We start from the raw sequence: 72,089 nt of genomic DNA, 5'->3' as shown, positions 1-72,089 counted from the left end.
ATATAGTGGGTATATAGTGGGTAGGGGGAGGCAGGCCACTGAGGTCCCACCTGCACCCTGCCTCCTCTCATCCACCTTATGCAAAAGCAACAAGGGGAATTTAAAAAGGCAAACAGTCACAATTTTTGGCGTGAAGCAGCACTGGCACCAAAATTCCAACTTTTTGTGTGCCAGAAAAGTGGCACACATTAGACCGGATATCTAATCCAGGCTCCCTAGACTTCTTTCTCTGGCGCATGGAACACTTGATGATGACCATTATTATTACTGATTTACTGAAATAAATGATATCAACCTTGTACGCATGACTGTATAAAAATCATAGTTTACTGCCTGAAAAAATAACGCTCAAACTCTACATTATTGAAAACATCATTCAAAATGTGGCAATCTGCCAAGTTCCACAAACTCAGGCTGGATGTAGGAGAACATCGGTGTTTGTTTAATTAATCACAGAGTTGTAAGGGTACTTTCACACTAGCGTTAAAGTTTTCCTGTACTGAGTTCAGTCCTAGGGGCTCAATACCGGGGAAAAAAAAAGCATCAGTTTGGTCCTAATGCATTCTGAATGGAGAGCAATCTGTTCGGTATGCATCAGGATGTCTTCTGTTCCATCCCTGGTGTAGTTTGTAAAATGGGGTCATTTTTGGGTGGTTTCTATTATGTAAGCCTCATAAAGTGACTTTAGACCTTAAATGGTCCTGAAAAAGTGGGATTTGCTTCTAAACCTCGAAGCTTTCTAACGTCCCCAAAAAATAAAATGGTATTCACAAAATGATCAAAACATGAAGTAGAAATATGGGGAATGTAAAGTAATAAATATTTTTGGAGGTATTACTATTTATTATAAAAGTAGAGAAATTGAAATTTGCAAATTTTTTCACATTTTTGGTAAATTTGGATTTTTTTATAAATATAAATAAAATAAAAATGGACTCAATTTTACCACTGTCATGAAGTACAATATGTGACAAGAAAACTGTCTCAGAATTGCCTGGATAAGTAAAAGCGTTTTAAAGTTATCACCACATAAAGTGACACTGGTCAGATTTGCTAAAAATGGCCTGGTCCTTAAGGTGAAAAATGTCAGGGTCCTTAATTAAGGGGTTAAAAGTTTAGGCTGTCTGCTTTTTTGTGGTAAACAAGTCTGGGTTTTTCCCTCCAAAACATGGTCTTCTTTAACCCCTATGGCAGCTGTGGAAGCTTCTCAATCAAAGCCCTAACAGTCTCTCGGTATTCATTAACCCTTTCCACAGAGCCATTTAGATACATTGATAATGAATAGGATATATATCACAATATTTAATTCAGTTACACGGTATTAAACAGTGTAAGTTAACCCTTTTAGTTAAAATGAAGTAAGAAGTTTTTACTGTGCATAGGGGAAATAGGCAAATGTCCAAATGTCAAAATGCTTCCTGTTCCAGGGCACTACATATAAAATTATCACATTTGTATGTACCTTGTGGTTTGTTTGATAACCATGTGGGTTTCACCGGAGCACTGTACAGGCTATGTACCAATATGTCTTTTAGATTACTTCTCCTCCTGTATGTAATGAGGGGGTGTCCTATCACTGGATATGATTTTAGGATCCCCCAATAGTCTTGCAGAATTTTCCGTACCTCCCTATGTGCCAGGTCATATGTGCCTATGATCCGTACATTGGTGTCTGTCATATCCTGGTTTTTTCGGTTTAAGGAATTCATCCCTGTTACTTTCTGAGATGGGACTGAGGGTAACCTCTCTGAGTAAATCTTCTCTGGAGATCATTGGCAGCCAGCCTGAAATCCACCCATTCACAGCAGTTCCGTCGGGCCCTTAAATATTGTCCCTTCGGGATCCCTTGTTTGAGTCTATCAGGATGTGCACGTTACCATCTAAGCAAGGTGTTAGTCACTGTGGGTTCCTGATACATTTTGTTGTTATTCTCCTAAACCCATCAATACTAATAGACAGATCAAGGAATGTCATGGAGATTTCATTGATTTCACTGGCGAAGAAATTAAGTCGTGAGACAAACTCTTTAAATGCAATACTTGTGCCATTCAATAAAATGAAGACATCGTCAACCATAAAACAATCGATGAGGTCCACTTCTCCATTTCGTAACTGAAGACAACCTCTTTCTCCTACCAGCCCAGGTAGAGATTGGCAAACTTCGGCGCACATGGACTCCCCATTGCCACTTCCCTGAGCTGGTAGTATATCTTGCAATTGAAAATGAAGATGTTATGACTCAGTATAAATTCAAGTAATTCCATCACAAAGTCATTATTGTCTACTAAGAATGTTTTCACCGCTTTACAGTCTTTTTTATGTGGTATTGAGCTGTAAAGCGCCTCAATGTCGAGTTTTGCGAGGATGGTGCCTTTTTCGCAATAGATGTCATTCAAGCATCTTAGGACATCCATCAAGTCTTTGACATATGATGGAAGGCCTGTAACAAAAGGCCTCCGAATTTCATCAACGTATGTACTAATTTTTTCAGTCAAGCTACCTACCCCTGACACGATAGGCCTGACTTTAAGAGGAGATACCCCCTTGTGAATCTTTGGCAGGCTATAAAAGGCTGCCAATATCGCATGTTCAGGTAACAAGAAAGTAAACTCCGTTTTGTCAATAAGGTGTCGCGCATTGAGTCTTGCAAGATATTAGTGAGTTTCTGTTTGAACCTCTCTGTCGGATTATCCTCCAGTCTCTTACAGCACATTTTGTCATCTAATATCCGCATACACATTTCGACATAACTCATCTCGCCAAGGATCACCACGTTCCCAACCTTATCAGAGGGTTTTATCATGATGGTGGAATCATTATTAGATATGTAAGGTTGCTGTAGTCAAAGTGATCTTATTTTGTCTGTTGTTGCTGTAAGGAAGGCATCTAAGGGGGAGTAATCAATTGGTGGGGGATTTTTCTTTGAGGGTAATCTGAGGTTCGTGGAGGGGCCTTCACCTATACCTTTCTCTCCTTCCTCTAAGAGGTCGACAAGGAGCCGTATATCTCGCAATTCATCTAATTCAATGCCTAATTTTCTATATTGCTCCTTGTCATGTGTAAGAAAAAATTGCCGCTATTTTAATTTTCTGATAAAAAGATTCAGATCCTTAACCCAATTGAACCGTTTGAAATGACAATCTGGGACGAAAGAAAGGTCATTTCGCAGTAGACTCATTTCTACTCGATTGAGGGGACTTTTAGAAAAATGAATGATCTGAAGTTCATGAAAATCCGTGGTATATCCTATGTGTCCCTTCTCTTTCTCAGTTAGTAGACTGCTGCTAATCGTGCTGTCTCTAAAATACCTCCTCTGTTGCCCCTCTGGCTTACTCCACATCCTCGACCTCTGTTCTGATACCGACCTCTACCCCTACTTCTGCCTCTTATAAATAGACTGACATTAATCTGAGCTTCTGGTTCAGTGTCATAATCAGATGACTGATCTGCCTGACTCTCAATATGACTTATAGCACGCACTAAAACTACAGTCCATGCTCCAAAAGTATCTTAGCATGGTTACAATGTTCTCTTTGGATACAGGAGTTACAACTCTGTGATTAGTGTAGGCAACGCAGTTGCCGTATTTGTGGGAGGGGAGGCTCCTGCACATCCTATTAAAAGCAACGCTGCGCCCTCCCCCCTGTCAGCTACCTCCGATTCTCGTCCACAGCAGCGGCGTGTCGCATCACTTCCGGGTCACGTGGAGGGTCGGCGTCCGGCGTCCTGCGGGCTGCAGCGCTTCATCAGCTGGCACCTAACAAGCGTCGCTCTTGTCCAGCAGGTATCCAGGTTCGGGTAAGAACAAGCGTGCCCCTGGCTTTTATGCCCCATGTGCAGGCAGCGGCGGGTCTGGCAGTCAGCGCGGCACACTCCTCCCCCGCTGGGCGCACATGTAAGCCAGGCGCACGTGCAGCGTTCCACAAACAGCACTCGTTCATGTACCCCGAATGTCTTGCCTCCGATCTGTAGCACGCATGTCATCACCAGGGCCGCCATCAGGGGGGTACAGCCGATACCCCAGTAAGGGGCCCAGACCCTAGGGGGGGCCCGGCCAGTTCCAATGTAAAAAAAAATAAAAATAAATCTTTTTATTTTTTTTCAATTTTTTTTTTATTTTTTTTTACCCCCTCTCATTTGTCAGTGACTTGAGTTGAACTTTATTGCATCGCTAGAGGGGGGCAATTGATCATTCCTTGCTAGTGATGTCCAGTTCATGAACGAATCATTCATTTGAATCGATTCAGTTCACTGAACCGATCCGTGTGAAGCCGCTCAGTCTGAGTCAGTGAGTCACAGCACACAATAGCAGAGCCGCTGGCAGCAGGGAGGGGCTCAGGAGGAGTGTAATCTGATCCTAGAGTGGAAGCTGCTTCTGCCAGCCCCTCCCCTCCGCCCACCAACCAATCAGAGCTGAGGCAAGGCAAGCACTAGCAGCTCTGAGTCTGAGTCACACACTGTACAGGGAGTCTCAGAAAGAATCGAATGAGTCACAGGTTAAAGGGTTTCTACCACATCGTTTTGACATAATTAGCTATCAGACACTAGCGATCCGCTAGTGTCTCCTCTACCAAACAATCCTAATATAATAGCTTTTTGTGCAGCCGTTTCCATAAAAAACAAACATTTATTGATATGCTAATGAGCCTCTAGGTGCTATGCGGGCGTCTTTTCAGCACCTAGAGGCTCGGTCTACCTTCACAAAATGCCGCCCAGCGCGTCCCTCCAGCCCGCCCATCTCCTCTGGAATGTGATCCTACCTTTGTCTTCGGTGCATCTGTCTTCGGCGCAGGCGCAGTGAATGTCTGACCACTGCCTGCACAGACATCTCGGTCATCGGCGCAGTGGAGATGTCTGTGCAGGGAGCGGTCAGACATTCACTGCGCCTGCGCCGATGACCGAGATGTCTGTGCAGGCAGCGGTCAGACATTTACTGCGCCGAAGACAGATGCGCAGGCGTGAGAATTTGTCCGCTGACTCAGAGGTAGGATCGCATTCCAGAGGAGATGGGCGGGCTGGAGGGACGCGCTGGGCGGTATTTTGTGAAGGTAGACCGAGCCTCTAGGTGCTGAAAAGACGCCCCCATAGCACCTAGAGGCTCATTAGCATATCAATAAAAGTTCGTTTTTTATGGAAACAGCTGCACAAAAAGCTATTATATTAGGATTGTTTGGTAGAGCAGACACTAGCGGATCACTAGTGTCTGACAGCTAATTATGTCAAAACTATGTGGTAGAAACCCTTTAAAAGAATCTAAAGATCAGACTTTGTTAGAGACTCATTTGATTCTTTGAGTTAAAAGAGCCGCGAGTCACTAGAACAGTTTACACTGAGGCTGATGCTTTTGTTGCAGCAGTGATAGGGTTAAGGGACAGGAGCAGAGAGATAAGAGAAGTGACAGATGACTGTTGCTCAGAAGCCATGAGATTGTAAGGCTACTTTCACACTAGCGGCAGGACGGATCCGACAGGCTGTGCACCCTGTCAGATCCGTCCTGCCGTTATTTTGCCGGACCGCCGCTCTGTCCCCATTGACTATAATGGGGACGGGGGTGGAGCTCCGGCCCAGCACGGCAGTGCATGGCGAAAGGCCGCCGGACTAAAAGTACTGCATGTCCAACTTGTTGTGTGGTCTTTGCTCAGGGGTAAAATGCAAAGCTGTTTTCTGGATTATCCCACAGGGCCAGGATCCTCCATCATTGTTATTAACCCCTCCCTTGCCAGCCCACCCAGCCCTATTTAGCTTTGTGTTCAGCTTTGAAAAAAATGTTTAGGCCATAAAGGGGTTAATTAAGTGTTGGAGGGGGTGGGGGGTGTTATTGTGCATATTGTGTTTGTGATCCATTTAACAAGTTTGACCAGTTGGGTTTGAGAGTGGTTGAGTGTCATCTACAGATCCCTCATAACAGTGCATCACCCACAGATCCTCCATAACAGTGTGTCAATCCACAGGTCCCCCATAACAATGTGTCATCCACAGATCCCCCATAACAGTGTGTCATCCACAGATTCCCCCATAACAGTGTGTCAATCCACAGGTCCCCCATAACAATGTGTCATCCACAGATCCCCCATAACAGTGTGTCATCCACAGATTCCCCCATAACAGTGTGTCATCCACAGATCCCCCATAACAGTGTGTCATCCACAGATTCCCCCATAACAGTGTGTCAATCCACAGGTCCCCCATAACAATGTGTCATCCACAGATCCCCCATAACAGTGTGTCATCCACAGATTCCCCCATAACAATGTGTCACCCACAGACCCCCCATAACAGTGCGTCACCCACAGACCCTCCATAACAGTGTGTCACCCACAGACCCCCCATAACAGTGTGTCACCCACAGATCCTCATAACAGTGTCATCCACAGATCCCCATAACAGTGTCATCCAGAGATTCCTCATAACAGTGCGTCATCCACAGATTCCCCCATAACAGTGTGTCATCCACAGATTCCCCCATAACAGTGTCATCCACAGATCCCCCATAACAGTGTGTCATCCACAGATCCCCCCATAACAGTGTGTCATCCACAGATCCCCATAACAGTGTCATCCACAGATCCCCCATAACAGTGCGTCATCCACAGATTCCCTCATAACAGTGTGTCATCCACAGATTCCCCCATAACAGTGTGTCATCCACAGATCCCCATAACAGTGTGTCATCCACAGATCCCCCATAACAGTGTGTCATCCACAGATTCCCCCATAACAGTGTGTCATCCACATATTCCCCATAACAGTGTCATCCACAGATCCCCCATAACAGTGTGTCATCCACAGATCCCCCCATAACAGTGCGTCATCCACAGATTCCCTCATAACAGTGTGTCATCCACAGATTCCCCCATAACAGTGTGTCATCCACAGATCCCCCATAACAGTGTGTCATCCACAGATTCCCCCATAACAGTGTCATCCACAGATCCCCATAACAGTGTCATCCACAGATCCCCCATAACAGTGTGTCATCCACAGATTCCCCCATAACAGTGTGTCATCCACAGATTCCCCCATAACAGTGTGTCATCCACAGATTCCCCCATAACAGTGTGTCATCCACAGATCCCCCCATAACAGTGTGTCATCCACAGATCCCCCATAACTGTGTCATCCACAGATTCCCCCCATAACAATGTGTCATCCACAGATCCCCCATAACAGTGCGTCATCCACAGATCCCCATAACAGTGCGTCATCCACAGATCCCCCATAACTGTGTCATCCACAGATTCCCCCCAAAACAATGTGTCATCCACAGATCCCCCATAACTGTGTCATCCACAGATTCCCCCCATAACAGTGTGTCATCCACAGATTCCCCCATAACAGTGTCATCCACATATTCCCCCCATAAGAGTACGTCATCCACAGATCCCCCCATAACACTGTAACAGTAAACCTTTTTTTTTTTTTTTTTTTTAAATGTGCCAGGGGAAGATTGCTAGGGCAGATTAGAACAGGTAGTGTAGTTAGTGTTAGTGGAGGGTCCTGCTTAAAAGAGTCTATCTTGTCATGGTAGCAGGCTTCATATTATTTGGTCAAAAATGAATTCCTTACTGAAATCACTGATTATCACTTTTTACTGTCTTTGTAGTTGTAAAAAAATTATGAAATTGGGGGTAGGTCCTTGGGGGTGGAGGGGAGGTGGAGTCAGGACGGATTCTAAAGGGGCGGGGTAGGAGGGGAGGCCCAGGCCTTGAGCTGTGTGAGGGGCCCCAAAATTTCTAATGGCAGCCCTGGTCATCACCATATACATGTAGCATGTCAGTCACCGCAATATTACTCAGTCACACATAATCAGTATTGGGCAGTCTGCTGCTCCCGAGCTGAATCAATCAGTACCATGCGGCTTCTTCTGGTACACAATTCTTATAGGGGCACTGGCACAGTGTAAAAGACACAGCCAATCATTGTCGGATACGCCAATCGCTGCTGTTGATTCAGCTCTGAAGCAGCACGAAGTAACCCAGATTTTGCATTTCACATTTCGGACGAGGTGTCCAGCGATTTAAGAACCACAGGTCTGTTCCACCACCTACTATCTGTTTCTGCGCATTAGTGTGAAACTTTGTTCACAGGTAACTCCACCGCACGGACCCGTTTCTGTTATCATCACACAGTTCATCCTCTTCTTGTCAATTGGTAAGCTCGTGGCCAGCAGCTACCACGTCCTGTGCTTTTCTGGTAGAGGTTCAGGTGTCATCACACCAATAACTTCAAGACGTACATGTCCGCTGGTCGTACGTGATGTTGCAACTTCTGGGTGTACTGTGGGTTCATATGTTCACTGCATTATCCCCTTCTGCTTCCTATTTCTCAAGTTCGGTGGTGTAAGTGCATTTGGTAAACGGTTCCGTAAAGGTCATTGCTGTCTTTTTGTGGCCACAGGATGAGAAAGGCGCTCATAGGGTAAATAGGTAAAGATGAAACAGCGTTCTTCAATTTAAGATGAGTATGTGCTGCTCACCTGTTTAGGTTGCACCGATTGGGTGCAACCGTGATGAAGGTCCGCTGGATTAGCTAGGTGTCAGGTTGGAGCTGCCGCGTCCAAAGGAACCAAGGGGCGAGGGCCAAGTCGCCACTTCGTTGATTACTAGAAATACTGACAGTGCCTGTCACGACCTATGTGGTCTGGCAAGCTGGTGGACGTAAGGCGCAAATCACAACCGGTTTTGACAAGTACGGGTTTATTGAGAGACAACGCGTTTCGTGGTGCGCATGACCCCTTTATCAAGTCTACAAGAGACATAAATAATAATAAAAAAGTATATACATGTACAATTTGTACTCAAGGGGGGGGGGGGAAATACCTGCAAAAATTCCCCCCCCCCCTTTGAGTACAAATTGTACATGTATATACTTTTTTGTTATTATTTATGTCTCTTGTAGACTTGATAAAGGGGTCATGCGCACCCCGAAACGCGTTGTCTCTCAATAAACCCGTACTTGTCAAAACCGGTTGTGATTTGCGCCTTACGTGCACCAGCTTGCCAGACCACATAGGTCGTGACAGGCACTGTCAGTATTGCTGTCTTTTGTCCTCTTACGAAATCTTTGCGCAGTCACAGTAACCATGTACAATCATCCGTCAGGATCCGGTAAAAAAAAAAAAAAAACTCCTGCAGCATGTGGAGGTTCGTTTACGCCTGAGCAATGGCAGAAGGTGCCAGGCGAGTGCTGGCATTCACGGTAGGATCGGACTTGGTTACACGGTCCGTGACTTGTAGCACTCTGGGGCGAAGGGGGGTTGGGCGCTAATGCTCAAATGATCGTGGTTAGGATTGTTACCTTGGAAGCTACGTCAGTGTGTCTGCACTTACATTTTTCCAATACGCCATTCTCTACTACAGCTGCGTTCATGCGTCCGCGGTTGCATTACATTTGCATTACATACTCTGTTCACTTTCAGATTGCATCCATACGGCTGCTCTATACCATGCTCCTCATACTCAGAACTGTGCCCATACCATGTTTTTAGGCATCGCTCACATCCAGAGCTGCATTCACCCACTTGTTCTAACATCATGTGTTATACTCTGCTCCACTTAAAGCTGCATTCTTTTATTTCTACATTATGGTTACTCTGTATTCTTACTAGGGCTATCAGCACACCGCTCTGACACTGCTCTTCCGATAAACATATCGGCTTTCTTTTTCAGGCTTACTTTCCTCAGTGGTTTGTCACATCCCTTAGGCCTACCTTTTTCTGTTCACGGGGGGCGGAGGGAGAAAAAAAAAAAACTGTGTTCTTTAGTCCTGGTTTGCATTCACTCAGACTGGTCTCCTTTACTTCCAGTTCGCATTCACTCAGATTGTTCTCCCGCCCCAGTTAACCAAATAGCTCCCTAGCTGTCAGTGGGCCAATAGGAGTCATAAAAAAAAAAAAATAACCATAAATCCGCCATTACAGTCTCTCTCGCATGGCTCTGCCAATAGTGTCTCACGCATGGCTTCTCTGCTTTAGCGTTACACATGTGACTCCACCATTACAGTTTCACGCATGGCTTCACCATTAGAGTCTCTCACGCATGGCTCCTCCGTTTTAGCTTTACACATGACTCCGCCATTAGAGTCTTTCTCGCATGGCTTCTCCGTTTTTAGGTTTACACATATGGCTTCGCCATTAGAGTCTCTTTTGCATAGCTCCGCCATTAGAGTCTCTCACGCATGGCTCCGCCATTAGAGTCTCTCACGCATGGCTTCTCCCTTTTAGTGTTACACATATGTCTTCTCCATTAGAGTCTCTCGCATGGCTTCTCTGGTTAGAGTTACACATATGGCTCCGCCATTAGAGTCTCTCTCGCATGGCTCCGCCATTAGAGTCTCTCACATGGCTTCTCTGGTTTAGGCCCCATGCACACGGCCGTTGTTCACAGCCGTGTGCGGGCCGTGGAACCGCGGCCTGGATCCCTCCTGAGAGCAGGAGCGCACGGCGTCACTGGTTGCTATGACGCCGTGCGCTCCCTGCTGCCGCCGCAATACAGTAATACACTGGTATGATCTATACCAGTGTATTACTGTACTGTGCCGGCAGCAGGGAGCGCACGGAGTCATAGCAACCAGTGACGCCGTGCGCTCCTGCTCTCAGGAGGGATCCAGGCCGCGGTTCCACGGCCCGCACACGGCTGTGAACAACGGCCGTGTGCATGGGGCCTTAGAGTTACACATATTACTCCGCCATTAGAGTCTCTCTCGCATATCTCTGCCATTAGAGTCTCTCAAGCATGGCTTCTCTGGTTTAGTGGTACACCTATGACTCCGCCATTACAGTCTCTCTCGCATGGCTCATCCGTTTTTAGATTTACACATATGTCTCCGCCATTAGTCTCTCACGCATGGCTTCTCCCCTTTCAGTGTTACACACATGGCTCCAATATTAGTCTCTCCCACATGGCTTCCCTGGTTAGTGTTACACTTATGACTCCACCATTAGTCTCTCACGCATGGCTTCGTTTAGTTTTACACACATGACTCCGCCATTAGTCTCCCACGCATGGCTTCTCCGGTTTAGTGTTACACATATGACTCCGCTATTAGAGTCTCTCTCTCGCATGGCTTATCCGTTTTTAGGTTCACACATATGACTCACCATTAGAGTCTCTCGCGCATGGCTTCTCTGGTTTAGTATTACACATATGACTCCGCCATTAGAGTCTCTCTCGCATGGCTTCACCATTAGAGTCTCTCACACATGGCTTCTCCATTTCAGTGTTACACATATGACTCCGCCATTAGTCTCTCACGCATGGCTTCGTTTTAGTTTTACACACATGACTCCGCCATCAGTCTCTCACGCATGGCTTCTCCGTTTTAGTGTTACACACATAACTCTGCCATTAGTCTCTCACGCATGTCTCCGCCATTAGAGTCTCTCACGCATGACTCCGCCATTCGAGTCTCTCACGCATGGCTTCTCTGGTTTAGTGTTACACATATGACTCCGCCATTAGTCTCTCACGCATGTCTCCGCCATTAGAGTCTCTCACGCATGGCTCCGCCATTTGAGTCTCTCACGCATGGCTTCTCTGGTTTAGTGTTACACATATGACTCCGCCATTAGTCTCTCACGCATGTCTCCGCCATTAGAGTCTCTCACGCATGGCTCCGCCATTCGAGTCTCTCACACATGGCTTCTCTGGTTTAGTGTTACACATATGACTCCGCCATTAGTCTCTCACGCTTGGCTTCTCCGTTTACATTTTACACACATTACTCCGCCATTCAAGGCCGGCTGCGTGGTCCCACGACGAGTAGGTTCCATGTCTTTTTCTGCCTTCAGACCCGCTCCCATGGCTCGGCCATCTGTGGCTCGCAATTACATTTTTTCGTGGTGGCTCGCACGCGTGGCTTGCGCCATTAGAGTCTCACTCACGTTATTGGTTTCCCTGACTTTTTATTTTTAGGTTGTTAGGTCCCCATTGGCAGTCCTCCCAAGCCTGCCTTTGCGGACATCATCTTCTCCCAGGCATGCTTACTTCATATACAAACTTGGGCCGAGGGTGTTGGGGTCCGGCCTAACTCGTGGGTATCGGTCCATCTTCCGGTAGGAGGTACAGTAATAAGGTGCACCTGGATACAGCCAGGGTTCTCATGCAGAAGGCATTTTCCAAGTACACGGCAAGGGCGTACCAGACAGCTTGGTCTCATTTTACTAGGTTTCAGCGGTCTTGCCCGCTACAGGGTGTGGATCACATTACATACCTGCTTGCGTTCATAGCATTTTTGCCACTCAGACCTTAAAACTTTCTCAAGGTACTATCAAATTATATTTAGATGGCATACGACACTCTTGGCACATTCCCTATCCAGATAGGTCTTCTTTATTTTCAGCGCTCCCAATTTAGGCCATCCTTAAAGGTATACACAATTCTTCAGCCGTCAGTAATTTCCAGGAGTCCCTTCTCAGGTGAAATGTTCAAATCCGTTTCCATGTTTTAAGTTCTAACCCCTTTGGTTTGAAGACAAGTGCCTTGGTCAAAACAGCGCTGTATTTGTGTTTTACGGGTTCCTGCGTTCCTGCGACGTGCCCTGTCTCTAGCAGCACCTTCTTACAGGAACAACATTTACTATGCTTAGGTTCTCACTACGTCCTCACTCTTGATCATACTTAAACTACCAGACCTGGCGTAACCGCGAAGGTCAAGTATTTCCCTTCGGGTGTCGAGAGGTTTCCAGTGGCACTCGTTGACGAATGGGCGGCACTCGGCTAACGCGCGCCGCCTAACTCCCCTCTTTAGTTCACGACTCCGGCTGCTTAGCATACAAACATTCCTGAAATACATTCACGTTTTGGGGCCGAAACTAGATGTTGAACCATCAAGCGTTACAGGCCATTCATTTAGAATAGGAGAAGCCTCAGTCGCCTCTAAGAATAACCTGATTCACATCATAAAGAAACTGGGTCGTTGGAAGTCTCTGTGTTACACTCGTTACATTCCCTACCATAAACAAGAGATGTCATTGGCTTTCGGTATTTGCTGTTATACTGTGTGTTCAATACAGTGCATTGTTTTCCTACTACCGTATCTTGTATTTTTGGCCCCTTTAGGCTACCCTTTACAGCAGTTCCGCCACTACTCTACTGCTATCCGTTAGGTTACTGTCACTCTGATAGTCGATCCGAGCACAAGTGTAGGCAACGCAGTTGCCGTATTTGTGGGAGGGGAGGCTCCTGCACATCCTATTTAAAGCACCGCTGCGCCCTCCCCGCTGTCAGCTACCTCCGATTCTCGTCCACAGCAGCGGCGTGTCCCTCCCACCCAACCCTCATATCATCCTTCCTTATAGGGTGGCCCCCTTTAGGCTACCCTTTACAGCAGTTCCGCCACTACTCTACTGCTATCCGTTAGGTCACTGTCACTCTGATAGTCGATACGAGCACAAATTAAGCAAACACTGGTGTTCTCCTACATCCAGCCTGAATTTGGGGAAGTTGCAGATTGCCACATTTTAAATTATGTTTTCAATAAAGTAGAGTTTTAGCGTTATTTGTTCAGGCAGTAAACTACCATTATTATTACCGCTTAATTAGTCGGGTATGAAACGCCAGTTGTATTACATTGCCACCAAAGTAGATGTGCAGTGATAGAGAACAGTCCAATGTCAAAGGGTCCCAGCAGAGCCGAGCCCCCCCAAACCAGTCAGCAGGATCAACCCTATCAAACCAGGCATACGGCATGGTAGGGTTGATCTCCCTGATTACATAATACCTGATTTGTGAAATCCGATGCAGAGTTTCCAAGAAAAGTAAAGGATAATATTATTTATGCAAATGAGGGCTCGAGAGTAGAGTTGAGCGGACACCTGGATGTTCGGATTCGACGGGTTCGGCCGAACTTCGGAAAAAAGTTTGAATTCGGGACCCGAACTCGAAATGAACTTGACCCCGAACCCCATTGAAGTCAATGGGGACCAGTACTTTTGAGCACTAAAATGGCTGTAAAAATTTCATGGAAAGGGCTAGAGGGCTGCAAATGGTGTCAAAATGTGGTTAAGAGCAGGACAAGTGTTCTGCAAACAAATGTGGATAGGGAAATTACTTAAAATAACATAAAATACATAAAAATAAAAAAATAATAATCTTGATCTAGGAGGACCAGGTCCATATGGAGAAGGAGGTTGAGGACGCAGTGGATGTGGCGGTGTAGGTGGAAGTGGCGGTGGAGGAGGAGGTAGCCTACACTGCTTTTTAGTTTTAAATTTATTTTTATTTTTTTTAAATTAGGGTACACCTCAAAACATTGGGAAATATAACCCTCCAGTCATGCTAAACACCGGACAATACACCGGCTGCAGGGCAGGCCAGCACCTCCAAGGCGTAAAGGGCAAGCTCAGGCCATGTGCCCAATTTGGAGACCCAGAAGTTGCAGGGGCTGACCCCTGTCAGTCAGTTCATGTAGGCGTGTGCACACTTACTGCCCCACCATGTCGCACGTCCCCGTGATGTTCACGATCCAATTGGATATCTGCTCTATCAACTTTCAATGTTCTTTTATTCGTTGACCATGGTGACCACGGTGATTACAGGTGGCGGGGAATCGGGTTCCAGGCTGGAGAGGGAGCGTGAGAAAAAGAGACCAAATTTAAGGGAGATAAATTTATTTAAAACATGTGGGATCAAGAAGAAATGTGGAAAAGGGTATTGAGGCGCAAATGTGGGACAAATTGCAGAAGTCCAAATGTGGGGCAAAAGACTCAGTCAAGCGGAATTGTGGGAAAAGCTATTGAGGTGCAAATGTTGGCCAAAAAAGTATAGCGGAAATGTGGGACAAAGTATTGAAGCCTAAATGTGGTATAACTTGTTTGAGCATTGAATCAAAGGAGGTGGCGCGCATCAATTAAACAAACATTTAGACATTTTATTCCCTGTCACCTATGCAGAGCAAGGGTTTATTCACGTCTAAAATTGTAAAATGTCAACCCAAGAATGTAACAGAAAAATTACAGAAATGTATTAACCTGTCTACTTGGTAGAGCAAGGGTCAATGACAGAAAACAATTGTTCATTGTCACCCGAAAATGTTAAATACAAATTATTGAAATTTATTAAGCTGTCAACTAGGTAGAGGAGGGGTATATTACACCCAAAAATTGGTGAATTTGACCCTAAAATGTAACTGACAAATGTTTTGTTTTTTTATACCGGTCTAATTGGTATAGCAGTGGTACATCACACCAAAAAATTGCTGAATTTCACTATAAAATGTAACTTCCATTCTATTTTTTTTTACCGGTCTAATAGGTATAGCAGTGTTACTTCACGCCAACAAATTGGTGAATTTCACCCGAAAAGGTTAATGACAATTTTTTTTTTTTTTTAACCATCATACTAGGTATAGCAGTGGTACTATACAGCCAAAAATTGGGGAATTCCACCAGAAAATGTAAAAGACAAAGTAGTGAAATGATATAAAATAAAAAACGCACAAAAATAAATAAATAATGGATTTATGAGGTGGAGTTCCATATGGAGTAGGAGTTTGAGGAGGCGGTGGACGTAGCAGAGTAGGTGGAAGCGGCGGTGGAGGAGGACGAGATAGCCACACAGGTTTTTGGTTTTAATGACATTTTGTAAAATAAGGTACACTCCAAAAGAGTGTGAAATATCCAAAATACAAACATGAGCAATTGTGCTGCAGTATAACAATGGCTGCTTAGTGCCGGTATACATGTCTACTCTGGTTCATTTTAATGAACGTGAGCTTGTCCACATTGGCTGTGGACAGGCGGCTGCGCTTGTCTGTGATGACGCCCCCTGCCGTGCTGAACACAGGTTCAGACAATACACTGGCTGCAGGGCAGGCCAGCACCTCCAAGGCGTAAAGGGCAAGCTCAGGCCATGTGCCCAATTTGGAGACCCAGAAGTTGAAGGGGGCAGACCCGTCATTCAGTACTTGTAGGCGTGTGCACACATACTGCTCCACCATGTTGGTGAAATGCTGCCTCCTGCTAAGACGTTCCATATCAGCTGGTGGTGATGGTTGTTGTGGCGTGCTGACAAAGCTTTTCCACATTTCGGCCATGCTAACCCTGCCTTCTGAGGTGCTGGCGGTGCCCCAGCTGCATTGTTGACCTCTTCCTCTGCCTTTGCCTTCTGCTTCCACTGGGCCCCCGCTGTCAGGTGGGAATGCCACCAGCAGTGCGTCTACCAGCGTGCGCATGTACTCGAGCATCTTACGATCACGCTCCAGTGACGGAATTAAGGACGGTACGTTGTCCTTGTAATGGGGATCCAGCAGCGTGGCCTCCCAGTAATCAGCACAAGCTTGAATGTGGGCAACTCGGCGGTCGTTGCGGAGACACTGCAGCATGAAATCGCTCATGTGTGCCAGGCTGCCCAGAGGCAACGAAAAGCTGTCCTCTGTGGGAGGTGTATCGTCTGTGTCCTCTGTATCTTCCCATCCACGCACCAGTGGTGGCCATGAGCTGGTCTGGGTGCTACCCTGCTGTGAACATGGTTCCTCCTCCATCTCCTCCTCCTAATCCTCAACCGCCTCATCCTCCAGAACTGTGCCCTGGCTAGACAATTGTGTACCTTGGGTTTGTGGGTGCAGGAACCCACCCTCGGAGCCACTTGGGAATGACTGCCCGGAAACCCTACGAAATGATCCCTCTTCCTCCTCCTCCTCCTGTGCCACATCCTCTTCCATCATCGTCAGGAGCGTTTATTCAAGGAGGCATAGAAGTGGGATAGTAACGCTGAGAACGGCGTTATCGGCGCTGGCCATGTTGGTGGAGTACTTGAAACAGCGCAACAAGGAACACAGGTCTCTCACGGAGGCCCAGTCATTGGTGGTGAAGTGGTGCTGTTCCGCCGAGCGACTCACCCGTGCGTGCTGCAGCTGAAACTTCACTATCGCCTGCTGCTGCTCGCACAGTCTGGCCAGCATGTGCAAGGTTGAGTTCCACCTTGTGGGCACGTCGCATATGAGGCGGTGAGCGGGAAGGCCAAAGTTACGCTGCAGCGCAGACAGGCGAGCAGCAGCAGCTAAAGCGCGCACAGGCGGCCCGCACTTTATGCAGCAGCTCTGACATGTCCGGGTAATTTTTAAGGAATCTCTGCACCACCAAATTCAGCACATGCGCCAGGCCAAGGGATGTGCGTCAAATGGGCTAGTCCCAGAGCTGCTACGACATTTCGCCCATTATCACACACCACCAGGCCGAGCTTGAGGCTGACTGGCACAAACCACTCATCGGTCTGTTGTTAAAGGCCCGTCCACAGCTCCTGCGCGATGTGTGGTTTGTCCCCCAAACAGAGTTTTAAAACTGCCTGCTGTCGTTTACCCCTGGCTGTGCTGAAGTTGGTGGTGAAGGTGTTACGCTGGCCGGATGAGGAGCTGGTAGAGGATGAGGAAGCAGAGTAGTAGGAGGCCTGCAATCCTTGGTGGTGGAAGGACATGCGCCAAACTGCTATCCGCCTCAGGCTCAGCCGCCACTGCATTTACCCAGTGTGCTGTTATGGAGATATAAAAGCTCTGACCGTGCTTACTGGTCCACGTATCTGTAGTCAGGTGCACCTTGCCACAGATGGCGTTGCACAGTGCACACCTGATTTTGACCCCTACTTGGTTGTTCAGGGAAGGGATGTCTCGCCTTGAAAAGTAGTGGCGGCTGGGCACGACATACTGTGGGACAGCCACCGCCATAAGGCACGATGGTACGAACCTGGACTTTACAGTTCGGGTTCGCTCAACCCTACTCGAGAGCACAAAGGGGTGGGGTCTAGCCCCTCAGTTCATTAGCTTTCCATTGCCTCCCATGCCCTTTGGTGCATGTGCATAAATAATAAAAGTTTCTTTTTTTACAAGACAGTCCTACTAGACTGTCTGTCTGGTTTAATATTGTTGATCCTTCCAACATCTTTCCTTTAATGACAAGGCAGCAAATTCATGAAGCACACCTCTTGGCACAGGGAATGAGGATGAGGTGTCTCCCAGAAGTTCCAGTACTCACCTTACTACATCTAATCACCTCACCCAGAACCTACTGCATCTCCAGAAACCTTGGATTCCAGTAGAGCGCTACTCCCAATGTGGCTCTTCCTACACCAGACCCTTATTGCACCTAAGGACCAAGCCATATTCCTAAAGCTGTCACGCTGATCTTCTGGGGGGATTTATCCTGCCCTCACAACCTAATATTTTGGCTGCTACACCATGCAATTGCCAGCAGCACCAGATCAGCTACTACAGTAGTCTACACCGAAGGTCTGTCTGGAATGGAGACCATTCCACAAAAAGTACAGTATTTATGGACCTTTCAGCTTTCCAGAGGAGACAATACCCCAGAGCAGTCCCCCACATAAGATTCCTCCAATGTTTTTTCCTGCTGGTCTTTATACTGAACATTTGTAATACCACACATTCCAGCTTCTCTCATTGACATGTGCTTTCCCCAAGAACCCCATCAAAACCCTCTGACTAACAATCATAAATACATAAGACTCCATTTGGACCACTTTTTCCCCCATTCCTTCCAGACTCCCAGTGGTCATACAGGAAATAACAGCTCAGCCAATCAATGGCCTATGATTGGCTGGGCTGTCATTTCCTATGTGTCGAAAGGGACCAGCAGAGGATCAGGAAGGGTAGAAACGGCAGTGGTGGGGAATCCTGAGGTCAATAGTTCTTCGTTTATTCTTTTTAATCCATTCAGGGCCCTTTGTAAAAATTTCACTACCCCTTTAATGAATCCATATTCGGAGACTGATTAAATGATATAAACATATATAATGGATAGAAGGTGAAAACCATAGTCACATATACAAGCACAGTGTACCTGAGGTAGGTACTCCTGTGTAACATATCTCCATTCCTGAGATTAGTCTTACATACTATACACTTGGACAGAAAATAACTCTGCCCCATCACATCTTGATCACTTTTGTGAAAACATGCCAAACACTTTTTAAATAAAAATGAAAATAAAGAATTTGTACACAATTTAGAAAAATAATACTCCAGATTGTTCTCAAAACCTATACATATTTTTACACCTTTTACAATTTATAAAAATGGCCAAAAAGGGCCTCTAAAACGGCAAACATAAATAATGAAATCCTTGAAAATCCTAAAAATTCTAGTCCCGTCAGGGCTGCGCTGGCGGAGGCTCTTGTGGCCTCAGTAAGGAGTTTGGGTCGGTTTTTGGGTTGTTGTTTGTCTCATTTTTGCTCTTCCGTCTCCAATCTACAAAAAAAAAAATCAATATGTGAATTAAAATGTCCTTAAATATTTGAAATAATTTTTATCTGTTATAACTGCATGAACAAATTATAATTATTATATATATTTTTTTTAATCCTACAAACTAATTTGTCTTTTGTGAAGACTTTTGAGAACTTCAGTGTAAATTTTGAACGTTACAATCCTGGAAAAAAATATCTATTTCTGTTCACATTACCTGAATCCGCCCCTAAAATAGCTTTTCCACTGTATACTGTTTATGGTGATTCTAGGTGAGTGCATATAACTGGATCCATATGTTTTATGGGATTAATTTTCTGTCAGTTTAGATTATTACTGTGTTCACCCTAAAAGGGTATAAATGATCAATTTGGGAAGGGGGGCATTCATACTTTCCAGATTTAAATCCAAAATTGTTGGGACATTTTAAAACCCTCCCCTGATTAAAATTGCCCATTGCAATTCAAATTAGTATAAACACCGACCAGAGACGAGCACATTTCCTAAACTTTGTTTCAGGTCTAATTCGTTAGAATCTGGAGTCAGATACGATCCCATCCGAATAAATTGGTTCCGAATCTAAAGTGCCCAAAATGTCCTAAATCTTCTGATCTGTAAAATGGTGGCTTCCATTTTGAGATATTTGTGTGAGACAAATCACAAAAGTTTCAGATTTGCTGAAATAAAATTTTTGGGGAAATTCGTAACAAATTTGATTCATGTAGACTTGATGGCTCATCTCTAACCGATTGCAGGATATTCCCACATGTACGATGGGGCTTTTGAAAAGTACGTCCATTACCAATGACCGTTCTCTCGCGGATTAAGTGATATTTGCCATATTGCCCTTCCTCTTCCTCTATTGTGCACACAGCTTTCCCGGAAATCACCTCTAATTTGTCTACTTCTTGTCTATCGCATTTGCACTATAGAGCCTGGGACTTACAAAATAAAATGATGAGCACCACTCGTAGAAACAGGGATATCAATGCTGCCACAAAGTACATCTTCCAAATCACCCGGATGTCGTAGTCTGAAAAAAAGAAAAACACTTCATTGTCTACGAACTGAATATTACTGTCTAATGGCTGTGGACCCAGTGTGCTAACTAGTTTGGCGTAGGACTAACCCTAAGGGCGTTTATTCTGGTGCCTCCCAGTAATCACCCTATAATTCCTGTACAGGCATGTGGACTTCACTGTGGGTTAGGAACCAGAGCGTTACCTGGGATAGTAGCGGTCTGGTTGCTAGTGCCGCTACACTAGTGCAAAGTACTAGAAGCACAGGCAAGGCATTAATTTAGAACCAAGCAGAGAACAGGGAAATCCAAAAGCAGACAAAGATGAAGGCAAGAGACAAACCACGGAGCACTGACAGACGAATAGGCTTCAGGAACCCATTCATACTTAACATTCATACATGAGCAGAAACTGAGGCGCATAACTTTACAACACAGTTCAGATATAGCATGTCCAGATGCAGAAACTTGGTAAGACTGATCAAAGAAAAACTAGAACTTGGGAATTCATTGGCAAACAGAACTAGGACAGAATTCAGACCATGGAACAGACTCAAGCGCATAGCAAACAGACTCCACAGTATCCAGACACAGACAGAAGGTGCAATTATCCAACAGAAACTGAAGTTACACAGTCAGGGGCAGGAACTATATTGCAGACTTAAACTCATTAGTCAGATGCACACACAAAGCCATTAACCCTTGCAATACAGAATTGGCACCAATACACACCCACACGTAACCGAGGCTAAGACGCACGGAACAGTGGCAACATGAACCACAATGGTACAAATTCAAACCCACAAGAAGCCGGTTCCTGGTGCAATGGCAGAATTGAAGCACCATTGTAACCCTGAAATAATGAATCAATACTTATCAGGTAAAGGTACTGAAACCCTCATGTACAGTGGTGCTTAAAAGTTTGTGGACCCTTCAGAATTGTCCATATTTCTGCGTGAATTTGACCTAAAACTGCATCAGATTTTCACACAAGTCCTAAAAGTACATAAAGAGACAAAACAAACAAATGAGTCAAAAAATATAAGACTTGTTCATTTATTTATTGAGCAATATGATCCAGTATCACATGTCTGTGAGTGATAAAAAGTATGTGAACCTTTAGGATTAGCAGATAATTTGAAGGTGAAATTAAAGTCAGGTGTTTTCAATCAATGAGATGACAATCAGGTGTGGGTAGAAAATGATCCTAGTACCGCACACCCTCCCCTCCCCCTCACCTCTCCCTGCATCCTTCTTTCAGTTATGAGTCATATTATGCTATAGATATAGTATATTGGTCCATCTATCCGCTTTCCTATTGCAGTCATAGGATCCCCTTCTTCTCACATGACTTTGACCACTTGAAGCACTCAGACATTGTCCAGGCATCTTACGTTGTCAAGCTGCTCACTCTCATGACCTTCAGTGCTTGCTAAGCCATGCTTGTAAGCTGTCTCTCATGGTCTCTAGCAAAGTATCCTCCACTTATGAGAGTATGGCTGCTGTCGTCACAGCGGAGGTTCCTCCTGTACTCGTGTGGGCCCGCCATCTTGCTGTAGACATCTCACTAAGTCCGCCGGAGATTGCACACAGGTGTTTTATAGATGCCGCAGGCACACTCGCGCCAATCGCTTCTTGTTGGGTTGCTCCCAGGCGTATAATAGTCCGCAAAGAAAAAAAGAAACCTAATGTAAACTCTAACCAACTAAAGGTCTTTCTGACATTAGCTAATAGTCAATGTTCATGATTCCATCAGGTGGACGCCAATGGTGTGCATGGCAGAACTGTACGAAAGATGCTGCTCTCCATGAAGAACATTGCTGCCCATCTGCAGTTTGCCAAAGATCACCTGGACAAGCCCGAAAGCTCTTGGAACAATGTTTTGTGGACAGATGACACCAAAATAGAACTTTTTGGTTTAAAGAAGACTCAAACAGCAGGAAAAGCTGAGCAGATTGCTATATAGTTTTGTGGGAAAAGATTCATTAAATCTCTGCTCTTTCTATACTTAAGACTGCCCCTATGTACAGCCAGGCTCGGACTGGCCCACCGTGGAGCCGGGGAAATCCTCTGTGGGCCCTGGCCCCCAATACAGTGGCGGATTGCAATAGGGACGTTCAGGTCGGGGGGCCCAACGCCAACCCGAACTCCCACATACTGCGGCGGGGCATGGGAGCGCATAGTTCCCTGCCCCGCCGCCGATCACCACTATAGGCTTCCGGCCTAGTAGGCCTGAGGCCTATGCGGTAGTGAAATCCCGGCGCAGTGATGACATCATCGCGCGCTCCTGTGCCGGGACGCGGTACAGTAGAGTGTGCACGCCTGCCATCGCGTGCCTGGACATAGGTGAGTATTTTGCTTTTATTTATTTTTTTTATTTTATGTGCCAACTTTGGAGGACATGGGGGGACACACAGGAGGACATGTGAAGAGACAGTACTTCGAGGGGAAATTGCAGTATGGGGGGAAATTGCTTAATTACTATATGGGGAAATGTGTGGGGAAACTACTGTGTAGTGGCAATTACTGTATGGGGCAAAATACTTTATGGGGGCCGTGTGGGGTAAATGCTGTGTGGGGGAAGTGTGGGGGAAACTACTATGTGTGGGGCAAACTACTATATGGGGGCAGTGTGGGGGAAATTACTATGGGGGCAGTGTGGGGGAAATTACTATATGTAGGCAGCATGGGGGGCCTTGCTATTAGGGAGACACTGTAGGGGCAATTCTATTATTTCTGGGGAAACTGTACAGGGATTATTACCTGGAGCGTAGTATAGGGTGTTATTATTACTGGGGGCACTCTAGGGGACATTATAACTGTTGTAGACACTATAGAGACCTTTGGGGTAATTTATCAAACTGGTGCAAAGTAGAACTGGCTTAGTTGCCCATAGCAGCCAATCAGATCTCACCTTTTATTTTTGGCAGCACTTTTGGAAATCCAGTGCCTGCCTGTATGACAGTGTGTGTATGTAAGGGTGCCTGCCTGTATGACAGTGTGTGTATGTAAGGGTGCCTGCCTGTATGACAGTGTGTGTATGTAAGGGTGCCTGCCTGTATGACAGTGTGTGTATGTAAGGGTGCCTGCCTGTATGACAGTGTGTGTATGTATGACAGTGTGTGTATGTAAGGGTGCCTGCCTGTATGACAGTGTGTGTATGTAAGGGTGCCTGCCTGTATGACATTGTGTGTATGTAAGGGTGCCTGCCTGTATGACAGTGTGTGTATGTAGGGGTGCCTGCCTGTATGACAGTGTGTGTATGTAAGGGTGCCTGCCTGTATGACAGTGTGTGTATGTAAGGGTGCCTGCCTGTATGACAGTGTGTGTATGTAAGGGTGCCTGCCTGTATGACAGTGTGTGTATGTAAGGGTGCCTGCCTGTATGACAGTGTGTGTATGTAAGGGTGCCTGCCTGTATGACAGTGTGTGTATGTAAGGGTGCATGCCTGTATGACAGTGTGTGTATGTAGAGGGTGCCTGCCTGTATGACGGTGTGTGTATGTAAGGGTGCCTGCCTGTATGACAGTGTGTGTATGTAAGGGTGCATGCCTGTATGACAGTGTGTGTATGTAAGGGTGCCTGCCTGTATGACAGTGTGTGTATGTAAGGGTGCCTGCCTGTATGACAGTGTGTGTATGTAAGGGTGCCTGCCTGTATGACAGTGTGTGTATGAAATAGTGACGGTATGTGTAGAAGTATGTGTGTAACAGAGTGCTGTTGCTGTATCTATGCACAGAGCTTGGTTCTGTTACCTTATCTAAGTACTGAGCTTGGTATAGTAATGGTATCTAAGTACTGAGCTTGGTATTGTTATGGTATCTAAGTACTGAGCTTGGTATTGTTATGGTATCTAAGTACTGAGCTTGGTATTGTTATGGTATCTAAGTACTGAGCTTGAAGGGGGTGCCTAAGTTCAAATTTTTGAGGCCAAACTACAGGGATGCTGTTAAAATAAAAAAAATAAAAAAAAAATAAAAAAACACTTAAACTCACCATCCTTATCACTCTTTGATCCAGCACCAATACCCTGTTCTCTCCGCCAGGCTGCAGCTGGGACATAATGCTTTGGCTGCCGCGGTAAAATACCCGTGTACCGCACCTGACTGCTGTGACTAATCAGTGATCTCAGTGGCCAGTGATTGGCTGCAGCGGTCATGTGATCTATTACACTACAGCTTCCTATATAAAGGATTATTTTTAAGGATGTTGATGCAAATCGGAAAACCCCCTTAAGTGTAAATATTTGTGTGAAACCATAGGGTGGGCCCCTAGAGTCGCTTTTACTGGTGGCACCCCAGTCCAACACTGCGTACAGCTATCAGTGATAACACCTGCCCTTGTACAACTGAAGAAAAAGCAAAACTATATCGATCTGCTCAGCTCCTCCTGCTCTATAACCTACTGTCTGCAGACTGTTCTGCATTTTGTGGTGACAAGTTCTCTTTAAATGAGAAACAATATGTTTGGAGAAAGAAAACCCTGTAGTCCAGCATAAAACTCCATTCTATCTGTGAAACACGGTGATGGATGGTGGTATCGTGGTTCAGGGCAGTTTTGCTACACCTGGGCCGGGGTGGCTTGCCATCATAGGTGGAACAATGAATTCTAAAATATACCAGCAAATTCTAAACAAAAATGTCAGGACATCTGTCCATCAGCTGAATCTCCAAGGAACGTGGGCCATGCAGCAAGACAATGTCCCTAAGCTTACAAGTCGTTCTGCCAAAGAATGGTTAAAGAAGGAGAAAGTTAACGTTTCGGAATAACCAAGTCAAAGTCCTGACCGTATTCCAATAGCAATGTTATAGAAGGACCTGAAGCAAGCGGTTCATGGGAGACAATCCACCAACAAAGCAGAGCTAAGGCTGATTGGTATGGAGTAATGGGCTAAAATTCCTCCAAGCCGATGTGCAGGACTAATCAACAATTACAGGAAACTTTTAGTTGCAGTTATTGCTGCACAGGTTGGTCACACCAGATACTGAAACCAAAGGTTCACATACTTTTGCCACTTACAGATATTGTGATATTGGATCAGTTTCCTCAATAAATAAATGGCTAGTTTCATATTTTTTACTCATTTCTTTCATTTGGCTATCCTTACTTTTAGGACTTGGATGAAAATCTTACAGTTTTAGGTCACATTTATGCAGAAATATAGAAAATATTGAAGGGTTCACAACCTTTCAAGCACCACTGTATATACCAACCACATGTCACCTTCTAGGTAGCTATAGAAGAAGATCTTCTATAATACTGTAAAAGCAATGTGGTATGTTTTAGAAAGACAATGAAGCCACAGACTAAAAGTGTCGGGATCGCTATGACATGGTTCATTCTTAGTTTTATAACTTGTGTTTGTGATTAGTGATTGTGACTGCATTTCATCGAATGTAGACACTTACATATTAAAGAAAAGACCACAATCAATCCACTTATCAGAACGGGTCGAAAAAGCATCACAAAGCTGGGGCATCTCAACGTTTTCAGCAGACAAGTGCAACAACATCTGAAAACTGAAAAGAAGAATAGAGTTCTTACATCTTACCTTGAAACAATTATTCTATTGAGAGATAAAGTGATCAACCAATGAAGATCCTAAAATGGTTCTGAGATAGTTTAAACATTTCTAAAATGGCTCTACTTGAAAATTCACTGAGGAGCTGGAATTGGTCATGAGACATTATCTGCTTTACCAACTGATGAAGGAGAGTCAATAATCGTCTACATCAGTTGGCTTTGCCCAAAAAAACTTCTTGGGGTTTTGGAGAGGGGACCGTACTGTAATTTGTATTCTGCCCATACATCAATAGTTTGGGAATAACTTATTGGCTTTGTTTGAATAAATTTGTCCCATTGGTGACATGTAATCTTCAGAAAAGGATTAGGATGCACCTTGTGTGACCTTTCACAAACCTCCATAGTCCAGACTCCTTTTTACAATTTTCTAGTTACCTTCTCCCACTGCCTTCACCTCCTGTGTCTACTCGCCCATAACTATGACTAATCAGCATATCTGTAATGGTTCTTCTCAGATAAACCAGACAGCCTTCTTTGGAAAAGTATTAGGCCATGAGTGCCTCAAAGTTTTGTTGTGATCATAGGAAGTAACAGCTTCTGAATGAAATTCCCTGGTTCATGGCCTGTAGATGATTTGTTCCAGTAGGTCAGATTTGGAGCTGGAGTTTTTGGGTTCTTTATTTCAGGCTAAGGGATAATCTCATGTTAAAGGAGTTGTCCAGGTTTAGAGCTGAACCCGGACATATTCCCTTCCTCCCCCAGTCAGCCCCTCTGACATGAGCATTGGAGCATTTATTGCTTCGATGCTCTTCCTTTCCCTGCGCTGAATAACAAGGGGCAAGGGCTTTTTCTGGAGATCAAGTAACGTACTGGGTTCTCCATGGGTAAGCTAGGCGGAGGCTTTTGCCTAGCAGTGAGCCCGGTGTCATCACCAACACTAATTGGCGGGCTCTAGCCTGTAAATCGGCTAGGGCCGCGCTAAATCACACCCATCGTGCCAGTACCGGGAACACTGCTAGGTGGAATCCTCCACAAAGCAGTGTAAAAGTGTAAACAAAACAGACCTCGCCCGGTGCGATGCAGCGCAGGGCAAGGGAGAGCATCGGAGCATGAAATGCTCTGATGCTCATGTCAGAGAGGCTGAGTGGGGGAAGAAGGGGATATGTCTGGATTTAGCTCTGAACTTGGACAACCCCTTTACAGAATGATAGTACATCATTAGCATAGATATCTAACCCCTGGGACCCCCACAGATCCTGATAATGATGGGGCTGCAGCACTGAACCTTTTTCCGGGCCATTTTATTAGATGGGAGTAGCACTTTAATGGGTCGGAAATAGGTTTTCTATAATATTCTCCTCTGTAGATGTAGTTCTATGGTAAAGTCCTCCTGATACTCACATTTCATCACCATCTCTACAAGAAAACTGATTGCAGATAATATTGGCCAGACAACCCTGTCCCCATGTCCATGTCCTGTAAAGAGACAGAACCGAAGTCACTCCCTATTCACACAGTTTATTATGTAACACAGTCCACGAGTTGCAGTATTATAACCAGTATTGATTAATAGGAATGTGGTGCTTGACAAGCCTATTGAAAAGTCTGTGGTTGTTAGGCAGCATCTCCGTAGCAACAAGAATGTCTGACATGATTACTTACTGGCATTTGGTAAGATAGCTAAACACCATGACAAAAAATAAATAAATACATTTATATCAATATGAAAAAACCCTTTTAAGTGATGCCCTTTTTGTTGTTGTTGTTGTTGTAGTCCTATATATCACAAGTTAGGGGGGTCAACTTGATAATCTGCAGACAGTAGGATCTGGGACAAATGAAAGACAGTAACACATTCCGGCAAGATCAGACTACACAGGGTCTGTATGTAGTCTGTAACCATGGAGACACATGGCAAAACAGTTGTATAAACAAAGCTGCAGATTTCTAAGTTGTATCAGATTTTATTTTACAATATTTCACTTAAAGGGGTTGTCCCACTTCATTAAATAGGTTTTATCTAATTTATTTACCCCCACAGAACATATCTTCCTATCCATGTAATAATCCAAAAGCTACCTTTCTTTCAAAAAATCATGTTATGCGATGCCTTTGTTGATTTCTGTATCCCATGGATACGGCCTCTTTCGTCCGCCGCATCGCTGTGCCGCGCCTGCGCACAACAGCTCTACAAATTATCGGGCCGCCTCTCCATTGCTATGAGTACGCGCACGTTCGCGCATGCGCAATTTATCATGTGTGTCGGAGATAGCGCTGCGCATGCGCGAACATGCGAACATCCGAACAGTTCGGGCGAGTCTGCGGAGCGAGAGGACGGACGTCGGAGGATCTGGATAATATTTCATAAAAGGTAAGTATAAGATCTAGTGGCCCACTCACCACCGATTATTGAGTATTGGGCAACAAAGGGGGTTCATTTAAATTCAAAGGGGGCATTTTTATGGAGACTGGGGGCAACTTTAAAATTTTTTGCGACACTGGTGGGCAACTATATGATTTTTAGGGACACTGGGGGCAACAATATAGGAATTTTAGTGACACTGGGGGCAACTATCTGAATTTTAGGGACACAGGGGGCAACTATATGAATTCTAGGGACACTGGGGGCAAACATATGAATTTTAGTGACACTGGGGGCAAATATATCAATTTTAGTGACAGTGGTGGGCAACTATATGATTTTTAGGGACACTGGGGGCAACAATATAGGAATTTTAGTGACACTGGGGGCAACTATCTGAATTTTAGGGACACAGGGGGCAACTATATGAATTCTAGGGACACTGGGGGCAAATATATGAATTTTTGTGACACTGGGGGCAAATATATCAATTTTAGTGACACTGGTGGGCAACTATATGATTTTTAGGGACACTGGGGGCAACAATATAGGAATTTTAGTGACACTGGGGGCAACTATCTGAATTTTAGGGACACAGGGGGCAACTATATGAATTTTAGGGACACTGGGGGCAGATATATGAATTTTAGTGACATTGGGGGCAACTATATGAATTTTCGGGACACTGGGGGCAACAATATAGGAATTTTAGTGACACTGGGGGCAACAATATAGGAATTTTAGGGACACAGGGGGGCAACTATATGAATTGTAGGGAGACTGGGGGCAGATATATGAATTTTAGTGACACTGGGGGCAACTATATGAATTTTAGTGACATTGGGGGCAACTATATGAATTTTAGTGACACTGGTGGCAACTATATGAATTTTAGTGACACTGGGGGCAACTATATGAATTTTACTGACATTGGGGGCAACTATATGAATTTTAGGGACACTGGGGGCAGATATATGAATTTTAGTGACACTGGGGGCAACTATATGAATTTTAGTGACATTGGGGGCAACTATAAGAATTTTAGTGACACTGGTGGCAACTATATGAATTTTAGGGACACTGGGGGCAACTATATGAATTTTACTGACATTGGGGGCAACTATATGAATTTTAGGGACACTGGGGGCAGATATATGAATTTTAGGGACACTGGGGGCAACAATATAGGAATTTTAGTGACACTGGGGGCAACTATTTGAATTTTAGGGACACAGGGGGCAACTATATGAATTTTAGGGACACAGGGGGCAACTATATTTATTTTAGGGACACTGGGGGCAAATATATGAATTTTAGTGACATTGGGGGCAACTATAAGAATTTTAGTGACACTGGTGGCAACTATATGAATTTTAGTGACACTGGGGGCAACTATATGAATTTTACTGACATTGGGGGCAACTATATGAATTTTAGGGACACTGGGGGCAACAATATAGGAATTTTAGTGACACTGGGGGCAACTATTTGAATTTTAGGGACACAGGGGGCAACTTTATGAATTTTAGGGACACAGGGGGCAGATATATGAATTTTATGGACACTTGGGGCAACTATATGTATTTTATGGAGGCTGGGGGCAAATATATGTATTTTATGGACACTGGGGCAACTATATGTATTTTATGGAGGCTGGGGGCAAATATATGTATTTTATGGACACTGGGGGCAACTATATGTATTTTATGGACACTGGGGGCAACTATATGTATTTTACTGACATTGGGGGCAACTATATGAATTTTAGGGACACTGGGGGCAACAATATAGGAATTTTAGGGACACAGGGGGGCAACTATATGAATTGTAGGGAGACTGGGGGCAGATATATGAATTTTAGTGACACTGGGGGCAACTATATGAATTTTAGTGACATTGGGGGCAACTATATGAATTTTAGTGACACTGGTGGCAACTATATGAATTTTAGTGACACTGGGGGCAACTATATGAATTTTACTGACATTGGGGGCAACTATATGAATTTTAGGGACACTGGGGGCAGATATATGAATTTTAGTGACACTGGGGGCAACTATATGAATTTTAGTGACATTGGGGGCAACTATAAGAATTTTAGTGACACTGGTGGCAACTATATGAATTTTAGGGACACTGGGGGCAACTATATGAATTTTACTGACATTGGGGGCAACTATATGAATTTTAGGGACACTGGGGGCAGATATATGAATTTTAGGGACACTGGGGGCAACAATATAGGAATTTTAGTGACACTGGGGGCAACTATTTGAATTTTAGGGACACAGGGGGCAACTTTATGAATTTTAGGGACACAGGGGGCAACTATATTTATTTTAGGGACACTGGGGGCAAATATATGAATTTTAGTGACATTGGGGGCAACTATAAGAATTTTAGTGACACTGGTGGCAACTATATGAATTTTAGTGACACTGGGGGCAACTATATGAATTTTACTGACATTGGGGGCAACTATATGAATTTTAGGGACACTGGGGGCAACAATATAGAAATTTTAGTGACACTGGGGGCAACTATTTGAATTTTAGGGACACAGGGGGCAACTTTATGAATTTTAGGGACACAGGGGGCAGATATATGAATTTTATGGACACTTGGGGCAACTATATGTATTTTATGGAGGCTGGGGGCAAATATATGTATTTTATGGACACTGGGGCAACTATATGTATTTTATGGAGGCTGGGGGCAAATATATGTATTTTATGGACACTGGGGGCAACTATATGTATTTTATGGACACTGGGGGCAACTATATGTATTTTATGGACACTGGGGGCAACTATATGTATTTTATGGACACTGGGGGCAACCATATGAATTTTAGGGACACTGGGGGCAACCATATGAATTTTAGGGACACTGGGGGGAAATATATGTATTTTATGGAGACTGGGGGCAACTATATTATATGTATGGACACTGGGGGCAACTATATTATATGTATGGACACTGGGGGCAACTATATGAATTTTATGGAAACTGGGGGCAAGTTTATGAATTGTATGGAAAACCATAAAATGTAGCAGAGCTAATCGTGTTGCAAACATCCACAGGGATAGCAGGGGAGTGGATTAGCAAGGTATGACAGAGAAAAGTGGAAATCTAGATGACATGGGGGGAGGGGAATACACTGATATATAGAAAAGTTGGATATGAATGTTATTACTCAATTTAGTACAGCTATAATGGTAAGAATACATCTGTGCTGTTCAGTGGTTGTTTTAGGGGAGTAAAAAACAAAAATCCTATTTATACAAGGTGTCATGCATTTGTGCTGTAGTAAATTACAGTTTTTGATGCACAGATATAGTGTTGAATATATTTGGAAAGTTTTATGTGTGGATAGTATTCAGGACATCAAAATGCAACTCTCTAAGATCATTTAGCATTGCTTGCTGAGTGATAGCAATCCACAGCAGGAGAGATAAGCTTCACAGACACTGCCGGGAGCCAGTGAGCCTGATGAGTAGTGATGAGCGGGAGGTGCCATATTCGATTTCGCGATATTTCGCGAATATTCAAATGAATATTCGTGTTATATTCGTCGAAATCGAATATTCGTAATTATTCCAATTATCGCGAATAATATACAATTATTTTTTTTTCTCGCGTATTGCGATTATTTATCTTGATAGTATAAGGCAACGTTCCTATGCTAATTGACTATGGCTAGGCTAATATGTGTATTTTACGAAATTTCGTGATTTGCTCTAACTTCGTCTCTTAGAATATTACGAATATTCTAAAAGACGAAGTTAGAGCAATATTACGAAATTTCGTAAAATACACATATAGATTGTAATTTAGCTAATATAGTGCTATAATCCCTTTTTTTTCCTCTAATTTTTTTTTGCCTCTTCTGAACTTAAGTTTTGTAAAATATGTACACTATTAAAAAATATTACTATAGCAGTATATTAGCTTAAATACAATCTATGTGTATTTTACGAAATTTCGTAATATTGCTCTAACTTCGTCTTTTAGAATATTCGTAATATTCTAAAAGACGAAGTTAGAGCAATATTAAGAACATTTGCAAAAGTCGAAATTGCGATGCGAGTAATATAACACGAAATAATCGCATGAAGATTTCAACTTAGCACTGCTATATTCCATATTCTAGCCTAATATGGAATATAGCAGTGCTAAGTTGAAATCTTCATGCGATTATTTCGTGTTATATTACTCGCATCGCAATTTCGACTATTGCGGAATTCCGTAAAATACACATATAGATTAGATTGTAATTTAGCTAATATGGAATATAGCAGTAAGTTGAAAACGCCACTGACTGGAGCAGCCAGGAAGCCAGGAATCCAAAGGACAGGTAAGAACAACTTTAGAGAAGTGGGAAAGAAAAAAATATAATAATAAAAAAAAAAGCGAATATTCGAATTCGCGAATATATAGAACGATATTCTAAATATTCGCGAAATCTCGAAATTGCGATATTCGAGAAAAAAATTCGCAATTCGAATATTCACGCTCAACACTACTGATGAGTCATAGTCTTCACATGAACGAGCACGCAGGACTCAGCTCTCAGTGTGAGGTCATAAGGAGGCGTGGCCGGCCTTCACTCTAGCTGCCTAAGCCCGCCCAGCCTTATCTGCAGAAAAGCAGGAAGTTACCAGCAGAGTGACTGCAGCTCAGGCTGATTTAGCAAAGTGGGAAAACCCCTTTAAGTATATCTAGGAGAAATGGTGAAAGTGTTCACACCCCTTTTCTGTGGGGTCTGTAGCCTTCATAGACTAGAATGTATGGATAACTAATGGGTCATAACTGGTTAAAACCAAGGCCTGTTGCATTTGGAACGGTTTCTGGTGCAGGTTTTGACCAGGGTTTTTTGGCCTCCCATTGATTTCAAAGAGAATTTCCATGCGGAATCAGCATCAAGAATAAAAACAATGTAGATTATTAATCAATGCGTGTAATAACCAGATTGCGGATTTCCCATGGACACAAAGGGAAGTGGATGGAATGTTGATGCTAAAATCCAAAGGGAAAATCCACCATGTGGACAAAGCCTAAGTTTGAGTTCACTACCAGTATAAGGCCTCTTGCACATGACTGTATGTATTTTGCGGTCCTCAAAAAACGGATCCGCAAAAAATACGGACAACGTCCATGTGCATTCCATATTTTGCAAAACGGAACAGCTGGCCCCTAATAGAACTGAACTATCCTTGTCTGTAATGCGGACAATAATAAGACATGTTCTAATTTTTTGCGGAAGGGAAATACGGAAATGGAATGCATATGGAGTACATTCAGTTTTTTTGTGTGGAACCATTGAAATAAATGGTTCCGCATACGGACCTCAAACGGAAACCACTAAAACGGAACGAAAACAAAATACGTTTGTGTGCAATTCACACGTCCGTGCCCGTATTGCGGACCATAAACAATGATTCTGCAATATACTGGCACTGGCTGTATGTATCCCGTATCATGGAAGCGGACCCATTGACTTGAATGGGTCCGCAATCCTCACGATATATAGCGCGGTGCGAAGGCACGAATCGGAAGCCCACAGAAGCTCTTCCTTGGGCTTTTTGGTCCATGCCTCCCGTCCACAAAAAATAGGACATGTCCTATATTTTGCCTTATATTGCGGATGCGGACCCATTCAATAGGTCCACACCACAATATGGGATTCACATGGCCGGTGCCCGTGCATTGCAGACTGCAATCTGTAGTCAGCAGCACAGGCATGGACGGCTTATGTTCGTGTGAATGTACCCTTAGACCTTGTTCAAACAGCGGATTTTCCACATATATTTTGGTGCATTTTCCACATCAAAATCTTAATGGAATCCACTCTCAGCCCATCTCCTATTGTTTTTAGTGGAAAAATCTGTGCAGCAGTTCATACTGATTATTTAGCTTTTATAATCCATTACAACAGTGGGGCAAAAAAGTATTTAGTCAGCCACCAATTGTGCAAGTTCTCCCACTTATAAAGATGAGAGAGGCCTGTAATTTTCATCATAGGTACACTTCAACTATGCGAGACAGAATGGGGGGAAAGAATACAGGAAATCACATTGTAGGATTTCTAATGAATTACTTGGTAAATTCCTCGTTAAAATAAGCATTTGGTCACCTACAAACTAGTGATGAGCGGGAGGTGCCACATTCGATTTCGCGATATTTCGCGAATATTCGATTGAATATTCGTGTTATATTCGTCGAAATCGAATATTCATAATTTTTCCAATTATCGCAAATAATATGCGATTTAATTAATCGCGTATTGCGATTTTTTTCTTTTAATAGTATAAGGCAACGGTATTTTACAAAATTTCGTAATATTGCTCCAACTTCGTCTTTTAGAATATTACGAATATTCTAAAAGACAAAGTTAGAGCAATATTACGAAATTTCGTAAAATACACATATAGATTGTAATTTAGCTAATATAGTGCTATAATCATTTTTTTTCTCTCTAATTTTTTTGCCTCTTCTGAACTTAAGTTTTGTAAAATATGTACACTATTAAAATATTACTATAGCAGTATATTAGCTAAATTACAGTCTGAGGCCTCATGCACACGACCGTTGTGTGCATCCGTGGCCGTTGTGCCGTTTTCCGTTTTTTTTCGCGGACCCATTGACTTTCGGAAAATCGGAAAATGCACCGTTTGGCAGCCGCATCCGTGATCCGTGTATCCTGTCCGTCAAAAAAATATGACCTGTCCTATTTTTTTGACGGACAACGGTTCACGGACCCATTCAAGTCAATGGGTCCGTGAAAGAACACGGATGCACACAAGATTGGCATCCGTGTCCGTGATCCGTGGCCGTAGGTTGCTTTCATACAGACGGATCCGAAGATCCGTCTGCATAAAAGCTTTTTCTGATCTAAGTTTTCACTTCGTGAAAACTCATTTCCGACAGTATATTCTAACACAGAAGCGTTCCCATGGTGATAGGGACGCTTCTAGTTAGAATACACTGCAAACTTTGTACAAGACTGCCACCTGCTGCCTGGCAGCACCCGATCTCTTACAGGGGGATATGATAGCACAATTAACCCCTTCAGGTGCGGCACCTAAAGGGGTTAATTGTACTATCATATTCCCCTGTAAGAGATCAGGGCTGCCAGGCAGGGGGGGCAGACCCCCCCTCCCCAGTTTGAATATCGTTGGTGGCACAGTGTGCCAACCACCATCGCCCCCCCCCCTCCCTCCCTCTATTGTATTAAATCGTTGGTGGCACAGTGTGCCAACCACCATCGGCCCCCCTCCCTCCCTCTATTGTATTAAATCGTTGGTGGCACAGTGTGCCAACCACCATTGGCCCCCCTCCCTCCCTCTATTGTATTAAATCGTTGGTGGCACAGTGTGCCAACCACCATCGGCCCCCCTCCCTCCCTCTATTGTATTAAATCGTTGGTGGCACAGTGTGCCAACCACCATCGCCCCCCCCCTCCCTCTATAGCAGTAACATTGGTGGCAGTGTGCGGTCTCAACAGTAGAAGATTCATACTTACCTGCTTGCTGCTGCGATGTCTGTGAACGGCCGGGAGCTCCTCCTACTGGTAAGTGACAGTTCTTTAGCAATGCGCCGCACAGACCTTTCACTTACCAGTAGGAGGAGCTCCCGGCCGGACACAGACATCGCAGCTGCAAGCCGGTAAGTATGAATCTTCTACTGTTGAGACCGCACACTGCCACCAATGTTACTGCTATAGAGGGAGGGGGGGGGCCATGGTGGTTGGCACACTGTGCCACCAACGATTTAATACAATAGAGGGAGGGAGGGGGGCCGATGGTGGTTGGCACACTGTGCCACCAACGATTTAATACAATAGAGGGAGGGAGGGGGGCCGATGGTGGTTGGCACACTGTGCCACCAACGATTTAATACAATAGAGGGAGGGAGGGGGGGCCGATGGTGGTTGGCACACTGTGCCACCAACGATATTCAAACTGGGGAGGGGGGGTCTGCCCCCTGCTGCCTGGCAGCCCTGATCTCCTACAGGGGAATATGATAGTACAATTAACCCCTTTAGGTGCCGCACCTAAAGGGGTTAATTGTGCTATCATATCCCCCAGTAAGAGATCGGGTGCTGCCAGGCAGCAGGGGGCAGTCTTGTACAAAGTTTGTAGTGTATTCTAACCTGAAGCGTCCCCATCACCATGGGAACGCCTCTGTGTTAGAATATACTGTCGGATCTGAGGTTCACGAAGTAGCTCATATCCGACAGTATATTCTAACATAGAGGCGTTCCCATGGTGATGGGGACGCTTCAAGTTAAAATATACCATCGGATTGGAGAAAACTCCAATCCGATGGTATAAAAGAACTCCAGACTTTACATTGAAAGTCAATGGGGACGGATCCGTTTGAAATGGCACCATATTGTGTCAACATCAAACGGATCCGTCCCCATTGACTTGCATTGTAATTCAGGACGGATCCGTTTGGCTCCGCACGGCCAGGCGGACGCCAAAACGACTTTTTTTTCATGTCCGTGGATCCTCCAAAAATCAAGGAAGACCCACGGACGAAAAAACGGTCACGGATCACGGACCCACGGACCCCGTTTTTGCGGGCCGTGAAAAAAAACTGTCGTGTGCATGAGGCCTATATGTGTATTTTACGAAATTTCGTAATATTGCTCTAACTTCGTCTTTTAGAATATTCGTCATATTCTAATAGACGAAGTTAGAGAAATATTACGAATATTCTAAAAGACGAAGTTATAGCAATATTAAGAATATACGTAAAAAGTTGAAATCGCAATTCGATTATTATAACTTGAATTAATCGAATTGCGATTTCAACTTGGACCTGGTTTACTATGGTTGCTGCTATATTCCATATTCGTTAATTCTAGCCTAATATGGAATATAGCAGTGCTAAGTTGAAATCGTAATTCGATTAATTCAAGTTATAATAATCGAATTGCGATTTCAACTTGGACCTGGTTTACTATGGTTGGGCTTGGTAGAATTAGCGAATATGACGAATGTATTCGTCATATTCCACAAAACAAAGATATTCTCCATCTTCGTTTTAGCTATCTATTCATCAACTTCGCGAATTCTAGCAATCATATAGGAAAGTTTACTATAGAGACAGCTAAGTTTAATTCTCTATGCGATTATATTACTTTGCTTTTTTTTATAAATAGAATAATTATAATAATTATCAGGTATTATAATTATTCTATTTATTTTTAAAAAAAGCTAAGTAATATAATCGCATAGAGAATTAAACTTAGCTGTCTCTATAGTCAACTTTCCTATATGATTGCTAGAATTGGCGAAGTTGATGAATAGGTAGCTAAAACGAAGATGGAGAATATCTTTGTTTTGTTGAATATGACGAATACATTCGTCAGATTCGCTAATTCTACCAAGCCCAGAAGAGGACTGGTAGAATGTCATATGGTCAGATAAAACCAAAGTAGAACTTTTTGGTAAAAACTCAACTTATCGTGTTTGGAGGAGAAAGAATGCTGAGTTGCATCCTAAGAACACTATACTTACTGTAAAGCATGGGGATGGAAACATCTTGCTTTGGGGCTGTTTTTCAGCAAAGGGACCAGGACAACTGATCTGTGTAAAGGAAAGAATGAATGGGGCCATGTATTGTGAGATTTTCAGTGAAAACCTCCTTCCATCAGCAAGGGCATTGAAGATGAAACGTGGCTGGGTCTTTCAGCAGGACAATGATCCCAAACACACTGCCCGGGCAACAAAGAAGTGGTTTCGTAAGAAGCATTTCAAGGTCCTGGAGTGGCCTAGCCAGTCTCCAGATCTCAGCCCCATAGAAAACCTTTGGAGGGAGTTGAAAGTCCGTGTTACCCAGCGAGAGCCCCAAAACCTCACTGCTCTAGAGGAGATCTGCATGGAGGAATGGGCCAAAATACCAGCAACAGTGTGTGAAAACCTGTGAAGACTTACAGAAAACGTTTGACCTCTGTCATTGCCAACAAAGGGTATATTACATAAAGTATAAAGTATTGAGATGAACTTTTGTTATTGACCAAATACTTATTTTCCACCATAATTTGCAAATAAATTCTTTAAAAATCAGACAATGTTATTTTTCTGGATTTCTTTTTCTCATTATGTCTCTCGTAGTTGAAGTATGCCTATGATGAAAATTACAGGCCTCTCATCTTTTTAAGTGGGAGAACTTGCACAATTGGTGGCTGACTAAATACTTTTTTGCCCCACTGAATGCCATGTAAGAAAAAATGGTACCGTTACAATCCTGTATAGGTGTGCTTCAGAGCCATGTAAGCACTGTATATGGCCATATGGAGGTGACAGGCTCCCTTTAAAACCAGAACAAAATCTGCACCAAAAATTGCTTCAAATGAAAAAAACTAAAACTAAAAAAACACAACATTAAAAAAGTGCAGAAAACCTGTGGACTTTTTGTGTGGGTTCCATATGTACATTTTCAAAGCGCTTAAGGCTGTTCTCTGGGATGTGTATAGTGATGACCTATCCTTAGATATGTTAAATCCACAGTGATTTTCATTCGGCTGCACGTTGTTGCAGAATTTCAGTACGGTTTCTGAGACCAAAATTATTAAACAAATACATCGTGTGAACTCACCCTAAAGCTTCGTGTTTTGTATTATCTTCAGTTTATACCATATCACATCATTCGGCGAAAATTTCACGCCTAGTCTGCTGTTCCTGTTGAAAAAAACACTCCATTCGCACACCCTGGTTCCCTTCTGTAGACTCCTAAAACCAATAACTGGCAACAGTGGCGACGCGTCCTCGAATGGTACATGACCCAGCAGTGAAGAGCCACTTGGAGACACGTCTTCGCTAATGCCAGTCGTTGGCTACAGTGCAGGGTGTACCCCCGTCCATTCAGAAGTTTACAAGATGGGAACTGGAAGACCGCAGATTGGCATGGAGCAGGACAGTATGGTTTTTCAGCAGGAACAGCAGGCTTGGGTTAATACTAACAGCACAAACCTAAAAAAACTCTTTATGTACTTACCATAAATACTCCAGACAATGAACAAGGTGGTGGCAACCAACTGGAAAACCAGAGAGAAATATTCACCAATTTCAAAACCATAGATGGTAGCTTTCTGGAATGGTTCTCCTGAAACAAGAGAGCATTTATTCCAATCCATTCAACTTTTTCTCTAGCTGTAAGATGACAACTTCTGTAGCTGTATCTGCCGAGTGTTAGGAAATGATCTCCACAAGGTTTGCTATGAAAGATAGATGCATGGGGGGGGGGGCAACATCTATGAATGCATGAATGTGCTACACATCTAGACATGTCTTCTTGGGTTCTGCAGCAAAACAATGATCCAAGACACAAGAGAAAGTCTACATGTGAGCGATTCATGGATGAACCATATAAATCTTACACATTGTCCTTGACCTGATCTCACCCAAGAATCTGTGACGGAACGTGACTTCAGAAAGGTGATGCAACCTGTTGTAATGTGTGTAATGTAAAGGGGGGATGGGAGGTGGTAACTCTGATTATGTAATAGTCATACAGGAGAAGTGGTCAGACTAGTTTCCATTTTTTTAATGTGGTTATGCTGTGGTTTAACCTTTCCATCGTTGCATTTTTCACTCCCTACTTTCTCGGAGTCATAATTTTATTATTTTTCCATCCACATAGCCATATGAGGCCTTGTTTTTTTGTTTTTTGTTTGTAGAACAAATTATACTTTCTAATGGCACCATTTAATGTTGCATATGATGTAGTGGGAACCTGGAAAAAATCCAAATTGGGTGGAACTGGGAGAAAAAAATGCAACTCTGCCACAGTTTTATCTTTTTTTTTAAATGGAATTCCTTATGCAGTAAAACTGACCTGTATCCTTCATTTTTCAGGTCAGTATGATTACAGCAATAATCACATTTCTATAGTTTTTCTTGTGTATTAATACTGCAAAAAATAAAAACTTTGAAAAAAAAATATTTTTTCTATTCATCTCCATATGCTGACCCCTATAACTTTTTTGTAGCTTTGTCTACAGAGCTGTGTGGGGGCTCAATTTTAGTAGGGTGATCTGTATACATATGATTTTTTAAATCACTTTTTATTAAATTCTTTTGGGGAGGTGAAGCAACCAAAGATTGTTTTTTTTATTTTAAGTTACACAGTTTGCCGTATGGGATAAGTATTTTAATAGTATGGGTGATTTCAAATGTGGTGATGCCTATTTTTTTAATTGTTTATCTATTTTTATTTTGGGGAAAGGGGTGTTTGAATTTTTATATTTTTAAAAATGTTTTTCTTTTTTTACACTTTTTAAAAGTTCCCTTAGAGAACTTGAACATGCAAATGCAATCATCCGATGGCTTATGCCATAGACTCCAATACATTAGCATTGGAGTCTATGATAAGTTCACTATGTTCCTATGGAGCCCACAGGCAGATTCTTTATTGGAACATAGCTGTAGTGGCCTTCACTCATTCAGAAGAACCTCGGCTGCACACAGTATCCAGTTCCCCAAATCACTGCTAGGGGGAGCCATTGCAGACCTGGGAGCATGTGCTCATGTTTTTTTTTTATCTCCCAGTTCCCGTGTTCACATTTGACTACGGCAGCTGAGGGGTTAAATGTCTGGGATCAGCATTATTGTCAATGATAGACATTAACCCTGGGTGTCTGCTGTTTAAAACATGCAGCGGGCGCCATCTTTAACCCCTTAAGACTGGGCCTATTTTCATTTTAACATTTTTTTTCCTCCAATAGCCATAACTTTCTTATTTTTCCACTCACATAGCCATATGAGGCTTATTTTTTGCAGGACAAGATGCATTTTTTAATGCCCCCATTTAATTTACCATGTTTTGTATTGGAAACCGGGAAAAAAAATTCTTTGTGTGGTAAAATTGAAAAAAAACCCACAATTCCGTCAAGTTTTTTTTTGGTTTTGACATCATGGTGTTCACTGTGCACTAAAAATGACATGATACCCTTATTTTGCGGCTACAATTGCAGTGATACAAAACTTGTAAAGTTTTTTTATTTTGTTTAATTATTTTTAAAAAAAATAAAATCATTTGTAAAACCTCTCCATATTCTGACAGCCATAACTTTTTAATATTTCAGTCTACAGAGCTGTATGAGGGCTTGTTTTTTTAACGTAGAGAACTGTGGCTTTTGGTACCACTTTTGTGGTGCTGTATGTATGACTTTTTAATCACTGTTATTAAATATTTTTGAAGGGACAAGATGACTAAAAAATGGTGAATCACGTGTTTTTATTTTATTTTTTCCATTGCAGCATTCACCACAAAATTGTTAAATATTTTTAAATATGTTAATAGTTGACATTTTCAGATGTGGCGATACCTAATATGTATATGTTTTATTGTTTGTACATTGTCTACGTAAAATTGGGAAACTTAATATTTTTGTGTTTTTTTTTACTTTAACTTTTTTTTAAATAACTATTAGCCCCCTTAGGGGGCTAGAACCTGGGTTCTTTTGATTCCCTTGTCCTATTCACCCTAATAGAGATCTATTACGGTGAAAAGGATTCTTACACTATCCCTGCTGAGCTGTGCTTCGTGCACAGCGCAGCAGGCAGATTACCATGACAGGCCTGGAAGGCTTTGGCAGCATCGCCATGGTAACCAATTGGAGCCCCACTATTCAACTGCGGGGGCTCCAATAAGAAGGCAGAAGAGCCACATCCTCCCTTTGCCTAACTCCACAGATGCTGCAATCAGCATTAAATGCGGCATCGGAGGGGTTAAATGACAGGTTTTGTCGGGATCACCGCTCCCCAACATTGCGGCCAGGTGCCTGCTGTATGATACAGCCAGCAGCCTCCGCCTATGGAGCATACTCACCGCAGCAGCCCACTCCATACAAATGCTGCCACATTATATGATGTTACATGTACGGCATTATGCGTTAAGGGATTAGGGACCCAGTCAGTTCCGTAAAAGCACGCTGCTGGTCGGAAAAGGATTAAAGATTTGAAGGAACAAGACCTGGAATTGGGACCTTTTTACAGTTGTGTCATACCACCCAGGAAAGACCTCTAAGACCTTCACCTTCATTTCAACCTATTTTCAAGTCCATCAAATTCTCTATGGCAAGCAAACATTTGAAGACAGAAGAATAAATTTGATCCTGTTCACACCATACATCTGATGAGATGGAAGCCATTAGTCGTCGTTGCATCCATTTTTCCGTCCATCATCTCTTTCCACATTTTTCTCTCGAATGGGACATCATGTTTACATCCATTGTTTACATTGAAGTCAATGAGATGATGGATGGAAACTGGATGAAGACTGAAGTTACTTCTTTGCTCGGCATGTCATATACAATATACAAAGTAGATGATGGTGGATGATACCATAAAGAACCATGCAATGAAAACAATGGATCCATCTTCAGGTCATTACTGGTGTTCCTGAGGATCAGAGGCAAATAAACGGACAGATATTTATAGGACAAAGGTTGCCCTAATATGGTTTTATATCTTACCCAAAATGAACTCAAAAACACGATTCAAGCAAGATGGCCGCACTTCAGGAAACTTTATTTTGCATTTTTTTACTGTAAAAGAGTAGATAATATACGATCCATTAGGAAATGTGATTTAGAATTTAACCTCTGCCCTTGTTCTACCCTTCAGAGAAGATACTTACAGGCATTTTACCACCATTAACACGTATTCAGTATTTAGAAGATGTTATAAATGTATGTCACGAATTGCATTCTATTGTACGTAGCGGACACAATGACCAGGAACAGCAATCGCACTGCCCCACATCAACACTGATCGCAGTATCTGAGGGTCACATTCAGTGTATCAGGGGCTTAATCTGGGGATATATATATACAAACCGGATTCCAAAAAAGTTGGGACACTATACAAATCGTGAATAAAAACTGAATGCAATAATGTGGAGGTGCCAACTTCTAATATTTTATTCAGAATAGAACATAAATCACGGAACAAAAGTTTAAACTGAGAAAATGTACCATTTTAAGGGAAAAATATTTTGAAACAGAATTTCATGGTGTCAACAAATCCCAAAAAAGTTGGGACAAGGCCATTTTCACCACTGTGTGGCATCTCCCCTTCTTCTTACAACACTCAACAGACGTCTGGGGACCGAGGAGACCAGTTTCTCAGGTTTAGAAATAGGAATGCTCTCCCATTCTTGTCTAATACAGGCCTCTAACTGTTCAATCGTCTGGGGCCTTCTCTGTTGCACCTTCCTCTTTATGATGCGCCAAATGTTCTCTATAGAAGAAAGATCTGGACTGCAGACTGGCCATTTCAGTACCCGGATCCTTCTCCTACGCAGCCATGATGTTGTGACTGATGCAGAATGTGGTCTGGCATTATCTTGTTGAAAAATGCAGGGTCTTCCCTGGAAGAGATGACGTCTGGATGGGAGCATATGTTGTTCTAGAACCTGAATATATTTTTCTGCATTGATGGTGCCTTTCCAGACATGCAAGCTGCCCATGCCACACGCACTCATGCAACCCCATACCATCAGAGATGCAGGCTTCTGAACTGAGCGTTGATAACAACTTGGGTTGTCCTTGTCCTCTTTGGTCCGGATGACATGGCGTCCCAGATTTCCAAAAAGAACTTCGAATCGTGACTCGTCTGACCACAGAACAGTCTTCCATTTTGCCACACTCCATTTTAAATGATCCCTGGCCCAGTGAAAACGCCTGAGCTTGTGGATCTTGCTTAGAAATGGCTTCTTCTTTGCGCTGTAGAGTTTCAGCTGGCAACGGCAGATGGCACGGTGGATTGTGTTCACTGACAATGGTTTCTGGAAGTATTCCTGAGCCCATTCTGGGATTTCCTTTACAGTAGCATTCCTGTTTGTGGTGCAGTGTCGTTTAAGGGCCCGGAGATCACGGGCATCCAGTATGGTTTTACGGCCTTGACCCTTACGCACAGAGATTGTTCCAGATTCTCTGAATCTTCGGGTGATGTTATGCACAGTTGATGATGATAGATGCAAAGTCTTTGCAATTTTTCGCTGGGTAACACCTTTCTGATAATGCTCCACTATCTTTCTGAGCAACATTGTGGGAATTGGTGATCCTCTACCCATCTTGGCTTCTGAGAGACACTGCCACTCTGAGAAGCTCTTTTTATACCCAATCATGTTGCCAATTGACCTAATTAGTGTTAATTGGTCTTCCAGCTCTTCGTTATGCTCAAATTTACTTTTTCCAGCCTCTTATTGCTACTTGTCCCAACTTTTTGGGGATTTGTTGACACCGTGAAAATTTGAATCAACAAATTTTTCCTTTAAAATTATACATTTACTCGGATTAAACGTTTGATCTGTCATCTACGTTCTATTACAAATAACATATTGACATTTGCCATCTCCACATCATTGCATTCAGTTGTTATTCACAATTTGTTTAGTGTCCCAACTTTTTTGGAATCCGGTTTGTATATATACACACACTCACCTCATCGATTTGTACACGTAGACGCCATCATTTGTACACGTAGACAGACATATTGATTGAAGAAAATGCACCATATCTCAGGCGTGCTGACATCACCATGTCATCACACTGGGTGGACGTGGTGACATCATTACTGATCAAGTCACCAGGCCCAGCCAGCGTGATGATGTGGTGACGTCTTGCAATCGAGATTTGGTTATTTTCTTCAATCAAGATGGCCATGATGGTTTCTCCGTGAGCAAATGGATGAGTGGAATATATTTTTTTGGGGTTTTTTACCGCCATTTCAGGAAAAATTGATTCGTTCACATGAAGTGCGAGAAAATTTGGCTTCGTGACTAATCAAAATTTTCCTTAAATTCGGATGGCAGAGGAGAGGAGGGGGATAAAGTAACTTGGGTTTTCCACATAGTTTTGTTGAGTATGTTCTGCCATTTATTGTTATATTTAGCAATGGGCATGAAGTCTGGAAATAATTGTGAGACACTCACCCAACCAGAGAAGAAGCCGATTAAGTTCCATCAGGAGCCTGGTCACAGGCATATCCAGTAAGAAGCAAGCAGCCAGAAATCCTAAGGGGAGGGACACCACGTTACTACTGCATCATCATGAATGGAATTCGTTTTTTCCCGTTTGTTACTAATATTCTCTACAATATTCTTTTTCTACACCACATAAATGGCTGTAGTACAATCTTACTTCACCGCTGAACGGCAATTATGACATATATTTTTTCCCTTTCTTTTTCCTAATAATAACCCCCCCAAAAAAGTAAAACAATGTAAAATCAACACAGAATGGCTAATAGAACGTACATATCTATCCTATTAATACACCCCATAAATAGCTGTATCAAAGAACTTGCACCTCAATCATAAGCAAGGTTTGCTGGAATTACTTACAAACATCTTAAAGCAGCAGTATAACAGCTTTATAGCTGTAGGCTGTCTGGGCATGCTGGGAGTTGTAGTTTTGCAACAGCTGGAGAGCCGCAGGTTGGCCATCCCTGGTGTAGATGATGCCTCCCTATCCTTTCCCTACACCTTGACTAATCTTTCCCTGAACTTCTAAATCTTTTTTTTAGCACAATAAACTCTTTCCTAGCACTGTCCCTAGCGCCTACTGACGTCTCTCCCTGCACTAAGCACACTGGTAAATAGCAGAATCCAAGATGGCTGCTGCTATTTATAGAGCTGTGACATCACAGGGCTGGCTGCTGATTGGCTGCATGCATGGCATTATGGGTGATCCCTCGTTCCCAGAGTTCTTTGCTCCATGTCCTAACATTTGCAGTAGACATTTTATGAAAAAATGTGATTTGTTACGATGAAGCGTGAGGAAATTTTGATTCGGTGAAAATCTAATTTTTCCTGAAATTCGGATCGAATTCCACTTCGTCAACTTCGAGTCGCTCATCTTTACCCACGACCATTATTTTGGTCCACAGCCAATCATTTTTGGATGGTCGGATGCAGACCCATTCCACATCCGTTGCTACCTTCCGCAAAATTCAGAGCACACATGACTGGTATCTGTGTTTTACGGACTGCAAAACACAGTACAGTCGTGTGTATCAGGCCGTACTAGCAGGGAAAGAACTTGTTTGTTAACTCTTTATTGACCAGGTCTGAAAAGGCCTTAATGACTCACTAGACACTAATTTCATGATTTAGTGCACGTGGTTCAAACACTTGTAAATTGTTTTTAAGCAATATTTTATTCTAACAATAGCTTATTCTTTAAATGTGCAAATTATTATTCCCTATTTTGCGTTTGATCATTTTAGTTGGTGTGTTTTTTTTTTCTTTTATGTATTTTATGAATTTTTCTTGAACTTATTTTTTAAATAGATTTCTGCTACAAAAAGACCTTTGCGGTACACTGACTTTTATTTTGCACATTCTCCTTTTTTTCCTTTTTGTATTTTATTTATTTTGTATTTTTTTTATAATCACTTTATATTTTTTTTCCACATAATATGTACCACAAGAGGTAATAAAAAGATGGTTGGGGGGCAGGAAACAATTTTATTTTTCACAATTTTTATTGTTTTCTTTTATTTCTATTTTATTGATTTATTAAAAAAAAATTGTTAAAATGTTTTTATTTATTTTTGTTATATATTTTTGCAGCACTGTATGTCCTGCAAGAGGTCTTTAAAAGACCTCTGGGAGACACTGCCTTTTCTTTTTTTTTATTGCACTTTTTCCTTTTTTCTGTATTTTTTTTTATTTATTGTGTTTTCAATTATTATTATTTTTTCCCCCCATGAAAGACCTTTGGGGACACAGACTTTTTTGTTTTTCCACTGTAGCTGGAGCATCTAAAAGAGTCCAAGTAACACGGGAAACCAGCCTTCTGGGGGGCTTTGTACAATGCAGAGCTGATCAGACTCTGCCCCCAATAGACCTGGCGATCACGTGATCGCTGGGACTAAACTGCAGAGGGTTGATAAACCTCTTTTAACTTCTCCTCGGCTCCCCTGCTCTCACTAACAGCCGGAGATCCGTCATGTCCTCAGCTGTCATTATCCATCATGATCGCACGATCAGCTGTTTTTCTGCCCAGCAGGACGGGGCCGGAACCATGGTTCTGGGGACGTGGGTTGTGCACCCCTGATCTAAGGTGTATGGCCAGCTTTAGACTTTCTGATGGAGATGTTTTCAGAAAGTCTAAAGCTGCCCATACACATTTTATAGCTGACAGCAGAACAACTGTCCAACAGCTATCTCTCCGGACTTCCTCAGGGCTTTCTTTTACACATACACGTTTGGCTTGGTGGAACATATGTGTAGGGATGAGCGAACCCGAACTGTATAGTTCGGGTTCGTACCGAATTTTGGGGTGTCCGTGACACGGACCCGAACCCGGACATTTTCGTAAAAGTCCGGGTTCGGGTTCGGTGTTCGTCGCTTTCTTGGCGCTTTTTGAAAGGCTGCAAAGCAGCCAATCAACAAGCGTCATACTACTTGCCCCAAGAGGCCGTCACAGCCATGCCTACTATTGGCATGGCTGTGATTGGCCAGAGCACCATGTGACCCAGCCTCTATTTAAGCTGGAGTCACATAGCGCCGCCCGTCACTCTGCTCTGATTAGCATAGGGAGAGGTTGCAGCTGCGACAGTAGGGCGAGATTAGGCAGTGATTAACTCCTCCAAAATACTTAATTCAGAGATCGATCTGCAGCTGTGGATGATTGAACTGCTGCTATTCAACTGCTCACTGTTTTTAGGCTGCCCAGAGCGTTTTTCAGACACTTTTTTCTGCGGTGATCGGCGGCCATTTTGTGTCTTGTGTTGCGCCAGCACAAGCTGCCACCAAGTGCATTTAACCAGCAATAGTCTGTTTATTTTTTGGCCATATACTACATCAGGGGCAAGCTGCGCCTGTCACCAAGTGCATTTAACCCTCAGTAGTGTGGTTGGTCAGGCTGTCACACCAAGTGCATTTAACCATCAATAGTGTGGTTATTTTTTGGCCATATCCCAGTCAAATTCTATCAGTAAACGTATACCTGTCACCCAGCGCCTAAATACTAGGCCTCAAGTTTATATCCAGCTAAATCTGTCGTTACTGGTGTGGCTGGTCAAGTTATTTAGTGTCCGTCAAAGCACAGTTTTTGTTCTGGGTTGAAATACAATTCCCAATTTAGCAATTTCCTAATTTAGTGGTTTCTGCTGTATCAGAGCTATTTTAAATCTATCCCTAAAAGGGTATATAAGATTCAAGGTGCACATAGGGACATTCAAAATAACTTCACACACACGCTACTGTGCATTTCCAAGTCTAATTCTGTCAGTAAACCTATACCTGTCACCCAGCGCCTAAATACTAGGCCTCAAATTTATATTCAGCTAAATCTGTGGTTACTGCTGTGCCTGTATTAGTGTAATACGGTACCTAAATAGATAGCCAGATAGTGTTAGGTGTCTGTAAAAAAAGTCCTGAATTTGAATTCAATACATTGGGCCAAATAATATTTTTGTTGTTGTGGTGAACGATAACAATGAGGAAAACATCTAGTAAGGGACGCGGACGTGGACATGGTCGTGGTGGTGTTAGTGGACCCTCTGGTGCTGGGAGAGGACGTGGCCGTTCTGCCACAGCCACACGTCCTAGTTTACCAACTACCTCAGGTCCCAGTAGCCGCCATAATTTACAGCGATATATGGTGGGGCCCAATACCGTTCTAAGGATGGTAAGGCCTGAGCAGGTACAGGCATTAGTCAATTGGGTGGCCGACAGTGGATCCAGCACGTTCACATTATCTCCCACCCAGTCTTCTGCAGAAAGCGCACAGATGGCGCCTGAAAACCAAGCCCATCAGTCTGTCACATCACCCCCATGCATACCAGGGAAACTGTCTGAGCCTCAAGTTATGCAGCAGTCTCTTATGCTGTTTGAAGACTCCGCTGGCAGGGTTTCCCAAGGGCATCCACTCAGCCCTTCCCCAGCGGTGGAAGACATAGAATGCACTGACGCACAACCACTTATGTTTTCTGATGATGAGGACATGGGAATACCACCTCAGCATGTCTCTGATGATGAAGAAACACAGGTGCCAACTGCTGCGTCTTTCTGCAGTGTGCAGACTGAACAGGAGGTCAGGGATCAAGACTGGGTGGAAGACGATGCAGGGGATGATGAGGTCCTAGACCCCACATTGAATGAAGGTCGTGCCACTGACTTTCACAGTTCAGAAGAAGAGGCAGTGGTGAGACCGAGCCAACAGCGTAGCAAAAGAGGGAGCAGTGGGCAAAAGCAGAACACCCGCCGCCAAGAGACTCCGCCTGCTACTGACCGCCGCCATCTGGGACCGAGCACCCCAAAGGCAGCTTCAAGGAGTTCCCTGGCATGGCACTTCTTCAAACAATGTGCTGACGACAAGACCCGAGTGGTTTGCACGCTATGCCATCAGAGCCTGAAGCGAGGCATTAACGTTCTGAACCTTAGCACAACCTGCATGACCAGGCACCTGCATGCAAAGCATGAACTGCAGTGGAGTAAACACCTTAAAACCAAGGAAGTCACTCAGGCTCCCCCTGCTACCTCTTCTGCTGCTGCCGCCTCGGCCACTTCTGCTGCTGCCGCCTCAGCCTCTTCCTCCGCCTCTGGAGGAACGTTGGCACCTGCCGCCCAGCAAACAGGGGATGTACCACCAACACCACCACCACCTCCGTCACCAAGCATCTCAACCATGTCACACGGCAGCGTTCAGCTCTCCATCTCACAAACATTTGAGAGAAAGCGTAAATTCCCACCTAGCCACCCTCGATCCCTGGCCCTGAATGCCAGCATTTCTAAACTACTGGCCTATGAAATGCTGTCATTTAGGCTGGTGGACACAGACAGCTTCAAACAGCTCATGTCGCTTGCTGTCCCACAGTATGTTGTTCCTAGCCGGCACCACTTCTCCAAGAGAGCCGTGCCTTCCCTGCACAACCAAGTATCCGATAAAATCAAGTGTGCACTGCGCAACGCCATCTGTGGCAAGGTCCACCTAACCACAGATACGTGGACCAGTAAGCACGGCCAGGGACGCTATATCTCCCTAACTGCACACTGGGTAAATGTAGTGGCAGCTGGGCCCCAGGCGGAGAGCTGTTTGGCGCACGTCCTTCTGCCGTCAAGGATCACAGGGCAACATTCTTTGCCTCCTGTTGCCACCTCCTCCTACTCGGCTTCCTCCTCCTCTTCTTCCACCTGCTCATCCAGTCAGCCACACACCTTTACCACCAACTTCAGCACAGCCCGGGGTAAACGTCAGCAGGCCATTCTGAAACTCATATGTTTGGGGGACAGGCCCCACACCGCACAGGAGTTGTGGCGGGGTATAAAACAACAGACCGACGAGTGGTTGCTGCCGGTGAGCCTCAAGCCCGGCCTGGTGGTGTGCGATAATGGGCGAAATCTCGTTGCAGCTCTGGGACTAGCCGGTTTGACGCACATCCCTTGCTTGGCGCATGTGCTGAATTTGGTGGTGCAGAAGTTCATTCACAACTACCCCGACATGTCAGAGCTGCTGCATAAAGTGCGGGCCGTCTGTTCGCGCTTCCGGCGTTCACATCCTGCTGCTGCTCGCCTGTCTGCGCTACAGCGTAACTTCGGCCTTCCCGCTCACCGCCTCATATGCGACGTGCCCACCAGGTGGAACTCCACCTTGCACATGCTGGACAGACTGTGCGAGCAGCAGCAGGCCATAGTGGAGTTTCAGCTGCAGCACGCACGGGTCAGTCGCACTACGGAACAGCACCACTTCACCACCAATGACTGGGCCTCCATGCGAGACATGTGTGCCCTGTTGCGCTGTTTCGAGTACTCCACCAACATGGCCAGTGGCGATGACGCCGTTATCAGCGTTACAATACCACTTCTATGTCTCCTTGAGAAAACACTTAGGGCGATGATGGAAGAGGAGGTGACCCAGGAGGAGGAGGAGGAGGAGGAGGAAGAGGGGTAATTTTTAGCACTTTCAGGCCAGTCTCTTCGAAGTGACTCAGAGGGAGGTTTTTTGCAACAGCAGAGGCCAGGTACGAGTGTGGCCAGCCAGGGCCCACTACTGGAGGACGAGGAGGACGAGGATGAGGAGGAGGTGGAGGAGGATGAGGATGAAGCATGGTCACAGCGGGGTGGCACCCAACGCAGCTCGGGCCCATCACTGGTGCGTGGCTGGGGTGAAAGGCAGGACGATGATGATACGCCTCCCACAGAGGACAGCTTGTCCTTACCCCTGGGCAGCCTGGCACACATAAGCGACTACATGCTGCAGTGCCTGCGCAACGACAGCAGAGTTGCCCACATTTTAACGTGTGCGGACTACTGGGTTGCCACCCTGCTGGATCCACGGTACAAAGACAATGTGCCCACCTTACTTCCTGCACTGGAGCGTGATAGGAAGGTGCGCGAGTACAAGCGCACGTTGGTAGACGCGCTACTAAGAGCATTCCCAAATGTCACAGGGGAACAAGTGGAAGCCCAAGGCCAAGGCAGAGGAGGAGCAAGAGGTCGCCAAGGCAGCTGTGTCACGGCTAACCCTGCCCTCCTCTGAGGGCAGGGTTAGCATGGCAAAGATGTGGAAAAGTTTTGTCAACACGCCACAGCTAACTGCACCACCACCTGATACGCAACGTGTTAGCAGGAGGCAACATTTCACTAACATGGTGGAACAGTACGTGTGCACACCCCTCCACGTACTGACTGATGGTTCGGCCCCATTCAACTTCTGTGTCTCTAAATTGTCCACGTGGCCAGAGCTAGCCTTTTATGCCTTGGAGGTGCTGGCCTGCCCGGCGGCCAGCGTTTTGTCTGAACGTGTATTCAGCACGGCAGGGGGCGTCATTACGGACAAACGCAGCCGCCTGTCTACAGCCAATGTGGACAAGCTGACGTTAATAAAAATGAACCAGGCATGGATCCCACAGGACCTGTCCGTCCCTTGTCCAGATTAGACATTAACTACCTCCCCTTAACCATATATTATTGTACTCCAGGGCACTTCCTCATTCAATCCTATTTTTATTTTCATTTTACCATTATATTGCGAGGCTACCCAAAGTTGAATGAACCTCTCCTGTGTCTGGGTGCCGGGGCCTAAATATATGCCAATGGACTGTTCCAATGTTGGCTGACGTGAAGCCTGATTCTCTGTTACGGGACCTCTCTCCTCTGCCTGGGTGCTGGGCCTAAATATATGCCAATGGACTGTTCCAATGTTGGGTGACATGAAGCCTGATTCTCTGCTATGACATGCAGACTGATTCTCTGCTGACATGAAGCCAGATTCTCCGTTACGGGACCTCTCTCCTCTGCCTGTGTGCTGGGCCTAAATATATGACAATGGACTGTTGCAGTGGTGGCTGACGTGAAGCCTGATTCTCTGCTATGACATGCAGACTGATTCTCTGCTGACATGAAGACAGATTCTCTGTTACGGGACCTCTCTCCTCTGCCTGGGTGCTGGGCCTAAATATATGACAATGGACTGTTGCAGTGGTGGCTGACGTGAAGCCTGATTCTCTGCTATGACATGCAGACTGATTCTCTGCTGACATGAAGACAGATTCTCTGTTACGGGACCTCTCTCCTCTGCCTGGGTGCCGGGGCCTAAATATCTGAGAATGGACTGTTCCAGTGGTGGGTGACGTGAAGCCAGATTCTCTGCTATGGGACCTCTCTCCAATTGATATTGGTTAATTTTTATTTATTTTATTTTTATTTTAATTCATTTCCCTATCCACATTTGTTTGCAGGGGATTTACCTACATGTTGCTGCCTTTTGCAGCCCTCTAGCCCTTTCCTGGGCTGTTTTACAGCCTTTTTAGTGCCGAAAAGTTCGGGTCCCCATTGACTTCAATGGGGTTCGGGACTAAGTTCGGATCGGGTTCGGATCCCGAACCCGAACATTTCCGGGAAGTTCGGCCGAACTTCTCGAACCCGAACATCCAGGTGTCCGCTCAACTCTACATATGTGTGTATTTTATGGGGAATAGCTTATCTCCTGGCAGAACAAAAGGATGGTTGGGGGAGAGCCAGGAGCAAATTAAACAGCTGATCGGCATGGGTGCCCTGAGTCAATGGGATACTGATGACCTATCCTAAGGATAGGTCATCAATAGTAAAAAGTGGACAACCCGTTTAAAACTACATTTTGTGAAGTTGGAGCCGGGAGGCCATAACTGCAGTGGAGACACCATCATTCCTACAGAGGGAATCAAGTATATTGACTATACATTTCCACACTTGACCTACATTCACTGCTGTGATTGCTACTTGACTTTGGCTCAAAATGTAGCACAATGTGGCACAAAAAGACACATCTACCGTTTCTATTACTTTTTTCATTGCACTCGAAAGGGTGTGTGGTTTCATTGAAAAGGTGCACGGCTTCGCAGGAAATTTGCCATGTCCGAAAATTATGTTTTTCTACCCTGTTTAAGTCGTTGTAAATTTGGTCCCAAACCACCCTCGATGGACAAGTTCTTCAACGGCCAAAACATTAGGTTTTCGATCTCTGATTGTGGTCTGTGAATGGAGTCCTTCTTCTTTGCACACAGAATCTTAAATTGGTTTTGCTTACACAGCTGAGAGCTTGCTACAATATACGAGTGTAGATGATTCTACCTAGTTTTGTTATTTTCAGATTTTTTTCCTTTATTTACCTCGGGGTTGGACCATACATTATGGACACCCAATTTTCTGGGTTGCTTTCTTTTTCTAAGTTTACCTTTAATTTTAGACATGTGCACTGATGCAATAGATTAAAATAATTCAAGGTCACCATTCTCATGTTGAGTGAAACATACTGAAGATATTGTCCTTGCGATGTTGTGTTAAATGGTTCACTAGGGACTTCATGTTACTAGAAGCTCCCGAGTCCAATAACACACATTAGATTAATGATGGCCAAATCTTCCAATTTTACCAGGGCCGCTGACCATCCAGTGTATATGAGGGCCTCCTGACACTCCCATGATGACAGATGTTGGGGGAGAGAAGGATTTGACTGTTGGATCTCTACATGCCTGATCCTTTTGCTTTCAGGGTAGATAAGCCAGCACCAGAGGACCCTGGAGAAAGACAGAGGACCCTGGAGAAAGACAAAGGAGACAGGAGAAAGACAGAGGAGTCTGGAGAAGGATGAGTGTATAGAGAGGACAGAGGAGACAGGAGGAAGACAGGAGTCTGGCGAGGACAGAGGAGTCTGGAGAAGGATGAGGAGACCAAAGACAAAAGAAACTGAAGAACACAGAGCAGACAGGGGAAAGACATTATAATCTGGTGAAGGACAGAGGAGAATGGAGGAATCTAAAGGAGGACAGAGCGGCCTGCAGTGTTACTTTATGGGAACACTCTAGGTAACACATTTTCAGTATCTCTACCAGCTGACGTCTATTATATATGATTATGTAATAAATGAGAATTAAATATCATCATTCTCATATCAGAATAAAACTCACCATAGTCATCTTCTTTGTGATATGTTGACTGGTTCATAGGGGAGGCTGGAGTTGTATGTCCTGAAATCATAGAAAAAAAGCAAAGATCATCTTACTAGAAGCTCCTCGGTTCAATAAAATTATAGTGGAGTACTTGCCAGGGTAAAAAACTATTCAGACATTGAGTATCCCAGAGGACTACTGCAAAGGGTTAAAGGAAATCTGTCACCTGGATCATCGCTATTAAAGTAAAGCTATCACCTTATACCACTTAGTACCTCATTTCCAGATGTGACTTTCTTTCATGGACTGTTTTTTTATCTTCTGGACAAAACGTTTGTTCTCTATGAAAATAATCTAGTAAGGTGCCCAGAGGGGCATTATTTTCGCACAAAGAAGCCGTTTCTATTACTTTTTTCATTGCGCTCAAAAGGGTGTGTGGTTTCATTGAAAAGGTGCACGGCTTTGCAGGAAATTTGCCATGTCCTAAAATTATGTTTTTCTACCCTGTTTAAGTCATTGTAAATTTGGTCCCAAACCGCCCTCAATGGACAAGTTCTTCAATGGCCAAAACATTAGGGGCCAGATTTATCATTAGCTCAAGTCAGAATAATGGAATGAAAAAGTTGCAAATTTTTGCGCAATCGCTAAAACTGCGTAAAAATTTGTGACTTTTTTATGCTCTGCACTATGCTCGCCAGTTTTCTGAAAGTGGGCGTGTTTTCTTATGTAAATGAATCTCTAGACAGATTTACTATTGGGACTATTTAAAAAGTCGCAAAACAATGCACAATTTCACTCCAGTGAGGACCATGCTTATCTTATGAGACTTTTTAATAGAACCTGCGACTTTTTCGTAAAGACGTGCGACTTTTGTAAAGCTGCTTACTGACGGATAAACTGCTACCGTCAAACCACATTTATTACAGTCTTAATGGGCCGATCATAAATCTGACTTGGCTAAAATTGACTTTAGCCATATGTGAAATTAGAGTCAGCTGTAAGAGTAATGATAAATCTGGCCCTAGGTTTTCAATCTCTGATTGTGGTCTGTGAATGGAGCCATTCTTCTTTGCACACAGAGACTAAAACCCATCTTAAATTGGTCTTGCTCACACAGCTGAGAGTTTGCTACAATGTATGAGTGTAGATGATTCTACCTAGTTTTGTTATTTTCGGTTTTTTTTTTTCTTTATTAACCTCAGGGTTGGGCCATACATTATGGACACCCTATTTTCTGAGTTGCTTTCTTTTCCTACTTTTACCTTTAATTTTAGACATGTGCACTGATGCAATAGATTAAATAATTCAAGGTCACCATTCTCATGTCGAGTGAAACATACTGGAGATATTGTCCTTGTGATGTTGTGTTGAATGGTTCACTGGGGACTTCATGTTACTAGAAGCTCCCGAGTCCAATAACACACATTAGATTAATGATGGCCAAATCTTCCAATTTTACCAGGGCCGGCTGACCATCCAGTGTATATGAGGGCCTCCTGACACTCCCATGATGACAGATGTTGGGGGAGAGAAGGATTTGACTGTTGGATCTCTACATGCCTGATCCTTTTGGAAGTCAGGAGTCTGTAGAAGGATGAGTGTATGGATAGGACAGAGGAGACAGGAGGAAGACAGAGGAGTCTGGAGAGTACAGAGGAGTCGGGAGAAGGATGAGTGTATGCAGAGGACAGAGGAGACAGGAGGAAGACAGGAGTCTGGAAATGTCACGCCTTGCTCTGTGACTGTGCGGAGATCTGCCAGGCTGGCTGCACATATCTGATTCTTCTCTTTGTTTTGGTTTGGGTTTGAGCTGGATCCACCTTCCCTCAGGTGTACTGGGTTGATTATTAGCGAGGCTATTTATTCCTCCTTCTCCCAGTGGCCTGTGCGGGTTATAGTTCTTCCCTGGGAGCTCTTGATGTGTGTTGGATCGTCTGCTCCAGCTGTGATCAGATAAGTTCTCTCCTTTATTTCCCTTTGTGTGTGTTATCTAGGCCTCTAGGGAGACGCTTGCTTCTCCAAAAAACTCTCGGCCGCTAAAAGAAATTATGATGTAGGAGATAGAGAATTACTGGCCATTAAATTGGCCTTTGAAGAATGGCGTCACTGGTTGAAAGGGGCTACTCATCCTATTACGGTATATACTGACCACAAGAATTTGGCTTACCTGCAGTCTGCTAAGCGCCTGAATCCTAGACAGGCTAGGTGGTCACTGTTTTTTACTAGGTTCAATTTTGTGGTCACCTTTCGCCCTGGGGTTAAAAACATCAAGATTGTCACAAAGTTTTCCTGGGGGGGAGTGATTCGGAGGATCCTGCTCCGATTTTGGCTGATGGGGTGGTGGTTTCTGCTCTGTACCCCGAGTTGGAGATGGAGGTGTTGGGGGGCCAGGGGGAGGCTCCTGATTCCTGTCCTCCAGACAAGTTGTTAGTTCCTGATGAACTGCGATACAAGGTGTTCAAGGAACATCATGATACGGTCCTTGCGGGACATCCTGGAAGCAAATCCACCATAGATCTTATTTCCCGGAGATTCTGGTGGCCAGGGTTGCGCAAGGGTGTGGAGGGTTATGTGGCAGCTTGAGACCTGTGCATGTGCGATGGTGGCTCACACTCAGCCTTCAGGATCCCTTCTTCCTTTGTCTATCCCGTCTCGTCCTTGGACGCATTTGTCCATGGATTTTATTACCGATTTCCCGAGTTCCTCTGGGAAAACTGTGATTTTTGTGGTAGTGGACCGCTTCAGTAAGATGGACAACTTTGTACCGCTACCTAGCTTGCCCAATGCCAAAACTCTCGCTCAGGTTTGTATCGATAACATTGTAAAACTACATGGCATTCCCTCTGATGTGGTGTCCAGGTTTTGGAGGTCGTTTTGCTCTCGTCTGGGAATTCAACTGCCTTTCTCTTCGGCTTTTCATCCCCAGTCGAATGGTCAGACAGAGCGCACTAACCAAAACCTTGAGACCTATTTGAGGTGTTTTGTTACCGAGAACCAGGATCACTGGTCCTCGTTCTTGTCTCTAGCCGAATTTGCCTTGAATAACCGTAGACAGGAGTCCACTGATAAGTCGCCATTTTTTGGCGCATATGGTTTTCACCCACAGTTTGGTACTTGTTCTGGGACTGGATCTTCTGGAAGGCCAGAAGAGGAGAGATTCTCTTCCGCCTTGTCATCTATCTGGCGGAAGATCCAAGTTAATTTGGAAAAGATGGGTTAAGATCTAAATGGATGGCTGACAGGAGACGTATGACTGGTCCGGACCTGTGTGTGGGTGATTCGGTGTGGTTGTCCACTAAAAACATTAAGCTCAAGGTACCATCTTGGAAACTGGGTCCAAGATTTATTGGCCCTTACAAAATCTCTGCTGTGGCCAACCCGGTGGCGTTTCGTCTGAATCTTCCGCAGATCTGAAAGATTCATAATGTGTTTCACAGGTCCCTACTGAAGAAAAATGTGGAACCTGTGGAAACATCTCCATTGCCACCTCCCCCTGTCCTGGGGGATGGCAACTTAGAGTTTGAGATCTCTGGGATTCTCGACTTGCGTGTTCTTCTGCGTTTCCTCCATTACCTAGTGCACTGGAAGGGATACGGTCCCGAGGAAAGAATGTAGATTCTGGATTCTGATGTTAGTGCTAGCCGCTTGGTGAGAGCCTTTCACAGGGCACACCCGGATAAAGTTGATACAGGGTGTCCGGAAGCTGGATCCACCTTCCCTCAGGTGTACTGGGTTGATTATTAGCGAGGCTATTTATTCCTCCTTCTCACAGTGGCCTGTGTGGGTTATAGTTCTTCCCTGGGAGCTCTTGATGTGTGTTGGATCATCTGCTCCAGCTGTGCTCAGATAAGTCCCCTCCTTCATTTCCCTTTGTGTGTTTTATCTAGGCCTCTAGGGAGACGCTTGCTTCTTCCTGGTTTGAAGAAGAAGGTTGCCTCTTCCGTTTTCCCTGCTGCTTAGGGTTTGCCCAGGGTGTTCAGGTTTAGGTACGAGGGCATGTGCATATCCACCCTTAGGGTATACACATGGGAACAGCAGTTTAGGGAAAGCTTTTAAAGGGAGTCTGTCACCTCCATATGGCCATATACAGTGCTTACATGGCTCTGTAGCACACCTATACAGGATTGTAACGGTACCTTTGTTCTTTACTTTAGACTTGCACCAGCAGGAAAAACGAAGTTTAATTCATATGCAAATGAGTACTCGCAAGTGCCCAAGGGAGGAGTTCAATGTGTAGGTGCCCAGGCTGCTCTGCCTTCTTTTCACTATACTCCTCCCCAGCCTCTTCCTTTGCCCGCCCTCCAAGTCCGGACCTATCGATGAGGCAAGAGACTTGGAGGGCGGGCAAAGGCAGAGACTGGGGAGGAGTAAAGTGAAAAGAAGGCAGAGTAGCCTGGGCACCTACACACTGAACTCCTACCCTGAGCACTTGCAAGTGCTCATTTGCATATGAATTAAACTTAGTTTTTCCTGCTGGTGCAAGTCTAAAGAAAAGAGCAAAGGTATCGTTACAATCCTGTATAGGTGTGCTACAGAGCCATGTAAGCACTGTATATGGCCATATGGAGGAGACAGACTCCCTTTAAGGATTGCTAGGAGGTGACCCTTTTCTCCCTAGCTTTTGGGCCTAGTCATTTATTCTGTTTGTTTTCCCGTGTTTGGTTATTTCCCTGCTTACCTACCTACTGTGACAGGAAGGGACAGAGGAGTCTGGAGAAGGATGATGAGACAGAGGACAGAAGAGCCTGAAGTACACAAAGCAGACAGGAGGAAGACATTGGAGTCTGGTGGAGGACAGAGGAGAATGGAGGAATCTGGAGGAGGACAGAGCGGTCTGCAGTGTTACTTTATGGGAACACTCTAGGTAACACCATTTCAGTATCTCTACCATCTGACGACTATTATATATGATTATGTCATAAATGAGGTAATTCAAGATCACTATTCCTATATCAGAATAAAACCCACCATAGTCATCATCTTTGTGATATGTTGACTGGTTCATAGGGGAGGCTGGAGTTGTATGTCCTGAAATCATAGAAAAAAACAAAGATCATCTTACTAGAAGTTCCTCGGTTCAATAAAATTACAGTGGAGAACTTGCCAGGGTAAAAAAACTATAAACCCCACCACTACATCACATTCAAGCCATAACTCGACTGTCCTTTCTTTAAAATCTTGTGCATGTGCAGTGCCAAACATTGCCTGTCATACTGAGGTCATCAGCTTCAACTCTGCAACTGGGCGTACCACAGATTTTCTTTAACTAATGCCAATAAAATTAATGCAATGTTGTTGAGTAAAATATTCTGATTTATTGTGTTTCCTATATACTTAATAGCAATGTACAGGCAGCCATATGGTCAACAAATCGGTAAACTCTTTGGGTTACCAGGGTGAAGGACCAGGTTCACACCCAGGCTATCTGGAGGAGTCTAGTCTTAGCAGAGCAAGGAAGAAGATATTTGTATGAGAGCTCCTTCACCACTAGGTCCAAATCCAGCGAACCTCAGTATCTAAAGACTTTAGCTACCCTAGGAAGCCACTCTACTTCCAGAGAAGGACATAAGCCATAAGTCCAGAAATATCCAGGCTGTGCAAGATTCAGACAGCAAAGAATTTGCTCATTTATGGCATTGAGACTTTGCTGCTGTAGAAAGGATTGTTGCCTCCGATAGCTATCACACTTTCAGATGGACTGGCCATCCGTACTTAAAGGGGTTATCCAGGAAATGATGACCTATCCTCAGGATATGTCATCATAGTCACATGGGTAGGGGTCCGAGTCCTGGCACCCCTTGCCGATCAGCTGTCCCAGGGAGCCGACACACTCACTGGAGCTCTGGTAGGCACAGCTGGCTCCCAGAAGCTTACCAAGCTCAGAGCCATACATTAAATAGTGGCTTTCCTTGGTATTGCAGCTAAGCCCCCTTCACTTCAATGGAGCTGAGCTGCATCTAGGCCCTTTGACCTATGTACAATGATAAATAAGCACCAAAATGACTCACAAAAGTGAGTACCCGTGCAGAGCCAGCACGTGTGGTAAGACACCAAAAAAGAGAAAATAGGGCTTGCACTAAATAGTATTATGAATATATAAATTTTATTAGTGTCTCCATACGAGACAAATCACAATTAAAACACATAGGAAACAATGGATGGTGAAAAATGAGCACACAGAATGACATGGAGCACGACCAAATTACTAAGAATGGCAAATAGATACAAAAATGAGTATATAGATATAGCACTAAGTGTGCATGTAAAGCAAATAGAATGTTAGTAATACATGTAATCAGGCAAAACTATACAGGCTAGGTAATGATATCATACATAGTGAAACCAAAGTCTGCATATAAAGTGACCAGTGCACATAGTCAGAATAGATATATAACCAACGCTGAGTACATGGTCAATTAGTCTAGGAACAGTTCTTTGCTCCAGTTATTTAGGTGTGGTTGCCATCGTTACCCGGGATTCGGCGTGCTCTTCTTCTCCCCTCCATTCTGGTCCACAGATGTATCTACTTCCTAGACTAATTGACCATGTCTCTGTATTCTTACTTCATGGCGTTATCAGCACGGACATTATATATTTGGTCAACTGTCCTTTTTTGGACCTTTTGCATTCACTTTTATCTATATATAATTAGGTCTTAAATTATTATTTATTTTACACATTCATGTATTTGCATGTGTCTGTGTGCGCGTGCACTCGCGTGCGCGCATGTGGGCCCCTGTGCGCGCGTGCGTCCACGCGCACTCACACACTCTATTTGTTCTCTTTCCTATATGTACAGCAGTGCCTGTACCTTATTCACTTTTGTCACTTTATATATTCATATCACTGTGGTATCTTCTGTGGGTTTCATTGTATATACACATGTGTGGGGACAAGCTTCCACATGTGTATATATATATTTATATATACGTTTTATGTGCAACTTGTGTTTTTTTTTATATATCTATACACCTCTCTGCACATCCTAATTGTAATATATTACATATATGTATACACTTTATTTATTAACATGCTTGTTATCTAGCGCTGTATTAGGTCAGCTTTTCATTGTGCCATATGATGTACTGTATGTTGTCTTTTCCACAGTTTGGCTCAATACACTCTGGCATGCTTTATAAAATATAAATATAAGCTACATTTGCTCCCCCATTTATCAGTTAGGCTCCATGTATCTACTGGAGCGCATTAGGTCATAGCTTTCCCTTCACCCTGTTACTCCTGCCGAATCCCGGAAGTGGCGTCTTGTGTTCCACCATGCGGTTCACCTACAGGAACCGGAAGTGATGCGATGCGTTCCAGCTTGGAACGCATTCGTCTCCCTTCCTTGTGTGGCCACACACGTCCTGCTCCCTTATCGTTTGCAGCTGCCCTCCGTCCATTAGCCATGTCGTTTTGGCTATATAAATCACCCCACTAGCCCCCCCTCCACACACACTTCCCCCTGAAGAAGCCTTGCGTGAAACGTGCGTCGGGGTTGCTGGAGCACTATACAGGTAGTTGGTTTATGGCGTTATAATTATTTACTCAGCGTTGGCTATATATCTATTCTGACTATGTGCACTGGTCACTTTATATGCAGACTTTGGTTTCACTATGTATGATATCATTACCTAGCCTGTATAGCTTTGCCTGATTATATGTATTACTAACATTCTATTTGTTTTACATGCACACCTAGTGCTATATTTATATACTCATTTTTGTATCTATTTGCCATTCTTAGTAATTTGGTCGTGCTCCATGTCATTCTGTGTGCTCATTTTTCACCATCCATTGTTTCCTATGTGTTTTAATTGTGATTTGTCTCGTATGGAGACACTAATAAAATTTATATATTCATAATACTATTTAGTGCGAGCCCTATTTTCTCTTTTTTGGTGTCTTACCTATGTACAATGATGTACATGGCCTAAGAAAGGCTACTGCATTCACGGTGCGCCTGGCCTCTCCTAACAGCTGATTAGCGGGGTCCTGGGGGTAATACAACCACCATCATTGATGCTGCCTGTACGCTGCTTTTGGGAGAGAACGACACTGTGATTCTTACTTTAGAACTCTGCTTTTTATTGCTGCATGTAAGAAAGACTTTATTTACTTCAATCAACAAGCCTAGTTACTTTCTCAACCTGTCACCATCTCTGCATGTGCTCTCCTGCCAAATGCCTCACACAAGGGCATCCAAACTACTATCAGGAAGGAGGCCCAGAATCAGGGTGTGTCCTGAGGGAGGAAAGGAAGGTGCACCCTCTAGTCACTGCATGGTTCATGGGAGCACCAGAAGGAGGACTGATGCCATGAGCTATGAGTTCTACTACCACCATCATAGCCAACGCCACTCCCATCCTCCTCAAATCAGTCCCTGGTGGGTCACTGCACGCACACATATGATAATTGATGGCCAAATCTTACAGTTTTAATAAGACCTGCTTACCATCTAATGTGTATGAGGGTCTCCCGTTTCTCCCATGATGACAGAGGTTGGAGGAGAGAAGGATTTGGCTGTTGGATCTCTACATGCAGGGTCCTTTTGTTATCAGGGGAGATAAGCTGCCACCAGAGGTCTCTGGAGAGAGCAGAGGAGCCTGGAGGAAGATAGAGATGCCTGGAGCAGGATGAAGAAGTGAGGAGGAGGAGGACAGGGGAATCTGGAGGAGGACAGAATGAGTCTGGAGGAGGACAGAAGGGGTCTGTCTGGAGGAGGACAGAAGGGGTCTGGAGGAGGACAGAAGGGGTCTGGAGGGGGACAGAGGAGCCTAGAGGAAGAAAGAAGTGCATGGAGGAGGATGGAGAAATGTGGAAGAGGACATAGGTGTCTCGAGAGAACAGACGTGTTGGAGGAGGACAGAGGACTCTGGAGAGGACAGAGGTGTCTGGAGGAGATGTAGGGGTCTAAAGAGGAGAGAAATAGAGAAGACTGGAAAGGATAGATGTAGGTGACAGAGGATAATGGAGGGAGCAGTGTGGTCTGGAGGGGACAGAGGTATCTGGAGAGAATAGGGTGGGCTGGCAGCAGATTACGCCCCACCCTTTATTCTGAACACATACAGGACAGGTGAGTGAAGAATGAATGTGTAATACCAAAAAATCTGGGCACTATGGTGGGCTACAGCATACACCACCCTATTAGGCACATAAGAGCAATTGAACATAAACCTAACTTTTATAGACAAGGTGGAATTTAACCCTGTTTTCTGTTTATATATATTTTTACATTTATTTTTTTATGATCCATGTTATAAAGAGTCTCATCTCATGTTTTACAATGACTAACAGGACACACTTTACTCTATTGTACTTTATTGTCCTTTAATATCTTGTAATTGATGTTAAAATATTAAAAACCTATGGAATGAAAGCAGAGTTGCGAGGAAAGGCTGTTAGCCAATTGAGATTTCAGTCGACAGCTATCTGATGTTTATGCCCGGCGTGATGCTGTCTCTAAAAGACCACAGGGAAGAAGCCAACCCCACGTCAACTTACAGGTGAAATTAGTGAACTGTTTATTTTAGAGGTGGGACGATTCCAATTTTTTTCTAATCCGAATTGGTTCTCGAATATATTGAATCTTTCGAATCTTGAATCCTACGAATCCTGTACATAAGAATTGCACAACACAACTTACTCCAACCACAAAGTCACTACTACTACTCCAACCCTCTCCTGACAGCTTGCTCGGTGCTGTAGTTTCAAGGGCTGAACTACGGACTTGCTATGAGATATAAAGGAGTTCAGTGAGTGCAGTGAGAAACATAGGAGAACACAAAGCTGCGCACAAAACTTACCCCGGAGCTCACAAACACATCTCTGCAGAGCAGCAGCCAGCAGATAAGACTACGGAAGCCGCCAGAGAACTGACAACCTCAAGGACGGTGGCTGAAGAGGTTCAAACCACGTCAGTTTGTCTTAACCTCCTCCTTCCTCTTTTGTGGGCGGAGAAAAAAAAATTGGCAGTAGAGCTGTGCAAACAAGTCCAGAGAGTGTCACCTGCTGCCCGGGCACGGGGACCCGAGGTGAGTGCACTCCTCAGGCTGCTGTTATGCAGTGCTCGCTTAGGGTTTTACTAGGGAAATACAGTGGCGGATCCAGAGCCTGGTCTCGGGAGGGGCACTTCCAGATAATTTTCTGTCCGCCGCCACAAAACAATGGTGCTTATAGAACAGACTCCACAGTGTAGCGGTATACTGTATATTGTGGGGCACAGTGTATGGGGGCTCGGCGGAGCTGATGTGTTTTATCCTATGAGAAAGATTTCATAATAAAGATTTGGAGAAGGGGCAGAGGGAGAGCAGAGCGGGGAGAGGCTGGTGCTGCTACTAGGGGGTCATACCATGGGGGAGTCATAAAGTCCACCATAATGCCCCCCCCAGTAGAAATAATTCTCGTTATAATGTGACAGTGCAAAAATTACCCCCTTGCAATGCCCCCAGTTGAGCTAATGTCCCCATAGTGCCCCCATAATGTGCCAGTATAAAATACCCCTATATAGTGCCCCCAGGGGTCAAGTCCTGGGAAAAAAAGTGTGGGAACTCACCCAAGATCCACTGCAACCCCCCCCCCCCCTCCAAAAAATAAAAAAGCACAGAAAATCTAGCATGCTGTAATTTGTGTCGCTGCGGACTAAAAAATAAATTAAAAAAATAGCACTTTTAGAAAAGTTTGTCCTGGGATTCGATCTCATGACCTCTACACAGCAGAAGCAAGGCATATGCCCTCACAGCTATGAAAGCTGTCTAGCTTGCTACTTAAAAAAAAATATATATAAGACTTCTACTGTAGGTAACTTTGCCCACTGTGTATGGATGTAGCAGAGCTGGGTGTGTTGGGGCAGCTGTCATGTGTATGGTTGTACACTAGGTATCAGTACACAAGGTATCAGTAGAAGTATCAGAAAAAGAAAAAAAAACACTTTTAGTTTGTCCTGGGATTCGAACTCATGACCTCTACACATTACAGGCAAGGCATTTACCCTCACAGCCATAAAAGCTGTTGAGGTAGTTGCTTAAAAAAAAAAACTAAGACTTCTACTTATACCTAGTGTACTGATACCTAGTGTACAACCATACACATGACAGCTGCCCCAACACACCCAGCTCTGCTACATCCATACACAGTGGGCAGCTGTCATGTGTATGGTTGTACACTTGGTATCAGTAAACTAGGTATCAGTAGAAGTCTTATAAAAAAAAAAAAACACTTTTAGAAAAGTTTGTCCTGGGATTCGAACTCATGACCTCTACACATTACAGGCAAGGCATTTACCCTCACAGCCATAAAAGCTGTTAAGGTAGTTGCTTAAAAAAACAAAAACTAAGACTTCTACTTATACCTAGTGTACTGATACCTAGTGTACAACCATACACATGACAGCTGCCCCAACACACCCAGCCCTGCTACATCCATACACAGTGGGCAGCTGTCATGTGTATGGTTGTACACTTGGTATCAGTAAACTAGGTATCAGTAGAAGTCTTATAAAAAAAAAAAACACTTTTAGAAAAGTTTGTCCTGGGATTCGAACTCATGACCTCTACACATTACAGGCAAGGCATTTACCCTCACAGCCATAAAAGCTGTTAAGGTAGTTGCTTAAAAAAAAAAAACTAAGACTTCTACTTATACCTAGTGTACTGATACCTAGTGTACAACCATACACATGACAGCTGCCCCAACACACCCAGCCCTGCTACATCCATACACAGTGGGCAGCTGTCATGTGTATGGTTGTACACTTGGTATCAGTAAACTAGGTATCAGTAGAAGTCTTATAAAAAAAAAAAAACACTTTTAGTAAAGTTTGTCCTGGGATTTGAACTCATGACCTCTACACATCAGAGGCAAGGCATTTACCCTCACAGCCATAAAAGCTGTCAAGGTAGCTGTTTAAAAAAAAAAAAATAAGACTTCTACTTATACCTAGTGTACTGATACCTAGTGTACAACCATACACATGACAGCTGCCCCAACACACCCAGCTCTGCTACATCCATACACAGTGGGCAGCTGTCATGTGTATGGTTGTACACTAGATATCAGTACACTAGGTATAATTAGAAGTCTTATTTTTTTTTTTTTTTTTTTTTTTTTTTTTTAAGCATTTACCTAGACGGCTTTCATGGCTGTGAGGGTAAATGCCTTCCTCTGATGTGTAGAGGTCGTGAGTTCGAATCCCAGGACAAACTTTTCTAAAAGACATTCTAAATGATCTCGTAGTGAAGGAGATGATGTCATTAGGGGGCGGGGCGCCATGAGAGGAGTCGCAGGCAGCGGCACCGCACAGACAGCTTCCTCTCAACTGAAGCCGCCCCTCCTCCCTTAACCTGCCCTGCACAGTGCGCTCCGTCTCCCCCTGTGAATCTGATTCAGCCGTGTTCTCCTGGCTTGAGGCTGAAAGGGAACAGCGTTCCTGCCATGAAAAAAGTGCAGGAACGCCGTTCCCATGCGTTCCCCCTCCACTCGACCCCTGAGTGCCCCCAGTAAATGCCCCCATAGTGCTCCTCTCCCACCTTCCTCCTAGTGCCCCCCATAATGTACCAGTATAAAATGCCCCATATATAGTGCCCCAGGAGATGCCCTCATTGTCCCCCATAATTTGCAAGTATAAAATACCCCTTCTTAGTGCCCCCCGTAGATGACTTCATAGTACTCCTCTCCCCCCTTCCCCATAGTACCCACCATAATGTGTCCCAGTATAAAATGCTACTGTACAGAGCCCTCCATATAAAATACCACTTCTTTGTGGCCTCAGTAGATGCCCCTATAGTGCCCCCAATAATATGCCAGTAACAAGAGCCCCCCATCATGTGCCAGTAATAAAAGCACCCCCATCATGTGCCAGTAATAAGAGCACCCCCCATCATGTGCCAGTAGCAAGAGCCCCCCATCATGTGCCAGTAACAAAAGCCCCCCAATGTGCCAGTAATAAGAGCCCCCCATCATGTGCCAGTAATAAGAGCCCCCCCATCATGTGCCAGTAACAAAAGCCCTCCCAATGTGCCAGTAACAAGAGCACCCACAATGTGCCAGTAACAAGAGCCCCCATCATGTGCCAGTAACAAGAGCCCCCCATAATGTGCCAGTAATACCAGCCCCCCATCATGTGCCAGTAATAACAGCCCCCATCATGTGCCAGTAATACCAGCCCCCCATCATGTGCCAGTAATACCAGCCCCCCATCATGTGCCAGTAATAACAGCCCCCCATCATGTGCCAGTAATACCAGCCCCCCATCATGTGCCAGTAATAACAGCCCCTGGATCCCCCCTGGATCCGCGAGTGGGGAAATAGCAGGCGTCTCGGGAGGCGCGGGGACGCGACGTCGCGACAGGATTCGAATTTCATAAATTACGTTGGGATTAAAGTCACGATTCCCGCAAAATTCGAGGGATTCGTGGATTTGTCGCCCCACCTCTAGTTTATTTGTATTTGGCGTGAGTCAAAATGCTGAAGCTTCACCTACTATCTACTTATCACTAGTATAGGTATCTACAAAAAGGAAAATTACCAACCAACACAGTGCATCCTCCTGTCTGGATGGAGCAGCGCCTGCACTTCACCCTACGGTGTCTCTTCTGACTCACCTGTCACGGTGACATTGAAATGCTCCTCATGGTTTCCTATCCTTTCATTTTCCTGATGCCTTGTGATAAAGGTGTAGACATTGCTGTCCCCCTCCGTGAGGTTTTTCAGTAGAAAGCTGCATTTGTCCTCATCGAACTGAAGCCGCATGGAGAATTGGAGACGAGGAGTCAATGTACGCTTATAATAGGATCCAATTACTTTATTGTTAATTTGAAGCTCATACATGTTAGAAGGATCAAAGGTGCAGCTCGTTGGTAACGTAACAGATGAGCCGGACCCTACAGACAAGGACAATGTCTCCATCTCACCGACATCAACTGTGGAAACAAATAAAATGTGAATCATAGATTAACGAGGCGAGAAAGTCCAACCAACATCATCGAAGTATGAAGCTAATAGAATCCCCACCACATGTTGTATGTAGGACCCGGCAGAAGACCTACATCAAACCTCTTAGGTGCTCTGATTTCTATGCTGCCCCCTCAGTGGACAACTAAATATACAGTACATATAGAGTATATATCACAGGCGGCAACTCTTTCTGATGGCGAGGAAACAGCTCCGCGTCCGCTCCAATCCCCTCACTGTAAGACCACATGACCACAAACATATTTTTTGTCTGCATCTGATCCGCAATTTTTGTGGCTTGGATGGAGACTCATTTACTTCAATGGGGCCTCAAAAGATGGGCACAGCACATTGTCTCCTGTCCGCATCCGTATGTCCGTTCCGTGGCCCTGCAAAGAATATAGAACATGTCCTATTATTGTCCGCATTATGGACATGGATAGGACTGTTCTATTATGGGCCGGACGTTCCACGCATGGCCAGTATCCGTGTTTTGCAGATCGGCAATTTGCGGACCACAAAACAAGCAATGGTCATGAGCCCTAAGTGTGCCACACACTGCAGTACAGTACCCATGTCTGCCTTGTACATTGCCACTGCCGTGTAGTAAGGGATTATGCAATGTTTGGAGACCATGAGGAATGACCTAGTCAGGGAGCAGCACATGTCCCTGGTGGAGCGCAACACAGCAGGAATCCCCAGCAGGATAAAAGTAATTGACTGAGGAAATGTAAAAAATAAGAAAAAAAATAGTAACACAGGAAACCAGTGAAACATAAACTGCATGGCCACAGACAAGACTGATCACAGAGATCTCACTGCTTTAAGCCTCATTCACACATCAGTGATTGGAGCCAAAACCAGGACTGGAGCCTCCACAGACATAAGATCTGCACCTGTTCTGTGTTTAGAGCCGCACCTGGTCTTGGCTCAAAATCAGTGACCGAACACTGACGTGTGAATGAGGCCCTATCAGCACCTCCGAGTACAGATAATGTAGTAGATGTTACCTGCAGTCCTATGTAACACCACAGATAACACAGTGATAACTCTCCGAGTACAGATAATGTAGTAGATGTCACCTGCAGTCCTATGTAACACCACAGATAACACAGTGATAACTCTCTGAGTACAGATAATGTAGTAGATGTCACCTGCAGTCCTATGTAACACCACAGATAACACAGTAATAACTCTCTGAGTACAGATAATGTAGTAGATGTCACCTGCAGTCCTATGTAACACCACAGATAACACAGTAATAACTCTCTGAGTACAGATAATGTAGTAGATGTCACCTGCAGTCCTATGTAACACCACAGATAACACAGTAATAACTCTCTGAGTACAGATAATGTAGTATATGTCACCTGCAGTCCTATGTAACACGACAGATAACACAGTGATAACTCTCTGAGTACCGATAATGTAGTAGATGTCACCTGCAGTCCTATGTAACACCACAGATAACACAGTAATAACTCTCTGAGTACAGATAATGTGGTAGATGTCACCTGCAGTCCTATGTAACACCACAGATAACACAGTGTACAGATAATATAGTAGATGTTACCTGCAGTCCTATGTAACACCACAGATAACACAGTGATAACTCTCTGAGTACAGATAATGTAGTAGATGTCACCTGCAGTCCTATGTAACACCACAGATAACACAGTGATAACTCTCTGAGTACAGATAATGTAGTAAATGTTACCTGCAGTCCTATGTAATATCACAGATAACACAGTGACAACTATCTGAGTACAGATAATATAGTAGATGTTACCTGCAGTCCTATGTAACACCACAGATAACACAGTGATAACTCTCTGAGTACAGATAATGTAGTAGATGTTACCTGCAGTCCTATGTAACACCACAGATAACACAGTGACAACTCTCTGAGTACAGATAATATAGTAGATGTTACCTGCAGTCCTATGTAAGACAAGCTATAATAATACATGCAATGTTGATGGGCTGATCCTGTAGCCGGTACTCACACACTGTGGCGATCAGTAGTATCAGCAGAGCCATCCCCATGTTGATCACTCTCGTGCTGTCTACGCTGTGACTTCTGTTCGCTCTGGCTCTTTTCTAAGCTTCGTTCCCCGCCCCCGTCTGAGCACTGCCCCTTTCCTGGAGGTGTGTACTGCCTTTTTTGTACCTGACTTCCGTACCTCGAGGAGAAAACATTCTATTGTGTTGAGTCATAAAGTTTCAGATGTTTTGTGTCTTCTTTTTGCTGCTCTGTGGTTTTCTGAAGGCACCTGTTATCCTGAGATTTGCCGGGTGATATATTGTACGGAAAAGAGATCGCGCTGAAACTAAATGACTTTCCTTCGATTTCACCCCTTAAAATATTGCATTGATGTGTGACTTTTTAGCAATAAGGACGCATTCATCTCAGCTCTTAGTCACATTGACATGGTGACAGCCCAGGTCGGAGAATTGCAGTGTCCTATCAGACAAGCAAATCAAAGCCATCACAATGCAGACCTGAACATACGTAAGGTAGACTTCAAGGGGTTGAAGACGTTGTTCAAGATTGTGTGGGGGGGGGGGGGGTGTTGGTAAAGGGAAGATTACTTGCCTGCTCCACGCTCCTCCTTCTCCGGGCCTGCGGTGCTCCTCTGGGCTCCTGCGATGCTCATCTGGGCTCCTGCGATGCTTCTCTGGGCTCCTGAGATGCTCCTCTGGGCTCCTACGATGCTCCTCTGGGCTCCTGCGATGCTCCTCTGGGCTCCTGCGATGCTCCTCTGGGCTCCTGCGATGCTCTTCTGGGCTCCTGCGATGCTCCTCTGGGCTCCTGCGATGCTTCTCTGGGCTCCTGAGATGCTCCTCTGGGCTCCTGCGATGCTCCTCTGGGCTCCTGAGATGCTCCTCTGGGCTCCTGCTATGCTCCTCTGGGCTCCTGCGATGCTCCTCTGGGCTCCTGCGATGCTTCGCTGGGCTCCTGAGATGCTCCTCTGGGCTCCTGCGATGCTCCTCTGGGCTCCTGAGATGCTCCTCTGGGCTCCTGCTATGCTTCTCTGGGCTCCTGAGATGCTCCTCTGGGCTCCTGCGATGTCAACATCATTTTCGAGCACAACCCTTTTAAGCACTCTGTTGTTTTGTCCTCCTGCAGGGTCAATACGTCCTGATCTTCAGAGCAGATGGGAACCTGTCACATTGAACAGGGTGTCCGAGCAGCAGGCAGGGTGTTATAGAGAAGGAGGAGCTGAGCAGATTGATGTATATAGTATTGTAGAAAAAGATTCAGTAGAACCTGGTTTTTATTCATTTAAGTACCTGCTCATTCTGGGCTTCGAAGTCGAAAAGTCGGCCAAATCAGTGACTGACAGCCTTCCCTCTATAACTGTGTATACAGAGAGAGCTGTCAGTCACTGATAGGACGACCTCCTGGACTGTGTATACAGAGAGAGCTGTCAGTCACTGATAGGACCACCTCCTGGACTGTGTATACAGAGAGAGCTGTCAGTCACTGATAGGACCACCTCCTGGACTGTGTATACAGAGAGAGCTGTCAGTCACTGATAGGACCACCTCCTGGACTGTGTACATAGAGAGAGCTGTCAGTCACTGATAGGACCACCTCCTGGACTGTGTATACAGAGAGAGCTGTCAGTTACTGATATGACAACC

General features: G+C 44.3%; 1 protein-coding gene across 3 annotated transcripts; it reads right to left on the bottom strand.

The window, feature by feature from the left end:
• Window positions 1-18,639: 18,639 nt before the first annotated feature.
• On the bottom strand, window positions 18,640-70,764 carry LOC122945139. Of its 3 annotated transcripts, XM_044304440.1 has the most exons (11): window positions 70,448-70,759; window positions 68,093-68,410; window positions 59,463-59,522; window positions 54,513-54,572; window positions 45,049-45,129; window positions 42,587-42,658; window positions 39,106-39,213; window positions 27,135-27,209; window positions 25,619-25,729; window positions 20,140-20,226; window positions 18,640-19,196 (listed from the first exon to the last, which is right to left on the bottom strand). In XM_044304440.1, exons 1-11 carry the CDS (start codon window positions 70,485-70,487, stop codon window positions 19,099-19,101), a joined length of 1,110 nt encoding a protein of 369 aa, XP_044160375.1. In that variant the 5' UTR covers window positions 70,488-70,759; the 3' UTR covers window positions 18,640-19,098. The 3 variants fall into 3 exon arrangements, with proteins under 3 accessions (XP_044160375.1, XP_044161088.1, XP_044161862.1); XM_044305153.1 differs by lacking the exon at window positions 59,463-59,522 and having other exon boundaries at window positions 70,448-70,761; XM_044305927.1 differs by lacking the exons at window positions 18,640-19,196; window positions 20,140-20,226 and adding an exon at window positions 20,243-21,207 and having other exon boundaries at window positions 70,448-70,764.
• Window positions 70,765-72,089: the final 1,325 nt, after the last annotated feature.

Source organism: Bufo gargarizans, chromosome 1 (assembly GCF_014858855.1).
Source record: "Bufo gargarizans isolate SCDJY-AF-19 chromosome 1, ASM1485885v1, whole genome shotgun sequence".
NCBI lineage: Eukaryota > Metazoa > Chordata > Amphibia > Anura > Bufonidae > Bufo > Bufo gargarizans.
This window is presented reverse-complemented; position numbering and strand designations above follow the sequence as displayed.

Coding starts and splice junctions, on each gene's coding strand:
- LOC122945139 (XM_044304440.1), bottom strand. CDS start 70,487: ATGGGGATGGCTCTGCTGATACTACTGATCGCCACAGTGT. Junction 59,523..68,092: donor TTTCAATGTCACCGTGACAG/GTGAGTCAGAAG, acceptor CTATGATTTCAG/GACATACAACTCCAGCCTCC. Junction 27,210..39,105: donor CATTGTCTGGAGTATTTATG/GTAAGTACATAA, acceptor GTCTCTTTACAG/GACATGGACATGGGGACAGG.